General features: G+C 46.0%; 1 protein-coding gene across 1 annotated transcript; it reads right to left on the bottom strand.

Moving 5' to 3' along the window:
• Positions 1-24,409: 24,409 nt before the first annotated feature.
• Positions 24,410-60,646, bottom strand: CAPN14 (calpain 14). Its single transcript, XM_066378555.1, has 22 exons — positions 60,493-60,646; positions 53,378-53,654; positions 52,101-52,170; positions 51,156-51,274; positions 50,884-51,020; positions 50,078-50,252; positions 49,438-49,503; positions 47,200-47,285; positions 44,384-44,458; positions 43,136-43,299; positions 41,950-42,119; positions 41,424-41,432; positions 39,297-39,502; positions 38,299-38,335; positions 37,783-37,839; positions 36,360-36,417; positions 32,535-32,599; positions 30,646-30,714; positions 29,904-29,982; positions 29,037-29,153; positions 28,635-28,690; positions 24,410-25,980 (listed from the first exon to the last, which is right to left on the bottom strand). The coding sequence occupies exons 2-22, from the start codon at positions 53,600-53,602 to the stop codon at positions 25,954-25,956; spliced, it is 2,067 nt and encodes a 688-aa protein (XP_066234652.1). The 5' UTR covers positions 53,603-53,654; positions 60,493-60,646; the 3' UTR covers positions 24,410-25,953.
• Between the last annotated feature and the right edge of the window lie 11,195 nt (positions 60,647-71,841).

Raw genomic sequence — 71,841 nt, 5'->3', positions numbered from 1 at the left:
TGCTCATGTGAACAAGCCACAACATTACCAACATTATACCCACTATGCAGAGAAAGTGTCACTCCTTCATGTTCCATAGCTGGTGTGGTTTTCCTCACAAGCCTCCCCTTCCCTTCTCAGATACTAGATAGTGAGAGGGCAATACTACATTTAATTTGTCCAGTTCAAATTTTAGTTTTATCTGTTAGCAGCCTCTTTCTATAGCTCAGACTATTTGGGTTACTCATTCTTTCAGATTCCTGACCCTTGCCCACCAGGATGGCAGCCAGTAAACCAAGAGGCTCTCCAGCATATGACCCGGAAGCAGTCCTACCCCCCTGCCCAATGAACACGTTGAATACTTTCATGCTAGAATGGAAGCTGTTTAAAGACAAGGACTTTATTCTACCAGGTACTCTGAAAAGTACTAAAAGTAGGGGGTAGATATTAATATTATTATGAATTATAACTAAGGGAGATAAGACCACATCCAAAGAGAGTCAGCACTCTGTGACTCAATGGTAACAAAGATCAAAGAGCTGATGACACATTTTTCTTGGTCTCATTTTCCTTATCTGTGAAAAATAAAAACTAAAAATATGGATAATATTCTTATCAGGTTTAATTTACAAAATCAAGGTGACAAAGACCTTTTGGGGAGGGAAGGTGAAAGGTCCCGAGAAGACAGCACGGCCACTGTCCCTGCCCCCCACCTCTGAGCATCTTCGTCTGCCTGACCTCGTGTGCCACTTCAGCACGGACCAAAATCCTACAGAGAAAGTCATGTCCCAGTGACTTTCCCTGGAATTCGAGAACTTCCATTGACTTCCAATCCTGCCTCCTTTTCTAACCTTGTCATTTCTGGTTCTGTAATCTAAAGTAATCTACTTTAACTTCCCCTCCTTCGGCTTTCCTATCTGGAGACACTCCCATCTCCCTCACTATTGTTAGCAGGTAACCAAGTGACCTTGATACAACAGAGTCAAAGACCAGTGGCTGAATGAATCCCTGCCAGTTACTTGCAGGCTCGGAGGCCCGCCTCCCTGCACCCTGACAGGCCATGTCACCTTCCATCCTTCCTCTATCCTCTGTTCTGAATCTGGAATGCCCCCTCCCCCCGGCGCCAGGCTTCCCTAGAAACCCTCCTATCTTCTCAAACCTGGGGACAGTTCCTCTCCAGAAAACTGTCTCAGGATTCTTCAGGCCACATCAATCACTTCCTTGCTGAATCCTTGCTGCATTAATCCTAACAAGAACCCTATATTTTAGGGCTTAATTCTCTTCCATTTTTTCTTTTCTTTTTTTTTTTTTTTTCTGAAGCTAGAAACGGGGAGAGACAGTCAGACAGACTCCCGCATGCGCCCGACCGGGATCCACCCGGCACGCCCACGAGGGGGCGACGCTCTGCCCACCAGGGGGCGATGCTCTGCCCCTCCGGGGCGTCGCTCTGTTGCGACCAGAGCCACTCTAGTGCCTGGGGCAGAGGCCAAGGAGCCATCCCCAGCGCCCGGGCCACCTTTGCTCCAATGGAGCCTCGGCTGCGGGAGGGGAAGAGAGAGACAGAGAGGAAGGAGAGGGGGAGGGGTGGAGAAGCAGATGGGCGCCTCTCCTGTGTGCCCTGGCCGGGAATCGAACCCAGGACTTCTGCATGCCAGGCCGATGCTCTACCACTGAGCCAACCGGCCAGGGCCTCTTCCATTTTTTCCATGTGACTTGTTCCCTACCTGTAAAACCCTTGAGGAGTATGTCCTAGACATCTGAGTGCAGAGAAGCCAAGGGGGTGCCTAAACCCCACACACTGACTGAAGGTTCTTAGACCCTCCTCTGTCCCAAAATCATGCCCCAGCCCAGAACATGCACCCCAGCCCGGAACCGGTGCCCCGGCCCGGAAACCATGCCCGGGCCCTTTCAGACACACAGGCTCCTGGAGCAGTTGGAGGCCTTTCAAATGAAGAAGGTGATAAGAAAGCTATTTACCCATAAGTAAATAACTGTTGTAATTATAGAACATTATTCTCAACAGACCAGCAGACAGAAACCAATTTACATAACAGTTGTGGTTATTCATGAAAATGCTTGTGATTTAGCTACCAGAGCAGATGAAGACCTGTAAAGCCAGAAGCCAAGGCCAGGGCCACTATCACAGCAGCCTCCTGGCCCATGCAGGTTCACATTGGATTCGGACAGTCGGTAAAGAAACAGCGGAGCCAAAAACTGATGGGCCATAGTCTTTAATTCTAGCTTGCACCCGGTGGGCAAGTAAAAATACCCACTGGGCTCCAAAACCCAGTCACGTTCAGTGCTCACAAAGCCACTGACTTATCCGAGTTTCCTAGAATCAAAGGTTTCTAGCTCACCAGACTTATTCACCTCTGTTCCCCATCTCCTTCCTTATCCCAGATACAAACTCTACACAAACTGGCATTTCACTCAGCACTCCACCATCTTGGCTGCTTCTCCTGGCCTCCTCCACGTGGCCTTTTTCTGCTCTCCTCTGCTCTCTCTTCTAATGATAATCTCAGGAACCAAGAGCGCAAACTCTCGTTCCGCCCCCATTTTATATTGTAGCTTCACAACCTCTAATCCAATATACAAAACAGGGAAGTCTCCAATACAAAGTCACTTCTCCAAGGCATGATTGGATTGTACTGCCCCACATCAAAAAGGGTGGGAAAGGCTTAATCCCAAAACCAAGCCCCAGGTTACAACGATCCCCAACACACATTAATATCACCTGGGTGACGGCCTCCACGTGGGCGGCATCATCTTTAACAAAGTGAGCATAATATATTTTATCTGCCCAACAAGACCCTAAAGTTAGTGTGTATATGCCAGCACCAGTGATCCAGACCTCACTCTTTTCTCCACAAGGTACCCACTTTGCCAACAGGTCAGATTTAACATCTTCAGATTCACATTGGTTTGGGGCACTCTGGAGAAAGTGAGGGTCCGAGAGGGCAGCACAGGGGAGGGGGAAGGATGCTGTAAGGCCAGTAGACAGGGCCACCATCACAGCAGCCTGGCCCATGCAGGTTCACATTGTATTCGGACAGACAGTAATGAAACAACAGAGCCACGAACTGGTGGGCTATCATCTTTAATTCTAGCTTGCACACGGCAGACAAGTAAAAACACACACTGGGCTCCAAAACCCACTCATTCAGTGCTCACAAAGCTACTGACTTATCCGAGTTTCATAGAATCAAAGGTGTAAAGCCAGTATCGAAGGCCACCATCACAGCCGCCTGGCCCATGCAGGCTCGCATTGGATTCGGACAGTTGGTAAAGAAACAACGGAACCAAAAACTTGTGGGTCATCACCTTTAATCCTAGCTTGCACCCGGCGGGCAAGTAAAAACACACACTGGGCTCCAAAACCCACTCATTCAGTGCTCACAAAGCTACTGACTTATCCAAGTTTCCTAGAATCAAAGGTTTCTAGCTCACCAGGCTTTATTCTCCATCTCCTTCCTTCTCCCTGCACAAACTCTGCACAAACTGGCTTCTCACTCAACACTCCATCCACCATCTTGGCTGCTTCTCCTGGCCTCCTCCACGTGGCCTTTCTCTGCTCTCTGCTCTCTAATGCTAATCTTAGGAACCAAGAGCGCAAGCTCCCATTCTGCCCCCATTTTATAGTGTAGAAATCAAAACCTTTAATCCAATATACAAAATAGGGAAGTCTCTAATACAAAGTCACCCATCAGAGACATGATGGGATTGTACCACCCCACATCAAAAAGAATGGGAAAGGCTTAATCCTAAAACCAAGCCCCAGGCTACAAGGATCCTGCCTGCCCACAGCCCACCTCCAACACACATTAACATCACCTGGGCGACGGCTTCTGTGTGGGCAGCGCCATCTTTAACAAAGTGAACATAATATATTTTATCTGCCCAACAAAAGGTTTCTAGCTCACCAGACTTATTCACCTCTGTTCCCCATCTCCTTCCTTCTCCTTGCACAACTGGCCTCTCACTCAGCACTCCACCATCTTGGCTGCTTCTCCTGGCCTCCTCCACATGGCCTTTCTCTGCTCTCCCCTCTAATGCTAATCTCAGGAACCAAGAGAGCAAGCTCCCGGTCTGCCCCACTTTATAGTGTAGAGATCAAAACCTTTAATCCAATATACGAACAAGGAAGTCTCTGATACAAAGTCACTTATCTGAGGCATAATGGGATTCCTCATGAGAGTGCACCACCCACATCATGCAATCAGTCAAGGGTGTGAGGAAAAGCTTAGTCTTAAAACTAAACCTTAGGCTACAAGGATACTGCCTGCCCACAGCCCGCCCCCAACACACATTAATATAATTACGCCCATTCCAAGCATAAGGGCAACTAATATCATCACCTGGGCGATGGGCTTCCACGTGGGTAGTGCCGTCTTTAACAAAGTGAGCATAATATATTTTATCTGCCCAACAGATGCGGATGTGTACAGACTCCCAGGTATTGTTCATCATGCACAAGGTCAGGGTTGCCAGTGCTCATCTGATAGCTACCTTTTATGAGTCTAGCACAGGCGTGGCCAACAGTTTTTGCCCCCAGGCCAGATTAGAAAGAAAACTTTTTTCACGGGCTGGATGAAATATTAAAATTATAAAATGTTAAATAAAAATATTATTTGTTTAAGTGAACAAAATTTTATTATGTAACTTGTTTATGAATAAATGTGAGTGAAAAAATTTTAATATACAATATTATTTTAATAAAAATATAATTACATACCGTATAAATATCCAAACTGTATCACAATCAATTGAAACAATATTTAATTAATAGAATGAGCTTGAAGGGGTTATATTGCAAATAAAACAATTATTTCATTTTACAAACAGTTTGGACATGTTTTCAGTTATCAACTGCAGCTATTGTCTATGCTACAATGCCACTTGATTCAGCACACTTAACCACAAAAATAACAAACTGTTTGACCTTGGGTGCGCACTGACAAACTCCGCCTAAAAGAATGTGGGTTACACATCACTGCTAAACGTCAAACAGTTTATATCGAGTACAGATGAGTACAAAAGTTGTAAATCTTTATAATGGAATTTTTTTAAAAAATAAAGAAGTATCGTGAATCCATTCCACCAATTGGAAGTTAACCCTAGATTAGTCACACGCGGAATTCTTTTCTGTGTATCACTATCTTCAATATCTCGAATTCCAATAATCAAAGACGCTTCCGCTTCTGGGTAGCTGAGATTTTAAATTACTGGAGAATATTAAAAATTTAATCATAGGCCGCATAAACTCATTACATGGGCTGGATCCAGCCAGCTGACTGTATGTTGACCATGCCTGGTCTAACACATCCAAGAAGCCTACAATAGGGACCCATCATGGAAAGTGATGGAACAAATGAGACATGTCAAAGAGAAGTTGGTAGTGTGGTAAGGTGCCAGAGAACTGTAAAACTTAGTATTGGCAATGCCATTTTAAAGAGGAAAAGTCAGGCTTTCTGTCCTGTCCTTTCTTTGGAAAATGGAGGGAAAAGGATATAGATATAGAAATCTCCTGATTTAACAAGGATAATTGGGTCATTTAGTTTTAGTTCTCTGAAAGGATTAAGGTTATCTGAAGAACTTCCTTTCCCTTTCAATAAGAGACGGAATTTACATACCACCCTAAACTGATTTTGGCTCTCCCTCCCTTCCTGGAATCCTGAGATTAACGTGTACCTCTAGGCAAAGGAGGAGAGATAGACACTAAAAGGTTTATAAATGTATTTTGATATGTAAAATGACATCACCATTGTGTTACCTTGAAAGATTTAATGTTTTTGAAAAATCCCCTAGACAAATGTTATAATCTTGTTAATGGTTCATGTGTCATGCTGTCATGCTCCCCCCAACCTGTGTGTGGTCAAGGGTATATAACCAGCCTCTGAGATACATTCGGGGCTGCATGATTTGGGTCAGATATGCCCCGTGTCAGTCATATGTGGCCGGCATATTAATAAATCTCCTCCTTTTAATAAAACCCTTCAAAATTCATCTGGATTTGGTGTCTCTACATAAACCCGTAGAAGTGAGGTATGGTACTTTACAACATTTGGGGGCTCATCCGGGATCTGGTGTTCCTCTTCACCGGGTCAAGACACCCCGAATTGGCTGGTCTCTCTGGGGGACTGCCCAACCCTGCTAGAATCTCAAGAGGCACCACCTGAGACGTTTTCAGGGCTCCCTGTTTTTCTGTAGGGTTTGGACAGTTCTTTGGCAGATGCCTCTGGGTTCCCAAATTTGACGATTTGGACAATTTGGCAGAGAAATCAAGGAGGTAGGTAAAGCAACTCTTTTGCTTTACTGAATTCTAGCTAGCTTTTCTGTTTGGGACTAGTATGTAGGTAAAGCAGTAGGTAAAGCAACTCTTTTTCTTTACTAAATTCTAGCTTTTCGTCTGTTCTGAATTCTTGCTTTGCTGTTTGTGACTCCGGAGGTGTGTAGGTAAAGCAACTCTTTTTCTTTACTGAACTCTAGCTTTCCTCTGAATTCTGGCTTTGCTGTTTGTGATTCCAGAGATATGTAGGTGTTGGGCAGATAAAATGTATTATGCTCACTTTGTTAAAGAGGCCGTTGCCCAGGTGGTATTAATGTGTGTTGGGGTGGGCTAAAGGCAGGCAGAATCCTTGTAGCCTGGGGCTTGGTTTTGGGATTAAGCCTTTCCTACCCTTTTTGGTGTAAGGTGGTACAATCCTATCATGCCTCAGAGAAGTGACTTTGTATTAAGAGACTTCCCTATTATGTATATTGGATTAAGGGTTTGGATTTCTACACTATAAAATGGGAACGGAGCGGGAGTTTGGCGCTTGGTTCCTGAGGTTAGCATGAGAGAGCGGAGAGAGTAGAGCCAGCAGCTAAAGGAGGCCACGTGGAGGAGGCCAGGAGAAGCAGCCAAGATGGCGGAGTGCTGAGTGAGATGCCAGTTTGTACAGAGTTTGTATCTGGGATAAGGAAGAAGATGGGGAACTGAGGGAAATAAGGCTGGTGAGCTAGAAACCTTTGATTCTAGGAAACTCGGATAAATCAGTAGCTTTGTGAGCACTGAATGTGAGTGGGTTTTGGAGCCCAGTGTGTATTTTTACTTGCCCGCCGGGTGCAAACTAGGATTAAAGACTATGGCCCACCAGTTTTTGGCTCCATGGTTTCTTTGCCGACTGTCCGAATCCAATGCGAACCTGCATGGGCCGGGCGGCTGCTCTGATGGTGGCCCTGGCCGTGACTTCTGGCTTTACAGTAGGTAAGGCAGATCTTCTTTTTTACTATTCGGGACTTGGGAGGTGTGTAGGTAAAGCCAATCTTCTGCCTCGCTGTTTGAGACTAGTCTGTCTGTCTGGATCTGCTGTACAGTGATTGGACGCGATCTTACTCATGCAATGGGCTCTTGTAAAGCCAGAAGCCAAGGCCAGGGCCACCATCAGAGCAGCCGCCCGGCACATGCAGGTTCGCATTGGATTCGGACAGTCGGTAAAGAAACAACGGAGCCACAAACTGGTGGGCCATAGTCTTTAATCCTAGCTTGCACCCGGCGGGCAAGTAAAAACACACACTGGGCTCCAAAACCCACTCACATTCAGTGCTCACAAAGCCACTGACTTATCCAAGTTTCCTAGAATCAAAGGTTTCTAGCTCACCAGACTTATTCTCCTCAGTTCCCCATCTCCTTCCTTATCCCAGATACAAACTCTGTACAAACTGGCTTCTCACTCAGCACTCCACCATCCTGGCTGCCTCCCCTGGCCTCCTCCACGTGGCCTCCTTCTGCTCTCTGCTCTGCTCTCTCCTCTAATGATAATCTCAGGAACCAAGAGCAGGCAAGCCCCCGTTCTGCCCCTATTTTATAGTGTAGAAATCCAAAATCCCTTAATCCAATATACAAAATAGGGAAGTCTCTAATACAAAGTCACTTCTCTGAGGCATGATTGGATTGTACCGCCCCACATCAAAAAAGGGTGGGAAAGGCTTAATCCCAAAACCAAGCCCCAGGCTACAACGATCCTGCCTGCCCCCAACACACATTAATATCACCTGGGCAACAGCTTCCACGTTGGCAACGTTATCTTTTACAAAGTGAGCATAATATATTTTATCTGCCCAACAGCTCTCCAAGATCGAGATATCGGTGAAGAGTTTTGGGTCTTGTCTTAGGCTTATCTGGGACGCATCTGGTTGTACTCTGGAAGAGGCATCTGTTTGTGTTTGCACATTTGTTCATGCACTAGGAAGACCATTAGTGGGGACTAAGTTAACTCCGAACTTCTGGAGGCATCTGGTTGTACTCTCAGAGAAAGACCTGAGTGGGGACATTTGGTGGTACCACATTTGGGGGGTGCTCTCAGGAAGAGACCTGAGTAGGGACTGAGTTAATACTGAGCTGATCAGTCCTGTCTCAGGACTTCCAGGGACACCTTTGTGTTTGTCGAAATCTCAGTCTTTGTTTTTAATGTTTCTGTCTAAAAACCCCTGAGTGAATTGTGTGTAAGTGGAAATCTCTGGTGCTGGAGCCTAAGCCCATCCTTCCAGGGACGCAGCCTGCGAGCACCTGAGAGGCCCCTAAGGGGACCCTTCCCTTGTCGATTGAGCTGTGTGCTTAATGTTTAAATGATTTGTTCTGTCTCTTTGTTTGCCAGGAAAAATCTCTGGTATAATTTTAATTGGAGTAAATCATTTAATTTTTTAATTGATGATTTGTGTATGTGAAGTCTTTGTTTAATGTTTAAATGTGTCTGATTTTAAGGCCTGGCTTAAATTCTTGTGTCAAAAATTGGGAATTTCTGACTTAAAACTAGAGGACAATCTTAAATGGTGAATTGTCTATACTGTAGATTCTTTTTGTTTGTCTGAGAAATTTCTTGTGACATTTCATGGTTTGTATCTCTCTCTCCCCTCAGAGCCACTACATATCTTTTGGATCCAAGACCTCTGGCTTCAGGCACTCTGTTAGATTTCTCCCCTGAAGGAATTATTCTCTTCTGTTGGCTCCTTCCTCTTGTCTTGCGTAATAATTAATACCTCTATAGTCAAACATCCTTTATTCTGGGTGCTAGTTATTATCTGTCTTATCTTTTTGCTTTTATTAGCATGCTAATTTCTGCATTTTCCTGGACAGTTTCAATTTTGTAAATCGGTGGCCCTAGCTATTAATTATGGGAGGAGGGCCCAGTACACAAAAGACCCCCTTAGATAGTCCCCTAAAGCACTTTCAAGAAGCTTATGGAGACAACCATGGATACGGTATTAAATGGTCCAAGAAAAAGTTTTGCACTCTCTGTGAATCAGAATGGCCCACCTTCAGGGTTGGATGGCCATTGGCCGGAACTTTTAACCCCCAGATAGTAAGGGCAGTTTGGAACATCATAACTGAGGATCCGGGAAACCCAGATCAGTTTCCATACATTGATCAATGGCTAAATTTAACAATGAATTCGCCACAATGGCTAAAAGTATGCTCCATACAAAGAGGGTGCCAGGTCTTCCTAGTCAGGCCAGATTTGAGTCTGAAACAGGATAAAAGAATAACTAAAGTAACAATAACAGCACTTCAAGAAATGAACTCTTTTAAGGACAAAAGGCCCCTAGGGGAGTAAAATAAAGAAGGAGGGGAAGGAAGCAATTCAGGAAAAAGAATTAGGACTACGCTAAGAAAAAAATCAATGTGCATATTGCAAAAAAGAGGGACATTAGAAAAATAAATGTCCCATATTACAAGCAGCCAAGGGAAGTGTTTCTCCAGCCTCTGGGGGGAAGGGCTGGCAAGTAAGCAGTTCAGGTGAGAGAAAAGTGGAAGGCAGGGCCGGGAAGGGCTGTGTGCAGAATGGCAGGGGAAAGGGCGCTGGAGTAAGGGTGAGGTGACTGGAGGAAATATAGAATAGAAACTAATTTCAGATATTCAGATATCCACCTACTGACCAGAAGAGGTTTTGCCCATTTGGAAAATACAGGGTAGGAATAGTATTAAAAATTAGAACTTTGCTTTAGAAAAATCTTTAAAAAAGAAAGGGAAACAGGGCCAGATAAAAAGGTTTAAAATTAACAAACCATGGGTGTGGACCTTGCTGGTTATCTGTTCCTTGAAATAAATTGCAACTCCAGAATGAGTAATGGGATCATGAATAACAGGATTATAGGGGATGGGATTATCAGAGACAGGCTGCCTCTCCCCTTCCCCTCCCTAGGACATGGGGGTCGTGTAGGCCCTCCATGGATTGGGGATGGTGGCTTGTTGCCCTCCACTGGTGTGTAAAAAATTATAGAAGGGAAAATAAGTGTAAAATATACAAAACTAGCACTGGGAGAAGGGTTCCGACTCTCTCCCGTGAGGCCGAGGTGGGTGTTGGGTCCCCTCCAGCTCTCTCCGTTCCTTCGTGTGGCATGATTGTTGTCTGATGTGGGAGGCATGGAATTCATGAGGGAGACCCACTGTTTTAGCCATTGTTGGGCAGATAAAATGTATTATGCTCACTTTGTTAAAGATGATGCTGCCCACGTGGAGGTCATTGCCCAGGTGATATTAATGTGTGTCTCTGTGGGCTGTGGGCAGGCAGAATCCTTGTAGCCTGGGGCTTGGTTTTGGGATTAAGCCTTTCCCACCCTTTTAGATGTAGGGTGGTACAATCCCATCATGTCTCTGATGGGTGACTTTGTATTAGAGACTTCCCTATTTTGTATATTGGATTAAAGGTTTTGATTTCTACACTATAAAATGGGGGCAGAACAGGAGCTTGCACTCTTGGTTCCTGAGATTAGCATGAGAGCAGAGAGGAGAGCAGGGAAAGGCCACGTGGAGGAGGCCAGGAGAAGCAGCCAAGATGGTGGAGTGTTGAGTGAGAAGCCAGTTTGTGCAGAGTTTGTGCAGGAAGAAGGAAGGAGATGGGGAACAGAGGTGAATAAGTCTGGTGAGCTAGAAATCTTTGATTCTAGGAAACTCGGATAAGTCAGTAGCTTTGTGAGCACGGAATGTGAGTGGGTTTTGGAGCCCAGTGTGTGTTTTTACTTGCCCACCGGGTGCAAGCTAGGATTAAAGAAGATGGCTCATCAGTTTTTGGCTCCATTGTTTCTTTACCGACTATCCGAATCTAATGCGAACCTGCATGGGCCAGGCTGCTGTGATGGTGGCCCTGGCCGTGGATACTGGCTTTACAGCCATATAGTAAAAAATTGTTAAAAGAATTCTCAGGGAATTGCAGGGTGTTGGTCAAATAAGTTTGTAAATATTATATATATGTTTGCTCACTTATAATTTGTATTGGGTGTGGGGTACAGACTGTAAGTAGGCCTGGTCATTATAGCCTAAGGCTTAGTTTTAAGACTAAGCTTTTCCCCACACCCTTGACTGATTGCATGATGTGGGGTGGTGCACTCTCATGAGGAATCCCATTATGCCTCAGATAAGTGACTTTGCATCAGAGACTTCCTTGTTTGTATATTAGATTAAAGGTTTTGATTTCTATACTATAAAGTGGGGCAGACCAGGAGCTTGCTCTCTCTTGGTTCCTGCTATCACCATTGCAGGGGCCTCCCTGATCCCTTGCCCTTCATGGGGAAAGCAGGTGTTCTGCTTTTCCCTTGTCTTCTCTTGTGGCTTGCCTGCCTTGGTGAGACACCAATAAACAGAATGCCCCACCATCCTCTGACTCCACCATTTATAATATTTACCGTCTGTCTGAATCTAATGTGAGCCTGCATTGGCCAGGCAGCTGTGATGGTGGCCACATCTACTGGCTTTACACAGGGAAATTAAAAACCTCATGTGGGCCTGACCAGGCAGTGGCGCAGTAGATAGAGCATTGAACTGGGATGTGGAGGACCCAGGTTTGAGATCCCGAGGTTGCCAGCTTGAGCTCAGGCTCATCTGGTTTGAGCAAAGCTCACCAGCTTGGACCCAAGGTTCCTGGCTCGAGCGAGGAGTCACTCAGTCTGCTGTAGCCCCATGGTCAAGGCACATATGAGAAGGCAATCAGTGAACAACTAAGATGTTGCAATGAAAAACTAATAATTGATGATTCTCATCTCTTTCCATTCCTGTCTGTCTGTTCCTATCTATCCCTCTCTCTGACTCTGTCTTTGTAAAAAAAAAAAACCCAAAAAACAAAACAAAAGAAAACAAAAACCTCATGTGAGCTAAAGCAGCTCACTGTTGAGAAGGTAAATTTATAAAATTTATGATTTTTAATTTGCTTTGGTTGTAAGAAATAAAGCTAGACAGCTGCCGGGGGTGGAGTTGAAAGTCGGCTTAGTTCTTAGAAATATCAGAAAGGGACAGGCCTGCTGGATGCCTCTGCCTCTTCCCCCTTCCCTAAGAACCCTGGTCAGCAAACTGCCACTCGCAAACAGCTTGCGGACCACATGAGGCCTTTTGCCCACTTGGGTGTAGCTCTCCAACGGAGTGCCATGTACAGGCGCTACCTCGGTAGGGAGTATGCCTACCTATATAGCAATGGTTCTCAATCTGTGGGTTGCAACCCCGGCGGGGGTTGAACGACCAAAACACAGGGGTGGCCTAATTTCCAATGGCTTTAGGCGACCCCTGTGTTTTGGTCGTTCAACCCCCGCTGAGGTCGCGACCCACAGGTTGAGAACGGCTGCTATATAGTTTAAATTTAAAATTCGGCTCTCAAAAGAAATTTCAATTATTGTACTGTTAATATTTGGCTATATTGACTAATAAGTTTCCTGACCACTAGGTTAAAATTATATGCTTTATTTCAAAATTCTTTTGTTAATTCTCTTTATTTGCTATTTCATAGCCCTATAATATTGAAATCTTGGTTTGAATATTTAGGGAATATGTAATGATTGTTAATAATGTCTTTTATGTAATGTTCAGTTATCATTTTGAAACAGTATTGTTCAATGTTGGGTCACCAAAACCCAGAGTAACAGATATTACTATTGATTAGCCTAACAGTAAAATTACAGCATAAATAAAGTGTACTCAACAAATGCTTAAAGGTCAATTGTAAATAATAAAAAAAGGGGGAGTCATATCCTGGAACTCCTGCAAATCTATTTTTATCATGCTTTTTAATTAAAAATTTCTTTTGAATGCTAATGTACAGAGTTATTCAGCAGCAGAGAGACTCTGGAATCCTACAGGAGATGCCAAACCTGTTACTCCTGCAAACTTTTACCCTCTTTTATTTGATCCAGCTAATAATGCTGTTTTTGTCTTTTTCCAATCAGCTCCAGATATACAGAAAAGGTTTATATAGGCAGATGTGGACCCTCACACCCCTCAGCGAGATGTGAGCATGGCTTTTAAGGTCTATAATGACCAAGAGAGAAACAGAAAGGCAAATAGAGCCCAAAAAGAGATCAGGAAAAATACCGGCTCTTGGTATAGGCCCTTAAAGGCTCCAGTGCCCCAAAGGGGCTTCATAGGACTCCGTCAGGGCCCTGCTTCAAGAGTGGAAAAGAAGGTCATTGAGCTAAGGACTGCAAGGCTTCTCGGCCCCCCACCAGGGACATGCCTTTGTTGTGGGAAAAAGGGGCACTGGAAAGTAAGCTGCCACCTTGCTCCTCTAAGGGAGGGTTTAGTCTCTTTCAACCCTGCTCCAGCCACCTGTGACTTGACCTTGCCCAGCCTACTGGGACTTGCCACTGAAGGCTAAAGGTGCCCAGGGCCATCCACCCCATCTTGCAACACTGGACAAGCCAAGGGTATTTCTTCCAAGTAGCAGGTAAACTGATCTCATTTCTTATGGACATGAGGGCCACTTATTATACCTAGCCTGAATATTTGGGTTTTATTTATCCTTCGAAGATCTCTGTTGTGGGTATTGATAGTCCAATTTTCTGCTGCTTTGTGTAATGTATAGTGTCTCCTTTATTCCTCTTGTCTCAATGCCCCATGCCTATTTTAGGCTGGAACCTGCTCCTAATTTAGACGAATTTACCTCTGCCACCCAGCATAGTGTATCCCAAGGTTCTCTTCACCATGCCACGGTTGCAGAGCCCCAGGAAAAGGCACCCTGGATTCATCTCTACAGTTTAAAGAAAACGAAAGCTCTGTCTCCATACATGCTGCAAAGGGCTTTTCCAGTCTACCTGAATCATTGCCAGCTAGAAGCAGTGGTCATTGGGACCTGGACTCTAGCTGCAAAGTGTGGAAGTGTGACCACAACTCCAGTGCCTTGTGGACTTTTCTGGAATGTGTGTAACTCCTGCTCCTTGGGACAGTTCTCAGACTGAGGTGGGGTTAGGTTACATTTGCAAATAATATGAAGCAGTGATGATGTCAACATGGACTTAGTGAAATTACATTAACATGTTAAGGATATTTAAGACTATAAAAATTTTATTTTAGATCCTGTTATATTAGTTAAGACTTTGCTTGATAATCTAATAGGCTTTAATCCAGGCGTCCCCAAACTACAGCCCGTGGGCCACATGCAGCCCCCTGAAGCCATTTATCTGGCCCCCCCGCCGCACTTCTGGAAGGGGCATCTCTTTCATTGGTGGTCAGTGAGAGGAGCACTGTAATGTGGTGGCCCTCCAACAGTCTGAGGGACAGTGAATTGGCCCCCTGTGTAAAAAGTTCGGGGACCCTTGCTTTAATCACTTTATTGTATTAGGACACTTGTTATAGTATCTGTTAGCATTGGCTATTTTAATTTTGTTGTTTATTTTATATTTTTCCAGTCTGCCTCAGAATCAGAACACAGGTATTCAAATGAGTATGAAGATACTACCTAAAACCAGTGGGGTTTCTAGAAAATTTTAATAACTTTACTAAAACCCCTGTTGCTAAAGGTTTATTTGCAACCAATTAGGAAAAGATTTTGCCAGCAGGAAAGGAATAATTAAAAAGGCCAGACTTAGAATCTATTACAGAAGGCATAATATCTGAGTGTTTAGTTTATGTCCAAGTAAATACTAAGCAAAGTAAGGAAATTGTGAAAAAAACAGAAAGAGGAACTTTCCCAGGTGAACATTTAGAAACAGACCTTAATGAAATAATTAACAGATAAATAGAAGCTTTTCCTACTGGAAGTGGGGCCACAGTGACAGTTGTTAGAAAGTTGCTGTGTGGAATTCTTTCCAGATTTAGCTTGCCCATTCTAATGTTAGGCCTGCATTTATGTCCAAAATCTCACAGCTAGTGGAAAGGGAACCCAATATTAATTAGAAACTAATTTGAAGTTACATTGTGCCCACAGGCCCCAAAGGTTCAGGGCAAATAGAACGCATAAATCAAATCATAAAGGAAATGTAACCACTCCTTCCTTAAGTACTTGCAGGGTCTGCAAATTACTCAGCAGGCTGTTCAAAAGACTGTCCAAGAGGTGCTTCCAGTACTGCCAGGAGATCTGATACATCCTTTTCAGCCTGGGGACTCAGTCGGAGTAAAGAACTACATCACCCAAGGACTGACTCCCACGTGGACGGGTTCACACACTGTAATCCTGACCGCTCCCACTGCTGCCAAGGTAGAAGGCATGCCCACCTGGATCTACTGTAGCCGACTGAAAGCTGCAGCCCCCCAGCAGAGACACCCTCGTGGACAGCAGAGACTGACCCCACCAACCCTTGTAAGTTAACCCTGAGAGGGACGGCATACCCTGCTCCAGCCACAAACCGGAAGCTGGTTGGCCTATGCATGGTTAATGCGTGAAGAAACTCACTGAGGACCTCTTTTTTTTATTATTTAATTTTTTTTATTTATTCATTTAGAGAGGAGAGAGAGAGAGACAGAGAGAGAGAGAGGAGAGACAAAGAGAGAGAAGGGGGGAGGAGCTGGAAGCATCAACTCCCATATGTGCCTTAACCAGGCAAGCCCAGGGTTTTGAACCGGCGACCTCAGCATTTCCAGGTCGACGCTTTATCCACTGCGCCACCACAGGTCAGGCTCACTGAGGACCTCTTTTAATTAGACTTTGAGGAAGAAGGGAAACTGGCGTAAAAGAAAAGCCAGCTTGGTTGTCACTAAAGGTTTTTTTTAAGAGTTCTGACTAAAAGGAATTGCAAAGTAATAAAAGGTATAGGGCAATACTTTTTGAAAGAGAAAGGAAGAAAGTAAATTGTTATAAAAGCCAGTTATTTCTGAATAATTAAGAAAATTTCTAAAAATTAAGGATTGCCTCACGCACCATCGTTAAAATGAGTCAAGAATTTGACTCAGGATATAAAACCAGTGGGTAATGTGGTAAGGTGCCAGAGAACTGTAAAACTTAGTATTGGCAATGCCATTTTAAAGAGGAAAAGTCAGGCTTTCTGTCCTGTCCTTTCTTTGGAAAATGGAGGGAAAAGGATATAGAAATATCCTGACTTAACAAAGACAACTGGGTCATTTAGTTTTAGTTCTCTGAAAGGATTAAGGTTATCTGAAGAACTTCCTTTCCCTTTCAATAAGAGACAGAATTTACATACCACCCGACACTGATTTTGGCTCTCCCTCCCTTCCTGAAATCCTGAGATTAACGTGTACCTCTAGGCAAAGGAGGAGAGATAGACACTAAAAGGTTTATGAATGTATTTTGATACGTAAAATGACATCACCATTGTGTTACCTTGAAAGATTTAACGTTTTTTTAAATCCCCTAGACAAATGTTATAATCTTGTTAATGATTGTGTCATGCTGTCATGCTCCCCCCAACCTGTATGTGGTCAAGGATATATAACCAGCCTCTGAGATACATTCGGGGCTGCACGATTTGGGTAAGATATGCCTCGTGTCAGTCATATGTGGCCAGCAATAAATCTCCTCTTTTTAATAAAACCCTTCAAAATTCATCTGGACTTGGTGTCTCTATGTAAACCCACGAAAGTGAGATACGGTACTTTACAACATTTGGGGGTACTGTACTTTACAACAGTAGGTGCCAAAACAATGGTCTCTGCATACATCAGAGTCATCTTATTGATTGTGTGTGTGTGTGTGTGTGTGTGTGTGTGTGTGAGAACATGTGAGCTTTGTAAAATCCTAGATTTTTATGTCTTGGACCCAGAATTTCAGATGGCACTGGTGAATTGAGGTGCCTCCATGCAGACCCAGAGAAGCAGCCACTCTAAGAAGCAACCAACACAAAATCATCCATGAACTTGGAGAATGTGACCTGCCATGAACATGCTGTGTGTTACAAGAAGGAGATCTAGGGGAGCCTGGAAGTAGTGTGTTTAAAACTGATAGATAGGCCCTGGCCAGTTGGCTCAGCGGTAGAGCGTCGGCCTAGCGTGCGGAGGACCCGGGTTTGATTCCCGGCCAGGGCACACAGGAGAAGCGCCCATTTGCTTCTCCACCCCTCCGCCGCGCTTTCTTCTCTGTCTCTCTCTTCCCCTCCCGCAGCCAAGGCTCCATTGGAGCAAAGATGGCCCGGGCGCTGGGGATGGCTCTGTGGCCTCTGCCTCAGGCGCTAGAGTGACTCTGGTCGCAACATGGCGACGCCCAGGATGGGCAGAGCATCGCCCCCTGGTGGGCAGAGCATCGCCCCTGGTGGGCGTGCCGGGTGGATCCCGGTCGGGCGCATGCGGGAGTCTGTCTGACTGTCTCTCTCTGTTTCCAGCTTCAGAAAAATGAAAAAAAAACAACAACAAAAAAAAACTGATAGATACGTGAATTCCAAACTGACCTCTTGCTGTTCCGCTTATCTGTCAGACCTCACCCTTACTGGACTATCGCCCCTGAGACAAAGGAATTCCAAAAAGTTGACAACCCGCCCCAAGGAGGGGCTCCGGACATACCAGGACTATTGATTCAACACCCACATGCTCGAAGTCCCCCAAGGAGGAGCATTCTGGACATACCAGGACTTTTGCCTCAGTATCCCCTCAGGCTCTCCCAAACACTATATAACTCGCCCCTAGTCTGTAACCGGTGCTCTTCTCCCCCCCCCCCCCAGAAGTGCCCGGCAGGGTTCCTTTCTTCCTTTCAATAAAGCCTGTTACTCTGGTCTTTCGGACTCCCATGGATTCCAACAAAAACCTCCCCAGTAATTCCGATTTACAGTTCCCATTGGGCAGACCCCCCGAGAATACCCAGGTACCCTTTAACATTACTTAAACCTCCAGAGTCATATCTTTTAAACCAAGTCAGCAATTGAGTTAAGAACCTGCTTTGAAGCAAACTGGCTCCTTTAAAGAACACTTTCCTTATGTAAAGCCAGAAGCCAGGGCTACCATCACAGCAGCCTCCTGGCCCATGCAGGTTCACATTGGATTCAGACAGTCGGTAAAGAAACAACGGAGCCAAAAGCTGATAGGCCATAGTCTTTAATTCTAGCTTGCACTTGGCGGGCAAGTAAAAATACACACTGGGCTCCAAAACCCACTCACATTCAGTGCTCACAAAGCCACTGACTTATCCGAGTTTCCTAGAATCAAAGGTGTCTAGCTCAGCAGCCTTATTCTCCTCAGTTCCCCATCTCCTTCCTTGTCCCAGATACAAACTCTACACAAACTGGCATCTCACTCAGCACTCCGCCATCTTGGCTGCTTCTCCTGGCCACATGGCCTCTTTCCGCTGCTCTCTTCTCTGCTCCCTCTGCTCTCTCATGATAATCATTCCAGGAACCAAGAGAGCCAACTCCCATTCTGCCCCTACTTTATATTGTAGCTTCACAACCTCTAATCCAATATACAAAATAGGGAAGTCTCTAATACAAAGTCACTTCTCTGAGGCATGATTTCCCACATCAAAAAGGGTGGGAAAGGCTTAATCCCAAAACCAAGCCCCAGGCTACAAGGATTCTGCCTGCCTTTAGCCCACCCCAACACACATTAATATCACCTGGGCGATGGCCTCCTCGTGTTATCTTTAACAAAGTGAGCATAATACATTTTATCTGCCCAACACCTTAGGAATGGGCTTTACAGTGAGAGCTCTTCTCAACAAGACTGAACCCAAACCATGGGAAACAGATAATTCCCAAATGACAGTCCATAAATGTGGGTGTCAAGGGGGGAGGAGTTTATCCTTGAAGATAAAGACCTGGAGTTTATTTCTAAGGTCTTTGTTTCTTCTAAAAATTCACTTTTAAATGTCTGTTAACAACAAACACTTGTTTGCTTACTTTAAAAAAAAAATTCTTTTAAGGGGAGGAAAAGATTTCAAATTCAAAATCCCAAACTCTTAAACTCAAAGGTTGGCTCTGCCTGAGGCCCCAGCACACTTCCTGTTGTTTTTGGCTTAAAAGATATTTATACGAGCTCCCATGAGCTACAAGCAACATTAAAGGCAACAGCTATTAGTTAAATAAATCAACACATGTGGTGCTTGAAGGGAAGGGAGAATCAGAAAGTCCCTTTGATCAAGCCTAATGGGAACCCACACTCCTCCTGATGGGGATTAACTGTCCCGGGAGTAAATTGGGCTGTGGGGGTGACTGTGCGAGTGCCCACTGGTGAAGTAGGGGCCCACCCTGAACACTCAGGGAAGCAGCCACTCAAAAATGCAGTCAACATAAACCCATCTGTAAACTGAGCGTGGCCGGCCAGGAGAGTTCCATGTGTTCCGAGGAAGGTGATGTCATAAAAGTGCAGACAGATGGGTGAAAGTAACTGACAGCTGATTATGGCACAGTCAGGAAGCACAGCTCACCACTGTGGGGTGGGCTGTCTGGGGGGGGGGGGGGTACAAAAAAAGTGTGTGCATCTGGCAACACAAATATATATTTAATCACTAGAAAGGCCCGTGCTGCCGCAGCTCACACTCACCTCACTCCCTGGGCTTGAAGTCTGTTTAGCCATGTAATGATCTGTTTGCTTTGCCAGGAGCCCAGAGGTGGCCCTTCTTGGAGGGTGGGCATAAGCATCTGGTCACTCTAAAGGGGCATCCTTCAATGACAACTGGTGGATGGAATTCCCAGGACACATTACAAGCACATGAGCATGACTGGTGGGGACCCAGCTTCCCAGCCTGGTCATTTCTAGGTGCCCTGACACAGTGATTTCTCACCAGCTCAGCCTTGAATAGTGACGGTCTAGTTAGGGTACAGCCCCTTGGAGGCCGCCGTTGGAATATTAGCCTGCTTCTGTAGCCTCACACTGCCTCTTAATAAGGGGATTTCCAACACGGTTCATTTGTCTAAAAACGATCTGATTACTTCTAATCTATGATGTACAAAGCCACAAAGGCATTAGGAGGGGTGCTGAGCATCTCCAAGAAATGACTAGAAATCCTGGGAACTGGCTCCATGGAGACTGTCCTTGGCTGGGTAGACTGAGGATACAGATGGTGGGGTGGAACAGGAGAAGGACAACATCTCAACTGTGGAAAGTGCAGGCTGTAAGCATCTGAGAATCCTGTGCTCAGGCTAGGTTTCTTCCCTGTAATATGAAGCTTGAGAGATTTACTTGATTTGGAAATAACTGACCATGCTCAGCTCAGCTCTGCCCCCTACCCTCTGCGGGGAGCACTGCAGACAGCCTATTGCCGAGCATTCTGCAGGGAGGTGGTCTACCTGCTCAGGGCTGGTGGTGAGGGGGGCGTGAGGGCCCCCTTTGCCAACCACACATGTGGACCCAGCACCCATATCTCAGTAGCCAAGCTCAATAGTTTGAAGTACACAGTCATCCTGCCCCAGCCCTCGACCCCGTCCTGGCCCCAGGTGTCATGGGGAAATTACCTGATGCAGCTGTATGTAGCCCCCATGTCCACTACCAGCGAATGATTCCAGTCCCCAAACAGAAGAGCTTGTAGACCAAAGCAGGAGGCTCAGATCACGTGGTTCATTAGGGAGGTGGGGTAGCAAACAAACTTGGATGACAAAGGAGTGGGGTAGAGGCACCACAGGACTGAGTCCTGGGTACGCAATGTTTGCGTGCCCTGCCCTCCATCACATCAGCCCTTCCTGCTGATGGGGTGGCTTCAGCAAGGAGCCCAGAAGACAGAAGGTGCTGGCCAATCAGAGAGACATGAGGGCGGGACAGCTGGCCACAGCTGCAGCTTCGCAGTTGGTCAGCTGAAAGCCGTGGAGGTTTATCTGCATCTCAAGGGGTTAAAATGGGACCGTATGGGAATCTCCAATGGGGCAGCTGTGAAGATTGAAAGGCTCGTGGGCCTGACCAGGCGGTGGAGCAGTGGATAGAGCGTTGGACTGGGATGCCGAGGACCCAGGTTCGAGACCCCGAGGTCGCCAGTTTGAATGCAGGCTCATCTGGTTTGAGCAAAAGCTCACCAGCTCGAACCTGAGGTTGCTGGCTCGAGCAAGAGGTTACTCGGTCTGCTGAAGGCCCACAGTCAAGGCACATATGAGAAAGCAATCAGTGAACAACTAAGGTGTTGTAACGAAAAACTGATGATTGCCTGACCTGTGGTGGCGCAGTGGGATAAAGCGTCGACCTGGAACACTGAGGTCGCCGGTTCAAAACCCTGGGCTTGCCTGGTCAAGGCACATATGGGAGTTGATGCTTCCTGCTCCTCCCCCTTCTCTCTCTCTCTCTCACTCCTCTCTCTCTCAAAAAATCAATAAATAAAATATTTAAAAAAAAAAAAAAAAAAAAAAGAAAAACTGATGATTGATGCTTCTCATCTCTCTCCGTTCCTGTCTGTCTGTCCCTGTCTATCCCTCTCTCTTACTCTCTGCTCTGTAAAAAAAAAAAAAGAAAAGAAAAGAAAGGCTCGTGGGCTTCATGTGTGCTTGATGTATCCTATTCGGTGTGTCACATGCTCATGTATATTTAGTGTGGATCATGAATATTCAGTGCCCACTCAATTGTCTGCTTACTGTGTTAACAGACCTGGCTCACTTTCTCTGCCTGTCTCATGTCTTTCAAGCCATTTGCCTCTACACTTAGTTTTTATCTATCCTGCATTTGTTTCTTCTAGTGAGTAAAATCATATTCTCAAATACAGCACATGTTACTGTTGCTAAAACAGTAATCCCCAACTGTGAACCCCACTTTACAATATGCAAAGCTTGTTCACATTCCCAATCGTATTTAATTGTTGCCACCATCCTGGGGGGGGGGGGTTACCATCCCCAATCAGAAGATGAGTACACTGACACTCGGAGAGGTTAAATGACTTTCCTAAGGCCACACCATCACAAAATCCTGTTGGTGGCAGAGAGAATCTAGCTTGAGTCATCTTGTCAAGTGTGTTTCCCATTTCACAGCCCACGACGGCTGGCCTCCTTGTCCCGGACTCACAGGAGAAGCTGTGTGCGCTGAGGCTTAGGAAGGAGACAAGGACTCAACAACCAGCCTCACCTTGCTCTAGGTCCGGCCCAGGACGGGCCACCTCTCCCTGCTCACAGACCTTTCACTGTCACTACCTGAAAGCACTAAATCAGCCCGGGTTTAGCAGCCTGAGGGCTAAGGCTGTCATCTGCAGTCCCGCTGCCTTGAAGGAGCCCTTCTGTAGGGCCAGAGCGCCATCTAGTGATAGCACAGCCTCAGCACATGCCACAGATGTAGAAAGAAAGGTACCCCACCCCACCCCCTTTCCTCAGAGAAATCAGATTGAACTCATATTAAGTACACTGCCAAATGCCAGGATCAAATCCTATGTTATCATATGATACTCACCCTGTGAGGGGAGTGTTGTTCTCACTTTTCATCGACCTTTAACCCCTCGTGAACCATCTGGGGCTCTGAGGAGTAAACCTTCTGCTCCCACTGAGGTTCAAGGTGAGCAGAGGGCAGGGTCCCTTGTCTGTTTGACTTCAGTGGGGCTTTAATAACAAGATGGCCAGTTTTTCAGAGGTCCCTGGAACTGGGTCCCTGACACTGAAGACTGAGACATCCCTGCTGAGGTCACACTTCAAGGAGTGGCTTGATTCATTCAGAAGGGAAAGGTGGAGAAAGAAGAGAGTAAAAATGGAGGATGGAAACTTGCATGTTCCAGAAGAGCAGTCAATGTGAGGGACTGTGTTCTTTAAACAAAAATAAGGATAAATAATAAGAGTTGCTAAAAATACTATGCTGCTCAAGGGAAGAAAGAGGAGCTTCATTTATGAGTGCCTACAGCGTGCGGGCATTGTGTCATCTTCACGATGACCCAGTGATATAGACATTTTGGGCTCCATTTTACAAATGAGTAAACTGAGGTCCAATGCCACACTGCTAGAATGTTCCTTCTCAACCTCTCCTCGCTCTCATTCCCATTGAATTTTGTGCCCCCTCCATCCTCAGGACCCTAGAAAAGAGGTGGTAACTCTGGGGCTGGGGCCCGTGAGCCCAGAGGGCCATTTCCCGGAGCTGGGCTCACAGGCTGCCCTCCTCAGAGCCAGGCAGAGCTGGCCCGTGTTTACGTACCCATAAGTCATAAAACTCATTTCCTCCTTTTTCCATTATAAATATAAACACATCTATTTCACTGGGGAAACATCGGCTTGGAAATCCTGGAGGCTACAATCATTTCTCTAACCCAGCGTGATAACAGCAGGAAAGCAGTGCTGTTTACAGTCGGCTGCTGCCGCCCTGCCCGGCCCCACCTAGGATCTGCAAGGCTCTCTTTGGTGTCTGAATTTTTTATACAGAACATGGAAGAAAGAAAAATTTTAAACAGGGCTGAAGAAAGGGCATTTTAGCCCCTCATGTCCTGTCCTTTTCTTTCACCACTTAGAGTTATTTTTTTCCCCCCTAAGATTTTTGAAAGCCTAGGACAATATTCACCCTGATGTATGCCCTATGTGCTTGGGCTGGACTATGGTGGTCAACCCAACCCTCTGGGCTCCGTGACCTCACCTGTCTCGGCACTTGAGGACTGGCTCCTCAGACCTCCTCCACTGGACTTCTGGTGTGCTCACTTCCCACTAGTCTTGCTCATGATCAGCTTTGGCTTTCAACTTCTGGGAATTGCTGATGTCCACCACCCAGACCTTCAGCATGACTTCATCCTGACCCTTTCCCATTCTATCCTGTCCCAGATATTTACTTGCCTGGCTCCCTGCTCCCCATGCCCTGAAGTGACAAAATATGGGAAAGGTATATGTGGGTGAGGAGATGGCTTTGCCCCTGATCCCCAGTACTCAGCTGTGGGCAGTGGTGGAGGGAATCATGGGGTGCTGGTCTGCAGGGCACAAGGCATCTCTGAGTTGCCATAGCGATACATAAACTTGGGGGTGAGAGCAACACGTGAATGGCATAAAAGGGCAGTTTGGACCGCCAAGAAGTCATATTTAATTTGGATACAGATCCCATCTGCACCAAGCAAAACCATCATACTGTAGTCCAAGTAGCATGAATGAACTAATGGTACCGCCTTCCCAATACCCACCCACCCTCCCAAAAAAATCCAAAAGTCTCTTTATGGACTAAAGTAGTAACTATTTAATTAAAACAAATATTAAACAGAGATATTCATAAATAAAGACATAAAAATCTTTTTTTTTTTTTTTTTTTTTTTTGTATTTTTCCGAAGCTGGAAACGGGGAGAGACAGTTAGACTCCCGCATGCGCCCGACCGGGATCCACCCGACCGGGATCCACCTGGCACGCCCACCAGGGGGCAACGCTCTGCCCACCAGGGGGCGATGCTCTGCCCCTCCAGGGCATTGCTCTGTTGCGACCAGAGTCACTCAAGCGCCTGGGGTAGAGGCCAAGGAGCCATCCCCAGCGCCAGGGCCATCTTTGCTCCAATGGAGCCTCGGCTGCGGGAGAGGAAGAGAGAGACAGAGAGGAAGGAGAGGGGGAGGGGTGGAGAAGCAGATGGGCGCTTCTCCTGTGTGCCCTGGCTGGGAATCAAACCCGGGACTTCTGCACGCCAGGCCGACGCTCTACCACTGAGCCAACCGGCCAGGGCTGACATAAAAATCTTTCAAAGACTATAAATACATGATTATCATTTATAAAAATCAGTAATACTTAATCAGTAATATCTGGCACTTTATGGCAGATCACTTTACCTTTTACCATTTGGAAGAAGTACAGATTTCTCTAAATATACTATTCTACCTCCGTAGGCTACGCTTTGAAAGTGCTCCCTCCTTCTCTGACAGTAGCCATCGATCAGGCTGTGAAATTTCCTTTGGTTCTTCCAATGGACATACTTTTATCCCATTATTCAGCCTTCTCCTGTAGTCTGCTAAGGACTTGGAAACCAGATAGCCATGTGTGTGAGAACAGTTTGTAAATTAAGGAAATGGAATGTTAATGAACAGCCGGGAAGTGCTAACCTCTGGGTACAGTGCCTGGGCTTTGGGAACCGGCCCTTGTCCTGGATTCCCACCGGGGTTCTGGACTGGTAGGCACACTGTGAACGTGAGGTGTGGCTTAGTTCCAAAATCAGATATACTGGCCATCCGCTGACTAACTCTGTGATGGAGCATGGGTTTATTGTTACTCTTTGAAGTAGGGACACAGAGCATTTTTGGACTGATTTGAAATGAATCTGATAGTCCATAGATCAAGTAGACTGACACCTGTCCATACAGAAAGACCTTTAAGAACTCCCCTACACCACCAGCGCCAATCATCTAGAGTTATTGCCAGAAGACCACCCAGTGACCTAGATGCCAGAGCCAGCCCATCCCACCTGGACCCTGCCAATTCTATTCTGTTATTTTCCATGTTCTTAAAGATCTCAACATATCCCCACCCTGTACTCAAACAGTTGGAACACAGCCTGTGCCTCCACCAGTTCACAGAGGCTGCCGCCATCTAAGGACATAGCATTTCCTCTTCAAAGCCTGAAGCCTAGACCATCACTCCAAATGTGATGACACTTGGCATGCCTTAAGTCATTTAAATTGGACCGTGAGGAGACCATTGCTGTATGGAGGCTAAGACACCAATTCTGGAGTCACATTGCTTAGGCCATGTCAGGTACCATCTCTGTTTGCAACAAGGTCGTGGCCACAGGGACACAAGAGCTGGACTTTACAAGTCCAAGGCAATCTTTGCTACCTCCCTTCCCTTTCTGTACACTGGCCATCCAAAAAGGTGATCTACAGAAGAGAAGTCTTCCCAACTGGAGACGTGGTCCTGAAGAACAGTAAGTGAGTTGAGCATAGGTTTTTGTTCCAGGTAATGGCTACTGTGGGCCACCCGGAGAGTCCTCAGGGAGGGAAGACGGCGCTCCAGACTTCTCAGGAGTACAGAGTCATCATCAGCCACTGGACAGAAGAGGGAAGCAAGTTATGGTCAGTTCAGCCCAACTTCTGACATTCTGTTAAGGCTGCTCTAATTTTCAGTCACCGAGTCCCAGAGCCTGACATGGGACTTGGGGCTTCCCCCCATCCCACACTCCTGCAAAGCCACGGAGTCAGGACATTAATGGATAGGTTAGCCAGAGGGACCCTGCCATCTGGTAGTAAGTATAAATCAACCTGAAATATAATCAACCTTGACTTCTCACGGTGCCTGTGAATGATGATAGCCCAGATACAGGCTGATGCTGCATTCAATTCTCAGAGCCCTTCTTCCCCGCAAACTCAATTTGGCACGCTCGTGACAGCTGCATGTGCAGGTGTATGGACTGACTGGGTAACAGGAATCCATTAGAGCATATTCTACATGTTTACATTTATAGCCCCATTTGTCTGACAGCTTTATGTGGGTGTGATGAATGGTCCCTCTAATTCACATCGAGGGGACATCTGGAGAAACCACTCCCCAGGCTAATTACACCCAAATGATCATGCTACTGATGGTGATGATTAAGATGACATTGGTGAAGTAAGTTACCAATGCTGTCACAGAAAACTCCAGAGGGAAATTTCAGTAGGTTGGTTGCCACACCCTGCAGAGCTCCTTGGTTGGCCTGAGGACCTCCTCCTCGTGAAACCGGAAATGGTCAGAGCTGGCGAGGAGCCCCTGGCCCAGCCCACTCCTTACTCACACAGGGAGGTGAGGCCCGGAGTTTTAACATGACTTCTTAGTGACAAGAGTGCTGTGGGGTCAGCCAGGTCTCAGGCCAAGCATCCTCCCATCACCGCACCTTGCACTGCCAGCCTACCCAGGCTGTGAGCTGTCCTGTTTCAGCTGCACACCATGCTGTCCTGCTCTCCCAGTTCTTTGACAGAGACAGAGAGAGAGTCAGAGAGAGGGACAGATAAGGACAGACAGACAGGAACGAAGAGAGATGAGAAGCATCAGTTCTTTGTTGTGGCACCTCAGCTGTTCATTGATTGCTTTCTCATATGTGCCTTGACCGGGGAACTACAGTAGAGCGAGTGACCCCTTGCTCAAGCCAGTGACCTTGGGTCCAAGCTGGTGAGCTTTGCTCAAACCAGATGAGCCCGCGCTCTAGCTGGCAACCTCAGGGTTTTGAACCTGGGTCCTCTGCGTCCCAGTTTGATGCTCTATCCACTGCGCCACCTCCTGGTCAGGCCCTGCTCTCCCAGTTCTGAGTCTACACTATGGAAGGACTGCTTGGGATCAGGAGGTGACCCTGGGGATCTTAGGTGGGGATGTGCTCAGAAGAGTCTAACCATTGCCCCTTCTGCTGAATCCCACCTTCACCTTTAAACATGGGAGTGCTTGAGGAGAGACACAAGCTGAGGGTCCCTATGTCTTAGACAGACACTCCATAAAATGGACATTTGAGGTCAAAGAAGAAACCCCAGCTTTTAGTAGGCCCTGCTAAGCAGCCCAAACAGAGGATGTATTTTAGAAAGCAAGAACAGACTCCAGACTCCCTGTCTTTGCAGTGAACACCACCTAGCAGCACATCTGTCACAAAGCAGGTGTGTGACAATCCCATGCAGGTTGGAAGATTGGGGAAGACAACTGGTGTCAGGCACAGATTGGTCTTCTCCTTAGCATATCACCTCATTCATCAGCAAACATGAGCCAAGCACCTGCTACATGAGATTCGAGATAAGGGCACAGAGACTGGGTTAGAATCCCTTTCCATGTGGCAAAGGCTAAGCCAGCTCTGGAAATGAGGTTTATTTCTGGTCTGTCCGTATTAATCTTGTGAGACTCTGAGCCACTTCGCTCATTCCTGTACTCTAGCCAGGGCTGTCCTTACTGTTCCCTCTGGCCTGGGCCTTTCCCGCTCTCCACTCTGCTTGCCTGGCTCCCTCTTATTTTTGAGGTTTCAGCGTTCATGTTACCTCCTCCAGAAGGCCTTTGTGGAGCATGCTACCTAGACCAGACCTCCTATGACTGTCGGTGCTCAAGTTCATTGCTGGTCCAGGTCTTCACCCTCTCTGCCTCCAAGCCCTCTGTACGTGACTCTGAAGTTCTTCCCATGACAGAGAAGGCCAGTTGCCCATACATTGGAAATGGGCTTAGCCATGTGACTTGCTTCGGATAACAGAATGAGTTGCAAGGTGTGTCGTCCTCAGAGTTGGAGACCTTGCATGTTTCAGCTCACTCCTCTTTGCTCCTGCCGTTGTCCTGAGAAGGACAAACCTGGCCAGAGCTTCCTCATTTGAAGGTGCCAGAAAAGTCCCAGACTCCCCCATAATCACTAGTCAGCCAGCTGAGACCTGCTGACTCCCAGCATGTGACTGGGGAGTCAAATAAGTGCTGTTGTCACCTCTGAAGTTGTGTGGGTTCATCACATGGCATTATAGTGGTCAGAGCCATTGGGTACACTGAGTCAGTCTACTGTTCCCCTCCCACGTGACTCGCACAGAGTGGATGCTAGGTAAATATCTAGTGAATGAATGAATGAATGAATGAATATATGAAGTGAATTCAGTACCACATTATGAGCTCAGCAGAATGAAGGGCCCAAACCTTTCTTCACAGGAGCCTGGACCTGCAGTGCCCCCTCTACCTTAGATGACGTGATGCGTCCCCATAGAGACAGTCTTACCTCTGGCTTTTGGAGGTATATCCCTTTGCCATCTTGGGTTAAGTTTTGAAAGACACCTGTGAAAATGCAGAACAAATAAATGTAGCTAATGTGTTTTGAAAATATTATGAACTAGTTCCTTCCATAGGTCCCCTCACCTGGGAACCCAATTGTGGAAGCACCTCACACTTATGGTAAGTGAGCTACCTCAAACCATTGCCTCTGGACAAGGCAGGGTGTGAATTGGTTTGGGCAGGTGCCACCAGGTGTCACAGGCAGGTAGCCAGAGCTCCCCGTTGCTCCCTGGCCACCAGTCCTTTCTGCACTGGTGGCTGCTCTCCCTCCTGTTTGAACTGGGGACACGTGGGCAATCCAGGAACCTGCAGAGGAAGCCCCTCCCCTCCCTCCTTCCCGCCAGCTCACTCTCCATCTTCTCCGCACGCAGCATCAAGTGGACAAAGCTGACAAAGTCCATCTGGAGTTTGGGGCCGCCGTAGCGGATAAGCATCAGCAGGCAGACGTCATCGTTGAGCACGAGTCCTGCATTGAATGGATTCCTGCCATGGGTGCTGGGGACGGGACCTCATACCCAGCTCCCGTCCCATTTGTGACCCCTTAAATTGTCCTTCCTTTTCTGGGACCTGACTCCTAAAAACATGGGGATCTTCTTTTACGAGCTTCCTTGTGAGTTGCTTAATTATTTAGTCCATTCATTTTAGTTTATCTCCATTCCTTGTTCCTGCCCCCCTGGGCAACCAGCATGAGGATCTTTTTATCAAGTGGGTTACTGGCCTTGAAGGCCAGAAGCAGCAGTCTATTAGGGGTCAAGAGCATCTGCTCTGGAGCCTTGTGGTACTGAATTTAAATCCCAGGCAAGTTACCTAGCTTCCCTGAGCTTCAATTTCTTCCTCTGTAAAGTGGGGATTAGCACAGGGCATGGCTGGAGATTAAATGAGAGTACGGATGTGCGAACCCTCAATAATTGTCAGCAATGATTGTAGTGATAATAATAAATGTTTCTGTTATTTGGGGACCCATGTGTTTGGATCTCTGAACTCAGGGAGGAACTTTGTGCATTAGAATTACTCCAGAATGTCTATGGCCATACCACCCTGAACGCGCCCGATCTCGTCTGATCTCGGAAGCTAAGCAGGGTCGGGCCTGGTTAGTATTTGGATGGGAGAATTACTTCAGACTGTCAAGCAACACCGCCCCTTCCCCATTCATGCACTGCAGCACCAGACCCCACCTCCTCGTTCATAAACTGCAGTACCAGCCCCTCACACGCACCTGCGTCTTTCATGGCGGCCCGCAGCTGGGCCCAGTTCAGGCATCCTGACGCATTATTGTCTTGCTTGTGGAAAACCGCCTATGAAGAGCCAAATGTTAAGGAAGCCAGGCATTTCCAAGCACCACCTGAGAGCCCCTCGGTGCCCAGAGTCAGTGATGCAGAGGAAGGACCACTGGAGACTGGAGGTCCCATCGGCAAGTCCTGCTGCCCGCGGAGGAGCACGGCAGAGGGTCGATCCGACCACCTCTCCCACTTCCTCTTAAGGCTTCTGAGAAAGGGATCACCAGTCTTTCGGTCGCAGGGGATACAGTCTGGGTTTACATAAATATGCCTAATATAAGTACATTAACCAACCTTAAAAGGGCTTCCAACTTTATGACTCAGGAGACAAGGGGGAGAGTTGTGAGTTATGATTGGAAAAGTAGAAAGAAGCCAATTTATGAAGGACTATCGCGCTAAGGAGTACGGACTTCCTCTGAAGGCCATGGGGAGTCTCACGAAGCTTTCAGTAAGGATGTGATCTGATCAGATGGAGCTTTTAAAATTCAGGAGATTAGTGTAATAGGCTCTCTGAGTTTGTGAGGGGGAGAAGGAGGTCTCACTGGAGGGAGAGTGGAGAAGATTGGTGAGTAGTTGGGTATATAAAGGGTTAAAAATGAGAGAAGTAAGTACCTTACATCCTTTGCAGAATTGCTATGTCTGCAGCATCCTGTGAGGAGATTGGTCAGAACTTGTTCTTACCTGATAGAGCATCAGCTGCTTCCACAGGTCCCTGAATTCCTGGATGCTCACGGTACCTGATGCATTAAGCTGGTAGCAGGATTAAGGTCAAAGCCGGCAGGGTAGTGTCATCTATGCCTCTGGAGGCAGCGACTGGAGCTCCAGACAACAGTGTGCAATTTGTATACAGCCCCATTCAACGTCAGATGTCCCTAGTGGCCTCTCCTGGGTAGAGAGTCCGGCCCGGGGCTCCCTGGCACTTGCTAGGAAAGGACAGAGTAAGCGGGACCACAGCAGCGTGGGGAGAAGTGCTGATGGTGGCAGCGGTGGGGCAATGACCACAGCTACCATTTAGTGAAGCGGGATCTTTTCATGTGGCACATTTGATGTGATTTAAATAAAAAACAGTAACTTCATTATTGTTAAAAAGCAACTTATGGATGGAGTCAGGTGGCTAAGGATGCTTCTTATATTCAGTCATTTTATGAAAAGTTAAAAGCTTAAGCCCTGGCTGTGCTGCTCAGTGGACAGAGCATCGTCCCGGGGCACTGAGGTCTTGGGTTCTGTCCCCAGTCAGGGTATGTATAAGAAGCGATCAATGAGTACACAACTAATGGAACAACTAAATGAAACAAGGAGTTGATGCTTCTCCCTCCCTCCCTCTCTTTCTCTCTCTCTTTCTTCCTCCTGCTTCTCTCTCTCTTCCTCTTTCTTTCTTTTTTTTTAAGATAAATGTTTTTCTTTTTCTTTTTAATTTTTATTTATTCATTTTAGAGAGGAGAGAGAGAGAGACAGAGAGAGAGGAGAGAGAGACAGGGGGAAGGAGCTGGAAGCATCAACTCCCATATGTGCCTTGACCAGGCAAGCCCAGGGTTTCAAACCGGCGACCTCAGCATTTCCAGGTCGACGCTTTATCCACTGCGCCACCACAGGTCAGACCTCTTTCTCTTTCAATCAATAGAAAAAATTTTTCTAAAAGCTTAATGATTAGCCTCATAGATCACGTCCCAACACTCTTGCATTAGAGAGACTGGGTCCACAAACCACCATTAGAATGGGTCTAGCTCTGAGTTACTTGCTTTATCTATGATACTTCATTTCCACCTGGTAGGTGAGATAGGTGTTAACTTGCCCATTATGGATGATGAAATGAGGGTCTCAGAGAGTCTGATCACATCCAAGTTCATGCAGCTGCTGACAAGTCGGCCCTCTCCAATGCCTGTACACCGGACCACCATCCCATGCTGTCCGTGTCCTCTGCAAAGTTTCTGCAAAGGCTGAGTTTTGTATTAATATTTGCAACCCCTCCCCACTGCCACACACACAAACTATCCGTTCTACATGCCTATCTGTTGTATGACAACCAAACTTTGATTACAGTGTCCACTGAGATAGGCAGAAGGTTTGCTAGAAAAATCACAGGGCTGAGAACCAGGAAAGCTGAGTTCATGGCAAACTGTTGAACTTCCCGAGTTCCGGTTTCCTGACCTGCAGATGGGGGCAGCCACTGCCTGCTTGCCAGACAGACACTTAGGGCCCTGACGCTCTTGTTCAAGTTTCCTGTCAGTCTGGAGGTTGTTGCTGACCACCGCTCTGCAGCTGCTCCCCCGCACTGTCAGGCCGTTGTCATTCATAGCTAATATTGGTCACTTTTCCCAGGACGGCTGGGTCCTAAACACTGTATTTAGCTTATTCCATTTGCATTCTCACACCAGTCCTACCTACCGAGGAGGTTTGAATGCCACCTCCGTGCTGCAGGCGAGGACCTGGAGGCACTGCGAGGCTAAGGGACTTGCCTGAGTTGATCCAACTAGTAAGCACTGTGGTCGGCATTCAAACCCAGACAGCCTGGCTTCGGGACAAAGCTCCCGACCAGAGGTGTGTGTCCTCCCACAGACCAGAAAGGATACGTCCAGTAGGGCCAGGATCCCCTGGCAGGCATCGAGACTGAAGAGGGGCTGTGTGCTGCCCAGACCTGCAGAGGGACAGAAAAGGTACATGGACGCTGTCCCAGGATGGCACAGCATGGCCCTTTTCTGAACGGGACAAGACAGCACTGCCCGGGCCAGCCAGTTTCCAATCACTTATGTGGGAAGGGAAGAGATGAAGAGCCGTGGACAGAGAGGGAAGGCTTGGTGGCGATCTCTGCACCCAACTTGCACAGTAAATCCCTGTGGAGAGCTCCAGTCATAGGCTGGCATTGTTTACAGAGTAGGACAGAAGAATGTGGCCCTATGTACCCAGCACGGGCCAGGATCAGAGGGTTGCAGGCTCCATGAAAGAGATCTGGGAGATCCACTTGTTCAAGCTCCCACCTAAATTAGGGAATGCTTTCCTCAGAGGTCTTGGTGGTGGTCGGTCGGTTATGGGTGCTCACGCGGGTGGCTAGCTCCATTCAGAAAAGACTTCCCATGTTAATTCCAGCTGAAGATCTTGTAAAATCCACTCACTAGTCCTGCTGCCTCCAGAAAAGCAGAAGTGGTATTTGTTCCTTCTCAACATTTCTCTATTTCCCAGATGAGAGGGTTTCTAAACCTTCATCGCCCTCTTCCAGACCGGTACTTTGCCAGAACCTCTCTGAAATATGGTACCAAGCCTGACACACACTCCTTCAGATGCAACTTGATTAAGTTGTATAGTGATTAAGGGTATAATGAGTCTATCTCTTGCAAACCTTTCAGTCTGCATTTTCCAAATTATGATCCAAGGAAGATGTTCTGCAGAGAAAGGGTTTTGAGTTCAAACAAATTTGAAATACATTATATCTACAGATGCTCTTCTCCATCGATCAGGCACCTTAGTATGTGATAGGTAATGAGGGGCCAACAGGAAAATTTTACTTAATGCAGAATTTCTCAAGCGCAGTTGACCACAGAACCCAATCCCTTCTATTTCATGGAACACATCCTAAAACTTCTTGGTTTCTAATGTTTCTTGGAACACAATTTAAAAAACACAAATCTAAATGTTCCCATGAGATGCAGCCTGGATCAGAATTTGCTTATTTAATAGCAGCAATTTAAAACTATTAGCTCATGTTAAGCTTGGGGTCACCTAACTTAACCAGATACTGTTCAGATCAATTGCCACAAAAAAAATGAGGTCTCTTCTGTTAGGAACTTGTGCAACCAATTTTTAAAAAATAACAGAGTGGTAGTTTGGACTCGTTATCATCCTGACTCATTTCATCTTTTTGGTTTGGGCAGAGCTTGCAGTGAACATTCTAAATTTCAATTCTGCCGTCTGCGGTAACGATTCCTCCCGCGATGTGCCATCTGCACATCTGGTCAGCTCACCTTCCGTGTCCTCTTCTGAGCTATTGGTAAAAGCTGAGGAGAGGAAGGGGGAACCAAGGGCAGAATCCAAAGACTTCATCCAAACATCTGAACACTCAACTATAACACAGAATTATCCCTCTGGTTTTATATTTATATACCTTTTGCAAAGTGATCATCTCATATTGTTACTTTCCAACCCATGCTTCATCAGTTATCATGGAAGACTTTACCAAATATTTCACTCAAATCCACTGTAGCTCCCTGATCTATCAACCCAGAACCCTTCTCGGAGGAACTAAATGGAAGCAATTTGTCCATATATTCCTTAGAAAACCATATTGCATACTTGTGATCAAGGCATTTATTTTTATTTTATTTTTTATTTTTATTTTTTTTAAATCTTAAGCTGGAAACGGGGAGAGACAGCCAGACAGACTCCCGCATGCGCCCGGCCGGGATCCACCCAGCACGCCCACCAGGGGCGATGCTCTGCCCACCAGGGGGCGATGCTCTGCCCCTCCGGGCCATCGCCCTGCCGCGACCAGAGCCACTCCAGCACCTGGGGCAGAGGCCAAGGAGGCATCCCCAGCGCCCGGGGCCATCTTTGCTCCAATGGAGCCCCGGCTGCGGGAGGGGAAGAGAGAGACAGACAGGAAGGAGGGGGTGGGGGTGGAGAAGCAAATGGGCACCTCTCCCATGTGCCCCGGCCAGGAATCGAACCCGGGTCCCCCGCACGCCAGGCCGACGCTCCACCGCTGAGCCAACTGGCCAGGGCCTGATCAAGGCATTTAAAAATTGTTTTAATGTGCAATTCTAGGTAATTACCCTGGGATTTGTTTTCCCCAAGTGGGGCAGAGAAAGAATTCTTACAGTCTGTCATTTCTAGAGTCCCTTCTTCTGGCTCTTTTACCCAAGTTAGGCTTTGAGAAACCATCTGGAAATTATTTTAAGCCCTGAATTATACAATACCCTGGACTTGTTTGGGTTTGAAGTCTTGTTTTCATACAAAGAAGAAGACATCACATATGTTAGGTAGAAAATACCCTTTAGTTTTTTTTTTTGGGGGGGGGCTTATTTTTTTCATTTTGAAGTTTATTTTCCTCCATGGAGAAATAGTGTTTTTCTTGCTCACAATACACTTATAAAATATTCTTATATGAACTTTAAATTTCCCTAGTAATGTATCCCAGGCTTCACTGAAGACATCCACACCAGGGATATGCTCTGTCCTTCCAGATTTTTGTAGGTTGATCAAATTAAATAAGAACTCATCAGAGAGCTTGTGGTAAGCTAGTCAATATTTAAGATTTATTTGTCCTGTTGAGGAAATAAGTACAGTTTTTCTTTTCTCTCTCTTTTTTTTTTTTGTATTTTTCTGAAGTGAGAAGCAGGGAGGTAGAGAGACAGACTCCTGCATGTACCCGACCAGGATCCACCCGGCATGCCCACTAGGGGGTGATGCTCTGCCCATCTGGGCTGTTGCTCAGTTGCAACTGGAGTCATTCTAGTGCCTGAGGTGGAGGCCATAAAGCCATCCTTAGCACCCAGACCAACTTTGCTCCAATGGAGCCTTGGCTGCGGAAGGGGAAGAAAGAGATAGAGCGGAAGAAGGGGGAAGGGGGAAGAAGCAGATGAGCGCTTCTCCTGTGTGCCCTGGCTGGGAATTGAACCTGAAACATCCACACACCAGGCTGATGCTCTACCACTGAGCCAACCGGCCAGGGCCAGATACAGTTTTTCCACATGAAATTTATATGCCAAGAAAGAAGCACACAGCTATTCTGAGAAGGAAAAATAGCAGAAATCTTCATTGTCACTGCCGTATGTTTCCACACTCAAACTAAGCAAAAAAAGAACTATTTTCCAACCTGCATACATTCTTTTTTTTTTTTTTTTTTTTGTATTTTTCTGAAGCTGGAAATGGGGAGAGATAGACAGACTCCCGCATGCGCCCGACTGGGATCTACCTGGCACGCCCACCAGGGGGCAACGCTCTGCCCACCAGAGGGCGATGCTCTGCCCCTCCGGGGCGTCGCTCTGTTGTGACCAGAGCCACTCTAGCGCCTGGGGCAGAGGCCAAGGAGCCATCCCCAGCGCCCAGGCCATCTTTGCTCCAATGGAGCCTCAGCTGCGGGCGGGGAAGAGAGAGAAGAAAGGAAGGAGAGGGGGAGGGTGGAGAAGCAGATGGACGCTTCTCCTGTGTGCCCTGGCCGGGAATCGAACCCGGGACTTCTGCACGCCAGGCCGACGCTCTACCACTGAGCCAACCGGCCAGGGCTGCATACATTCTTTTACTGCTTTGTCAGACCACCTGACCCACCCTGGTATAAGACCCAGCTGCTCAGGGGACCAGCACACAATAGTTCACACATCCCGCGGGGGACAGAGAAACAGACCCAGAGCTCAGCACAGTGTGTGCTCCAAGTCCTGCAGGGCAGACGGCTTTGGACTACTCACCTGACCAGGTCAGGTGGTTCAGGATCCGCTGCAGTTGAGCTGCATTTATTTCTGGAGTCTGGAGTGAAAGCAGAGGGACAGGAGGAAATCGTCATTATAGGAGACTCGTTAGAGGCAGAGGGGCCACAGCTAAGGGAAGCTGGGACATCCTCTCCAGCTTCTGCTCAGCATGGCACAGATGCCATTTCCGGGCAGAATAAGTGACACCATTATGTGTCATTTATGCAATGTGACTAGTCATGTAATTAAATCTGGAACTTCAGAAGAACTCTTACAATAGTGTTTAACTGGGTGCCAAGACCAGAGCACCCCAGCGGGGCAGGGCTCTTAGGAAATAGACTAAAAGAGTGTAGAGGCTTTCAAACTGGGTGCTAGAGACAGGCTTTGGATTGAGTAAACAATTTGGTTTAAATTTTACTCCTAATAAAATATCTACAGCCAAGATTCCAGATTTTAATGTTAATTCATCGGAAGCAACTCTTCACATTAACATTTAACTTTAAAATATGTTAATGAAATACAAGGGTCACAAGTTTGAACTTATAGAACAGATACATATTTATAATAGATTATTTTTATCTGTTTCATCTATATTGAGATTCTCTGTGAGATTTCATTAGATAAAAGGATGGCAGCAGAAAATGTTTGGAGACCCCTGGTGTGGAGAAAAACTTTCGTAAGCAATGCATGTAAGATTCTGACATATCCTCTCTGGCTACATTAAGCAAAGCACCAGGGGTGATACGAGAGAAGACGGGAGGGCAGGCCAGCTGCAAACTACATCCAGAGTGTTACTAACATGAGGAACTTGTGCTCTTCGCTCAGATATCAAGGCCCAGATTTCCCGTGTATTTCCTGCCCTATTTCCAAACAGATTTACTGTCCAGCAGGTTGGGGACAGAGTGGCCTCCGGAGCCCTACACCCACCCTGCTGGCTTCCTGATCGGTGTCAGCCCAAGGAAAGGACTCCTGGGGACCAGGTGTGTGGCCCAGGACCCTCTGCTTCCCCGAGGTCCTCCTTCTTTCCAGCCCACCTCTTCTCCAGGAAACCACCCGAGAGGTCTTTCTCGCTGGGCTTCCCGAACTGGCCCTCCTCTGACGCCCAGGGCTTGCTATTACCATGCCCCTTCCCACTCCCAATGCTGATTTCTGACTCTATTCCATTTTCTTCTACAACTAATCAATATAGTTTCCAAGAACAGATAGGCATTTTACAGGAGCCTTCTGGAAACCACAGTTCCTCCATTCATTTGTCTAAAAACTTGAGGACTCAAATAGAAAGTGGCAGTTTGGGGAACAGGTAACCTTAAACCACAGTCTATGCACAGGGTCAGGCAGATGCAAGCACGTAGTCCGGGGAGCTATATGCTCCACTTTGTCCCCTGCTCTGCTCACCTCTGGCTACCACTTCTCTTCAACTCACCTTTTCAAAGAGTCTGGTGAAGATTTCATCATGCCCTTCAGTTTGGTCTACTATTTCCTATAGAAACAGACACATAGAGAGACTTAGTTATTCACCTGGACACGTGAACTCTCATACACAAACTCATGTTTCATGGCTCCCAGGCTTCTGGAATCCAGAAGTTTGACCTTGAGCCCTGTCTTAAGCATTCACACAGCCCTTGGTTCCCCTATTCTCGCTGCCTTTGGGGAAGTAGCAAACAGTAAGACGGACAAAAGAAATACCAGGTGGCGAGAAACAGAAAGTAAAGATGTAATTTGTGCACCTGGGGTTCCAGGCCCTGGATGAGAAGGACCTGACCAGAAGGGCAGTTCTCTTGGTGCGGAAACAGCAGACCTGAGTGACCTCAGGACACAATAGATAATGTAGCACGTGTGCCCCAGAGCAGGGGCTGCAGGATCTGAGCATGAGGGAGGAACCCACCATCCTGACTTTGGAAACAGTCTCAGCCACGTGGAACGCCACCTGACTGCTTACCTTAGAGAAGACAACTTGGGAATTGCTGCCAATTTCACTGAGGAAAAACAGAAGACAGAATTTTTTTTGGGGGGGGGGTCCTCCTGGGAACTTTTTGGCCTGTCTTCCCTGTCCCCCAGGGGATTCCTCCCAGTTCCTCAGCTGATGGCCCTCCCACTTCTCCCTGAAGTGTAAGTCCAGCCACACAGCACAGCACACTGCTTATACCGCCCCGCGCGGTCAGTGCCATTTCTCCTCTTGTGACTTTGCTTGTGCCAAGCTCTCTGCCTGGCACACCCGTTGTTCCTTTCTCCCCACATCTAACTATTTCTGCTCATTCTAAGATGCAGCAATATGACAGGGCAGCGATGCTTGAGATTAAGTCAAACCATTGATGGCAAAAACATGCATAGAAAAAAAAACTAGATGTTAAGCACTGAAGGATTGTCATGTCAAAACAATCATGGGCCAAAAAGTGTGGCTGGGCTGTATATATATTGATTCACTTGCACACACTAGCACCGTCTGAGCGTGCTGGCTAATGAAGCCTCCCCTCATCTCAACCACCCCTGTGCACCCCTGAGGAATCACTACCCTGGGAGCCACCCCTGTGTCCCCCAGGACTGGGGGAGGTTAGCTGATTCTCCTCCTTGATGCTCTTCTAGCACCCTATGCAGAGAAAGGCTGCCACTGGACACAGGATGACAAGAACAGCTGCTCACTGCCATGTCCTTTCTGGACCTTGAGCTTTGAGAGGGCAAGGGCCATGCCTGAGCCTATTCTATCCTTGTCTCTGCCATGTCTGGCAGAGTGGTCATCTGTTAGTAGAAGAGAGGGGAAGGAAGAAGGGAAGGATGTTCTCCATACAGAGAGCTGCCCTGCTCTCCTGATTTCTGTCCTGTATGGGCCTCAGAGACCCTATCCGCTGCCTTTTCTGTCTCATGCTCCTTATGGTCCCCGGCCCGAGCAGCTCTAAGTCCGAGTGGGGCCCAGCCCCCAGGAGAGGCCTGTGCCCTTACTAGCAGACGTGCTTCCTGGAGAAGACCCTGAGGACAAACTCCGACTCCTGGCAGGCCTCCGCCGTGCAGGGCACGATGAGGTACGTCCCAGGCTCTAGCCACAGCTCCCGGCTCACTTCTTTCTCTGGGAGAAACACCTCAGGGAAACTTAGGGGATTATTCTGCAAGAAGAACTCCTGGGGCAGTTTCCTCTGGTCATCATAGAACTGTGGGTAGAAGACAGAAGGGCACCCATTAAGGTGATAACCCAAGGCTTGTAGCCAGACGGGGCCCCTTGGCCAAGAGCCAGGAGTAAGGTGACCTCTTATTTGCCAAATCCAACCTGCCCCAGGGGAAGATGGGATAAAGAAGTGAGGAGTCGAGAAATTAAAACAGAACGTGTCAGGAGTGAGCACCTTTGCTGGAACCCTGTGTAGGGCTGCGTAAACACTTATCAGTTGATTTGCCATTACATTTAAAACAACATCATATACAAAATGATGTGAGGAACATCACTGTGCCTTCACTTTTCAAGTTAGGTCATCTGCACAATGTCACCCAGCTGGTAAGAGTCCTGGCCTGGACTGGAATTCAGGGCAACTGAGCTCCAATGACCATGTTCTTTACACTTCCTGAAACTGTATTCATGCATGTGATACAATTTCAAGGTTGATTATGACCTGATTATGGTCACAGACACAGATGGACCACCAACCATTTCCCAACCAACATCGTAACAGCTACACACAGATAAACTGGACATTCCACGTTCTGTTAGTGAAAACAGTCTCGTAAAGGGGAAAGAGGACCGGACAGGAGCTCAGAAGACCTGAGTCAGGGCCCTGGTTCTTACATGAGGGCGTGTGTTTTACTTTATCTTATATTCATATTCTCTCTCTTTCTCTCTTCATTTCTACCTGCCTTATTTCTCCCCTTTTCTCTGTGTTTCTTTCTTGTTCCCTCTCCCCTTTGCTCTCCCTTAGGGCTGTAGAAGAAGAGGAGGTCCCTGCGAAGGCTTCTTTCTCAGTGAATATACAGCTATTCACAAAGACACTCCCCATCCACACAGAGACGGGTCTTACAGATTCCACTCAGGACTGGGGAAACAAAATGTAGCTCCTGATGACGTCTGCTTGCTTTTCTCAGACAAGGAGAACTACAAAATCATCCTGTTGCCATCTTTGCCCTGGCTGCTAGGAATCTCAAAACTAAATTTTATAACCAGTCATGCTGGCTGTCCTATGTTTAGTTTTCCTAGTAGAATGAATAGCTTACTTATTTTTACTCATTTATTTATTACTTTTTTTTCTTGCCTTTTAAGTTTCTAACTGGCTTGTGAATTTTTTCTGTTTACAATTTTATTGTAGGTTGACCTAAATTCTGTTTAGAAATAGTCCTGATATAAATAATTTTTTTTCTTTTTAAATTGATAGGCAACTTTGGGGTCACTCAGTATTCCCACAGGAGGAAAAAAAAACAAAACAGAAACTGACCCCAGACACCCAATTCAAATGGTTCTTTTATAAAAATCCTCTTGCATTGTTTAGTCCAAGCTGAAAAAATTAAGTTTTTCACTGATGTTTTCTTTGGAAATAAAACAACAGCAGCCACCCTGCAGAGGCCAGGATGCCTCCTGCCTTCTTAACTGATCCCTCAGGCGGCCACGGCACCTGAAATACAGAGTTGTTGTCCTCTGCCCAGGTTTCTGTCCCATTTTCCCATCCTTTATCCCGTGTCCCCATGGAGGTGGGCTGCATGGTCTCCTCATGTCTCATGTGTTACAGATCTATTTTATTATGGGTTTCATAACTCCAACAAGGCTGTGATTTATCAGCCTCCCCACTCTGTGACAGTCTTCGATATTAGCCCTTGGTATTTATGTAGAGATTTAATAAATTCTGAGATTTCCTGGCTCGATACAGGGCTCAGAGACCTCCCTGTAGAGGCAGAAGGCTTTCCTGGGGTCCTTGGATTGAAAAAGAACAGCAGAAGCTCTCTCTTTCCACACCCATAAGCAGTTGACATTATCGTCAGACATTACTGGAGCTCCTTGTAAAATATTGCTATGATCAAACCGAACCTCACAGTGGCTTGGCCACACATGACATCACACCAAACCGGGGCCAGCGGGTCAAGTGTGGAACTCACCTTGCTCACCTAAAACAGAAACAAACAAAGAAGAGACCTCATTAGTCAATGAACCCTGCTCTTTCACAAGCACAAACTCTAATGGAGGCTGATACACAAGAAGACTCCACCCAGAGACCTCTTTCCCTCCCACAAGGCCTTCTGTTCCAGTCAGTGACATTTTAATTCACCATTGGGAATTCTGGAAATGGGTGAGGAAAGGCAACCATGTTATTTCTGGAGAGGAAAAGGAAACCGGTATTGATTGTAAACTATGTGCCAGACACAGTGAGAAGCACTGCCACGTGACCTTTTATTTTGCTCTTTGTATAAATATCACTGTCCCCATTTTACAGATAAAGAAACCGATGCTCAAATTGGAAGGAGATGACTTCTTCCAGATCACCTATTTCCTCAGGGACAGAGCCAGGATTTGCACCCCGTCTGCGGGTAGGCAGACATGGATGGTAAAGAGGACAGGAAACAGGAAGAAAGAACAACAGCTGGAGACCCCACGCAAGGCCGTGTGCCCCAGCATCCTGCCTACCCTGAAGATGAAGAGGCCAATGGCGAGGTGGCGCTTCCGATTGCGGTGCCGGTGCCGAGGCTTCTGGAGCAGGGAGACCATCACGCTGCAGGGCATCAGGAATGTCTTGCCCTCCTGGGGCCTCCAGACGGACAGCAGGAACTGCGGGTTCTTCCAAAATGTGTCTCGGGCTGAAAACAGCAAGGTGAGACAGGTCCTAGGCTCCCCTGGCATGTTGCTCCCCAAGACACTGAGAGGTACACAGACCCAGGGCACTTGCCCCAGGTTTCCCGGCCGGAGGTTCATCTGGACAGAGTTGGGGTCTCTTCAACCCTGGCTCTATCTACCCCCACCATCTTGCCTCTACCACCCAGGCTCTTCCACAGACATATGGACAGAGAGCTACTCTCACCCCATCACACCTTTGCCCAGCATGAGACAGACTTAATGTCCCATAAATCTTTGTGCCTGTATTAACCAACTGAGGAGACTGTGCCCGTGATCCCAAGGGAGTCTGCATCTGAAGGGGACAAAGCCTCAGCTTGACGGCAGCTTCAGCTTTCAAAGAACAGGCTGGTGGGAGGGGACAGCAGAGCTCAGGCCGCCCCGGCCTGCTGAGGTCATGCCCTACAGGTCATTCCTTTCAGAGGGATCATTCACTACCTTCGTTGTAGAGAAAGGGACGCAGTCTCCAAATCTCCCATTTTGAGAATGTAGATGTGTAGGTCTCCTGTAATTCATGACCTGCGAATTCTTGATCCCTACCAAACTCTAGGTGAGGAGGAACTGATATATATGATACAATTACTGTTTCAGTCCTGCTTGGTAAGGGGTGGTTACTTCAACTTCAATCACCTTGTCCTAAGACCAAAACAAGATGCAACCCACCCTTCTCCCATGCCTACGTGCCTGTGGCTGCCCCGTGCTAACTGGGAAAAGGCGCCCTCCAAAAAGATGCAGCTCAACAGGCTGGCGGCTTGACTGAGATGTCCACACCTTTGTGCAGATTGGGACCAAAGGTGCCCCATCTTCCTGATGGACACAGCCCAGGGCCAGAGCAGTTAGTGTGGCCAGCAGGATGCCCCCCCACCCCAGCCAGATGCCCTCAGAAGGATGTCGGCTGCCCAGCCATCCACGTGTGCCCACAACCCACGCTGTCCTGGACAAGCTGCCACTTCAGAACCCTGGCTGCTGTGCATATGCTCACCTTGTTGCAACTTTATGGGGCCACCAGCTGTAGTCCCCTTCTCCCATCTCCCCTCCTGCATGGTGTATGACCACTTCTGGCCCACCTCATGAGTCAGTAGGCCTGGGGTCAGTTTGCAGATGACCAGGAGCTTGAAATGTGCTTTGAAGTCCTTAAATGTCATCCTGGAGAGAAAGGGGAAGCAGTACAATGATAAATGAGATGATATCTCGTGACCAGGACCAAAGGGGAGGCTGGAACAAAGCAGCAGGCCCACATCCCCAGCCTCTCCTGGTCCCAGGCCCCCATCCCCAGCCCAAGTGGGGCTGGCTAGACCAGTGTGAGGCTCCATCACAGGTCGGTGGAGCTACCGAGCAACCCCCTCCTGTGGCTGGAGGCAGCCTCGTCCGGCTGGCCGCTGCCTGAGCCAAATGTTCCCGTTTTGCAGGTTGCACTGACAAAGCTGAATTGCGGCATTTATAACCAGTCAGTTAATTTATGTGTTCACCAATCTGTTCTCAATCATTACCTGATACAAATCTGTGCTCATGCTTGCTAACTTCGCAGTCAAGGCCTGCTATATGAGCTGACTGGGGTTCAGTTTACTTATCTGGAGCGTGGAAAGAATGGGATTTGCAGAGACCTTGAGTTCAGTGACTGCTTCAAGACAGAGGGCCACAGCAGTCTGAAAGGATGGGTAACAGGGAAGAGGAATCATGGGAACAGGGGGGAAGGGTAATAGTAAGGGTAAAAAGCAAAGGGAAAGGGGAAGAGATAGGTCTCACGTCAGACACTCAGAAACAGCATCCATACAGAGTGTTTGAGTGACCTTCCATAATAAGAGCCCTGTGGCTTTGGAGTCAGTGGGAGTAGTGCTATTTTGCTCCAGAGGACATAGGTGAGATGGCTTATGGTTTGGCAAGACTTTGCAGCCCTTTCTTTCCTCATCTCTTGTTTAGGCCAGGAAAGGCACGGCCTTGGGCTAAGTGTACCAAGTGACAGGAGAGCACAGAGGAAGCTGGGGAGGAGGGGGCCACCCCCACTGTCTGCTCTGAGCGCTCGCTGAGCTCCATGCTGGTGCTCACTGCTCCTGTCACAGAGACTGTGACTGTTTGTTTGCAGGGGCTGTTTGTCCTGCTAGACTGTGACCCTGCTAGACTTGCTCTCTTTATAAGAGATGCCGGCATACATGAGGCAACCCATAAATATTTGCTGGATAGAGGACCAAATGTAAGCCAGGGCAGTTGGCCTGACTCTTGAGTCAAATACCAAAATTCTCCATCATCCTTTTTCTTCAGCAGCACAATCTTCTCTTTGGGGCTCAGTAGTTCCCATGTTCTTGAGCTGAAAACAGAAAAGAAATGTTTCCATGGGGGAATGAAAGGTTGTGGAGGACGTGTGAGAAACTCTTCAGTAAATGCTCTATAGTGTTGTTTGTTCTTATCTGCATGAAGCCTTTGCAGACAACCTAATCTCACACCCCATACTGTAAAGGCAATGTGTAATTGATTCGTCATTCATTATGAGCCAAGTGCTGGGCTCGGCTCTTGATGTGTTCTATTCCATTCAAGGATAACAGCCTTGCAAAGTAGGAATTTTTATTGCCATTTTAGAGATGACAAAACTGAGGTTAAAAGAGATGAAGTCACTTGCTTGAAGTCACAAAGCTATTCAAAGTCAGAACTAGCATTTGAATCTATATTGGAAGTATGTCTTTTCAACACCCATCCTTTTGGACTTCTCTTTCTAGCTGTGAAGGATAAGACTTTCCTGTATCATTTACACAACGTAAACAACTAGACAAAATGTAACAAAAAACTGTTTTTCATACATTAGAGAGCAGGCAGAACAAAATTGTGACCCCCAAGAGAAGGAGGACAAATGAGGTGAGCCCTAACTTTAGCTAGACTTCTGCCTGAAATGAATTCCCTGGTCAGGGATGCAGAACAGTGGAACCCAAAGAAAACCTAGCAGTCTCGCTGAGGGCAGGAGACCAAGCCTGGTATTCAGGGAGGCCAAGACAGCTAGAATCTGCTGGGCAGAGTGCCCGTGAGAAGGGGATACATAAAGAAGGAGCTCCAGGGAACTTCATTGGTTCCCTTGAAACCGTGCCTGCACAAAGTAAAACCCCACAGGACTGGACTAGACACACAAAAAATCCCAGAGCTGACACATGGCTGGGGATCATGTGAATTCCCACCAGCCAGAGTTGAAAGACCTTGTTGACTACATAGAGTTTTTACTACAGATTCCAGTATGTGAGGTTAAGTATCCATAAAATAAAGGTTTCTCTAGCTCTGCTAACTTCAAAGTATCAAAAATTATTCCTAAGCAATTTAACTACCTGCCAGAGAAAGTCCAACATTCTTCAAATGAATGCAACAAAACTCAGGACCTTAAATTTATAATGTCCAGCATCCAATAAAAAATTACTAGGCAGCCTGACCAGGCAGTGGCACAGTGGATAAGAGTATCAGACTGGGATGCTGAGGATCCAGGTTCAAGACCTTGAGGTCACCAGCTTGAGTGCGGGCTCATCTGGTTTGAGCAAAAGCTCACCAGCTTGGACCCAAGGTCACTGGCTCAAGCAAGGGGTTACTTGGTCTGCTGAAGGCCCGTGGTCAAGGCACATATGAGAAAGCAATCAATGAACAACTAAGGTGTTGCAATGCGCAACGAAAAACTAATGATTGATGCTTCTCATCTCTCCGTTCCTGTCTGTCTGTCCCTGTCTGTTCCTCTTTCTGACTCTCTCTCTGTCTGTCTCTGTAAAAAAAAAAAAAATTACTAGGCATATAAAAAGGTAGAAAATGTGATCCATGATAAGAAATAAAAACAGGAGAAATAGATCTAGAAAGGTGAGAGATGATGGGATTAGCAAATAAAGACATTAAAACAGTTGTTATTAACACATTCCGTATCTTCAAAGAAGTATGACCATAATGAGGAGAGAAGTAGAGGATATTCTCAAATGAAATCTTTAGAATTAGCAAATGCAATATCTAAGATGAAAATATACACTGGATGGAATTAATGGCAGATTAGACTGTATAGAATAAAAGCATATCATTTTATTTAATCTTCATCACACCTCTGGATCAAAGACATGAAAAGCATTTCCCAAAGCCATACAACTAACAAAACTAACTTAATTCATTGCCTATCTTTGAGGTAAGTGCTTGTTCTTCCCTGAAACAAACTAAAACCAATATCATGATGCTACATTTTGGTAATACTTTAAAATTGATGTATATCTTTGGATGTCATTTTCCACATTGACCCATTTCCTCTGCAAATTCTCCTCATTCCTATATAACAAATCGAGTGCAGCACATCCTCCGAGGAGTGAAATTCAACTTATCATTCCCTTCGTTTATAAAAATGATTAAGTGATAATGAATAGGTGGACATATTTCTGTACTTTAAAGTGTCATACAGAGTTAAGTATTATAAATCTTCATAGCAAGAAGGCAAAGGACTTTGTCACTGGTCTCCCTTTCTGCCTGTGCCCTACGGCCAGTCTGTAATCTGTAAAGCCCATGTCCCTTTAAGGTTGTCTTGAGGCAGAAACAACCTAAGAACACTAAATAGAACCTAATGTAGGGGCCAATTTGGCTCTGCCTACCTCTGACTCACCAAGCCCAAGAGTGCCCTGAGCCGTGCCAGGGGAAGAACACTGGACCAGATCGTGAAGACCTTGGTGGAATCATGCTGAAACCTTAAGTAATTCACTTAGTCTAAGCATCAGTTCCTTAATCACTGAACTGGGGATAAAACTACCTGCTATATAATAGCTTTAGTTGAGATAAAAATGAGATAAAAATTCAAAGGACTTAGCACAATGCTGGCAAGCTCTTAATAAACACTTTACTATATATAATATAATGAATGAGAAATCAATCTCTATATCATTAAACATTTTATAAGTGTGAGAGATTGACCTTCACAATCTGAAAACTTTCCTGACCCAGCCTGAGACCAAAGGAAGAACAACCGTGAATTTGTGTGGGGGTGGCAACCTCCTTTGCAGGCTTTGCCTACCCCTCCCTCACCCCCTCCCACCCCAGCCAGTCTCAGCAGTTCACCTGTCACTCCAGTCTCCTTTCCACTCCACCTTCCCCCAGGGGTTCCGCAGCTTGACTAGATATTCAGGAGCATGTTTGCAGGTCACCTGCACAAAATGAGAAGCAGTTTAGGTGGCTGGGCTAAGTGCCAGCTGCAGGAGCAAGAGATATCTGGGTGAGATTCATGCCTGCAGATGAGACTTTGAAACAGAAAATCAAAGACCCTGAGAGTCAGTAGAGGAGAAAACGGTTCTGCTATTACTAGATGTGAGACCGAGGGCGAGTTGCTTAACCTCTCCATGACTGTCTTCTGATCTGTAAAATGAAACTAATAGTCACATCGGCTATAAAGGACTGAATGGTGGTGCTCCAAAAGATATGTGTACCCAGAACCTGTCAATATGATCTTATTTGTATAAAGGGTCTTTGCAGATGTAATTAAGAATCTTGATATGAAATCATCCTGGATTCAGGTGGGTCCTAAATCCAATGACAAGAGAAAAGGGGAGAAGACCCAGAGCAGAAGGCCATGTGAAGGTGGGCGCAAACAATGAACTATGCTTCCCAAGCGAAGGAATGCTGGGAGCCACCACTAACTAACGGACAAGGAAGAATTCTCCCCCAGAGCTTTGGGAGGGAGTGGCATCTGGATTTCAGACTCTGGCTTTCAAAGCTGTGGAAGGATTCATTTATGTTTTTTGGGTTTTTTTGTTTTTTGTTTTTTTGTATTTTTCTGAAGCTGGAAACGGGGAGAGACAGACAGACTCCCACATGCGCCCAACCAGGATCTACCCGGCTCGCCCACCAAGGGCGACGCTCTGCCCACCAGGGGGCGATGCTCTGCCCCTCCGGGGCATCGCTCTGCCGCGACCAGAGCCACACTAGCGCCTGGGGCAGCGGCCAAGGAGCCATCCCCAGCACCTGGGCCATCTTTGCTCCAATGGAGCCTTGGCTGCAGGAGGGGAAGAGAGAGACAGGGAGGAAGGAGGGGGGGGGGGTGGAGAAGCAAATGGGCGCTTCTCCTATGTGCCCTGGCCGGGAATCGAACCCGGGTCCCCCGCATGCCAGGCCGATGCTCTACCGCTGAGCCAACTGGCCAGGGCCCATTTATGTTGTTTTAAGACACCTAGTCTATGGTCATTTGTTACAGCAGCCCTAGGACAGGAATATGCCTACTCACAGGGTTGTTATTGTGAAGATCAAGTGAACTAACATTTATAAGGCAATTGGGACACTATCTAGCACACAGTAAGTCCTAAATTTTGTCAAATAGTGTTAAATAAATATAAAACAATATAGAACTATAAACATATAAATATTAGTAAAATATGAATTTTGTAAAATATGAAAATCAATGTAAAGTTCTTGGTACACACAGAGAAATGAATAGAGATTAGGAGGAAGGAGAATTCAGATGTGGGTTGAGTTCAAGAAACGTGACACAGAGTGAAAGGGAATCGGAGGACTTTTGGTAAGTGAGGCTTTCTGGAGACCACCAGAGGTTCTTTAAGATTGAACCTATTGATTCTTTCTCTCCACACTTTGCATATGCTGTTCCCTCAGCCAGGAATGCCCTCTTCTCCTCATACAAATCTACCATCTTTCAGGGACCAACTCAATGCCACCTCCTCTAGAAAGCCTTTTATGACTTCCCTCCCACCCAACCAGGTGATTGTCTTCCCTCCCATCTCTGAAACCCTAGCCATTCACCTCTGCTTTCTTCTCTGTTTCTACTTTTTTCCTTTCCACTCTCAGATATTATATGTTTCCATACAAGACTGTAAGCTCTGTGTAGGCAGGATCCCCACCTGTTTCCTCTTTCTCTCAAGGCTTAGCAGAGCTCAAAGGGGAACAGCGACGGAAGGAGAGTGGGAGACTGTTGGAAAGGAGCAAGTGAGAGAGAAGCAAGCATTTGGGAGGGAAGACCCAGCTCCTGAGGCTATCCCGGGCAGCCCGGAGCTCAGCAAAGCTCATGGACGGTGTGAGGCACAGCAGGGACAGACGGCCAAATGGCTGGGGTTTCCCTGTGCAGAAAGGGATGGCATAGTGATGGCAGCAAAGACTGGACCCACCACTGCACCCCAGAAAACAGGAACAGAGCTACGGGGAGCCCCGTCGGCTTTGGCAGGCCCTGGAGGACCCACCAGAGAATTAACCCCTGGGTTTAGATACCGATAATGACATTCACCAGACTTTAGCAACAAACCCTAGGAGAGAAGGGAAGGCTGAAAGGAAACAGAGAGGCATGGTTCCACCTACCTTCCTGATTCCTATGACAGTGTAGGCATGGCCGTCCACCAGCCCGTTCTCCATCACCCTCTCGTTCTGGAGAGAAAAGAGAGCACCCATCAGTCCTGCTGGGTACAGCTTATCCAGTAGCAGGGGGTTGTGAGGACGGGGTGGGAGAGACCCACACTGCACATTGTGTTACCTTTCAATTTCCATAGCTCTTTAGCACCCACAGTCTCATTCAATCCTTTAAGTCAGGGTGCCACTCTGCAGTGACTGCAACCATTTTACAGGGTACAAACTCAGATTCAGATCCACTAGGTTGTGTAAGGTGACACAAGGGTCGGGAATGGAGGCACAGGTGAACCCAGGGCTCCCTCCTCCAGTTCCATGTTCTTGGTTGCTATTAAATTAGGCAGTAGGGACTAGCTGTGCTAGTTAAATACCTTGCATGTGGTTGACACTTAACTGTCAGCTCCCTTCTCTGCACACTATCTGCATTCTAGGGTGGCCTCGCCCGCCCTGCAGCGGCTCTGGTTGGACATCAGGACCGTAGGTGCAGGGATGAGTGGAAGTCTTGGGGCTCGCACTGGGGTGCGAACAGCAACTAGAGGGCAGAGAGGACAGCAGCAGGGAAGGAGGATGTCCTGCTGGCACAGCCCAGTCTCACCCCTGTGTGGGTCTGGCAGCCGATGAGGGTTCTGCCAAAGGTGGCTTGGGTCAGGATGTCCCAGAGGTTTCCAGGGGCCTCTGCCAGTTTGATGGTCATTGTCACCCCACCAGTGAAGTCCAAAAGGGCCTCAGACACCTGTCCATTCTGCAAATCTTCATAGGAGCCAGAGAGTCTGCCCGGGGAAGGAGTAAACATAAGAGAAAGGAAGGGGTATTTATACTGCAGCCTGGGGTGGTCCAGATTAGCCTCCCTTGCTTACTCCCTGGACATGTGTCTGCTACCCCTTCCTTCCGCCCCAGGACAAAGGAGAAAACAGATGCTCAGCATGCTTCTCCCTGTTAACAGCTTCATCCATTAGAGAAGGCAAAATTCCTGAACACTTGTTCAGATGGGGTGCCCGCCACATAAAAGACTCAGGCTATGTCACTTGCATATTCACTGAGTCATGCCTCAGTATCTCACTTTTTAAACTTTACCTGCCCCCTCTTGCCCTTCTTTAACATTGATGAGAGAGACAGAGATAGGGAGGGGAAGGGAGGGGAGGGGAGGGGAAGGAATGGGGAGGGGAGGGGAGGGGAAGGAATGGGGAGGGGAGGGGAGGGACGGGGAGCGGAGGGGAGGGGAAGGAAGGGAAGGGAAGGAAAGGGAAGGGAAGAGGAAGGGAGGGGAGGGGAAGGGAGGGGAGAGAAGAGAAGGGGAGGGAAGGGGAGGGGAGAAGAGGGGAGGGGAGGGGAAGGGAGAGGAGGGGAGGGGAGGGGAGGGGAGGGGAGGGGAAGGGAAACAATTTCTCGTGGTTGTCTTACTTTGCATAGGCCTTTTCCAGAAGAGCTCCCCAGAACAAGTTCTTGTAGGTGGAAGAGACAAAGACCAGCTGGCCAGCTTCATTCACGGGCAGTCGGTCATCTATCACCACAGGAACCCACTTCCCAAAGTGCCAGAACTGGAAGGAGAGAGTGCCCACTGGTGAGTGCAGGTTATCCTGGAACATGGTCAGCCCAGGAGGCAAAGACATGACTCTTCCAAGAACCTTCTTTCCTATGTCCCACCTCAGACTGGGCACCAGAAGGACACTCACCCAGAACTGGAAGATGCCAGCATAGTTCTCAGTGAAACTCTGATTCAGGGGAACAACCCGGCTCAGGATGTCCTCTTGTAAAGTCAGAGCTTGCAAAGCAGCCAAGAACCAGCAGTCGCCTAAATCAGACAGCACACAGTATCTGCATGGATGTACTCCACATGCATGCACATTCTACAGGTGTCTGCATGGATGTACTGAGGGTTTATTGCATGCAGAAAATGCTTGGTCCCAACTGCTATCCATTCTGGGCTTGTGGCCTCGTTGAGGAGAAGGGAATTCTATAATGGGGAGTAAGAGGGTGAGTGAGAAAAATGTGGTATAAGGGGGTCATTGATTGGAATCCAGACTTGAAAATAAGAATTGAGCCATATTCCAGCACCAGATTTTAGTGTTTCAAATGCTCCATCCTGGGGAACTTGGGCCCAAACACAACCAAATTTCTCTAATTCCTGTCTCTGTAACTGAATTATGTTCTTCTGGGAAAGCTTCAATCCTCTGGACTCTATCCCTATGTGTAAAATGGATATCACTACACATGTGCCTTACCTCGTGGCCAATGGTTGTTTCTATTAGTCTAAAAAGAAAGTTGGGTTGAGAATAGGCCTTCTTGGCCTCTATCCTGGGGGCATCTCGTGATAGGTATACCAAGAAAGACTCATCACAGGAACTAAAGCAGAGTGAGCACATTTTCCCAAGACAAGACTCAGAACTGTAAACTCATAATGAAGATTATTATCATTAGGCAAGTTTTGGCATTCCCATGCATCCTGACAGGACCAGATGTCATCTTCTCCCAGCAAAGGACACAGCATGTCAAAGTAGAGTTTGGGCGGCCATTCTCCCATGGGAATCTCTTGACTCGCCTCTTTCCCGCCCCCGCTGCTTGGGCCAGGCCAGCCTTGCTGCCGCCAGGTGGGCTCTCCAAGGGCTGTGCAGACTCACCTACCAGTCCCTGGCACAGATCCAGCCTGTTGGCAGTGGCAGAATAGAAGATGGGGTTGCTGTGCAGTTCCTGCAGAGACAGACAGAATTGTCCTTATGACCAAGAAAAAACTCCTGGAGCTACAGTGACCATTGGGTCCCATACTCCCACACTGGACTTACAGGGACATCGATACAGAATATATGAATGTAGATGTAAAATTGGGGCTGTCCCAGAAAATCTGGCAGACAGATTCTGTCCTCTGTGCTTCTCATTCTTTCTTAAAGATCGTGTAAGTCGTATCCTAGAGGACTCCGTGCAGATAGTGAGAGATAGCACTTGAAACCAAAAAATGCCTTTTCCTGGAGTAGCTATTAAAAAGGGAAGTACCTCTTATAGGGAGTAGTCTCAGTTTTCCTAGAGATCTTCCCATTCTTATTCCCCTCACGATCGCTCCTTCCTGCCCCTAATCCCCAATTGAATGGTATCTTTGGCTTTCCGTGCTGACATGTGGGCGGGGGTCTCCGCTCCATGGCATGCACTAAATCCCTCGGTCTTTGCACGGGCATGGGGCACAGGGCGCTCAAGGTCAGGTGTGCAACAAGCTGTGTCAGCAGTTCCCAAGGTTTTCTGTGAGAAGTAGAATCATGACTGTCTTTTTTAGTTTAGGATACACACTTGGGAATCTCACACACAGTAGGGTGTTCATGAGTCTGACTTTGACAGTGACAGCTGATTAGGGGACAGAAAAGGGGAGAATTTATAGCAGAGGTTGACTTCACTTACTGTGTTCTGGAATCTTGCACGTAAATCAAGTTTGGGGGAAATGAGTTACTTTTGAACACAGTGAAAAGTTGTCTTTTAAAGGAACCGTTGATGCATTTATAAAGTGAAGAATACTTTTGTAAAGTGATGAACAGCCTCTTAATTTATGTGTGTCAGGAGCCTGATTTGGGGAGGGTGGAGTGAGAAGTGTTAAAATTTGTCTCCCCGGCAGATGGCACTGGCTGTGACACAGGAAGCCTCGCCGTCTCAGATGAAGCCACAGAACCTCCTAGGTTTCTGGCTGCAGATGCTCTGTGTATTTCTGGCCTGAGGGGGAGCTACATCTTAGACCCCTCGCTGGATCACCCGGGTTTCTTTTCTGGTAAATAGGGAAGTGGGTACTTACCCAGCTCCCTTCTCATGGGGATCAATGACAGTGAGACCAGGTATCTGAAAGCCCTGAGCCCCAGAAGGAAGGTCTGGGCTGGCACATTGTGCGTGTGCTGTTTTGAACCCCTTCCCAGCTCGTTACCTGGGGCCTCCTCCACTGCAGGCTGGCCGGCAGCTTCTGTAGCAGCGGCCCACGGCCCACGGAGCTCAGCGTGGCCGGGAAGCTGCTGTCTTCAAAGAGGCAGCCGTCCCTCAGGCACCTTTCCCGCAGGGCCTTATAGTCCTGCTGGGGGAGCTGTGGAGAGCGTTCCATCGAGTCCTTCTGCCCTGGCTTCCATAGGCCTCGGAAAGATGGCCACAGAGACATAGCGAGGTATGGATACAAGCCTAAGGGTCTGCCTGGAGGGTCCCTGTTACTCCTGAAATGAAAAGCAGATGTTCAGTTCACTCACTTCCTGTTAATGCTTCATCATTCCCCCTGAGAGAAGGAGGAAGATGGAGAGACTGTGAGAGAGAAATTATCCCAATAGGAAGGAACAAAATGTGTGTGCACTGGAAGCAGCCTGCAAACGTGTCTGTACCAAGATGCACTCCTGTACACTGTAAGGTGATCCCAGAGTCCTCTCCATTCGTCAAGATCTTGCCTGTCCTCCAAAGTATAATTTGAACCCCTCCTCCAGGAAGCCTTCCTTGGGTGCCTAGTGAGTTCCCCTAATCCTTACTGTCTATTGACTCATCACTTACCCCACAGAATACCCAACTACCATCTAAGGAGCTTCTCAAATTATTACTAGTGAAGGGCCTGTTGTCTTTTATTTCCAATTTGTCACAGAAATTTAATGAAATAAATTAATTGAAAAATAAATTGGAAAAGAGATATACAAAATGCCCTCCTTTTTAAAAAAATAAAATGCAGATTCAACAGAAGTATAATTATTGGTCAATTGCTATAAAACACTCTAAACACTTAGCCTTAGTTTTGTACTTAGCTCATCAGCACTGCTAGTGCCCAGTTTGTGGAGTGGCCCTGTCCTCCGAGCCCACTGTGGGCTCTGCTCTGAGTACATCACATACTAAAGGTCCTCTGTCTAATACCAGGGGGTTTTCCCCACGGGACTAACACTGGTGGAATGTTGTGTGTCTCACACCCTTACTTCTCTCTGATGTTAGATCATCTGATTCCAACTGTCCTTAGTTGTCACAGGTACAAACACACTTCCTGGGGGAGACTCAGCACTCCCCCGACCTGGGTTATAGGAATCCAAAGGCTGTTTACCCCAGTCTGTGTTCCCCCCACCCCGAGATTTTCTTCCTAATATAGACTATCAGGCAAAGCTTCCTCCTGCCTAATCCTACTTCTTTCCCAACAAGTTTCTTCTACACAATTAACATTTGTTAGCAAAGACGAGGTCTCATAAAAGTAAGGTTTTACTTTTTTGTCCCTGCAAGCCTGAGCAGCAACTGTTCACTGCTTGCGACATGACGTGTTATAGCAGGTTCCCTGGCTTCAGAACTCTGACCCAGGCTCCTGCCCTCCTTCCCAAGTGCTGGATTTCACCCACATTCTCCTCTGAGCCTGAAAATGTTACATTGCATCTCATGACGAGTCTTGTTGCCTCGTGGGGATCAAAAGACAAAATGCCCATCACAAGATCAAATTTCAGAATGAGGCCACATATAAATATTTTCTTTTTATAAGTATTCCTAAGTCACCTGAAGGAGAGTCTAGACCCACATGCGGACAGTTGACAGTTCTTGCAAGTCTCTAATACGTTACAAGCTGGGAGTGAAATTGTCTCACTCCCAGATTGCCACAGCTCTCTGCAAAGGGCCAGATGGCTCCTGGTCATATTTGGAAATTCATTTTAACTGTTATAAGTGAACTGTGTTAGAGAAGGCCCATAAAATAAGACCATATAAATGAACAGGGGCAGCCACCTGGGGCACAAGGTGTTTGAGTGCACAGCCTGGAGGCACGCTGCCTGTACCTGAGTGTTCTTTCCTTGGCCCCGTGGATTTTCAGACTCCGCAGTCATATTCTTCATGTCAGGACTCATTTGCACTCAGCAAAGTGAGGGACAGAACTTTAGTCTTCACTTTTTCCACATTGGCTGTGCTTGCCTTGTCTACAATGCTAGGTGCTAGGGAGAGCGTTGAGATGATGAGACATGAGGGGTATCCTGGTGATCATGATCCCAAGGAGGCCTCTAAGTGCTAACTGGCTGGGGAACACTGAGCAGCTCCACCGGGTGAGACACCTGAGTCTATTTCGTGCATTGAGTCCCCTCCCTGAGGTTCGGTTCATTCGGATGTTCACTGAGCACCTACTATGTACCCATGCTAGACACACCTGGCCCTTGGTCCATCTAATAAGGGTACAGTAGGGGCTCTGTAAAGGAAACAAAAGATATAAGCACCATGTCCTTGCTCACAGGTGCTATGAACCTGTAGCACCCTCCTAGGGATGACTGATTTCCAGAGAACTCTGGCATCTTGCCACAAACACTAAGCTGTCCAAGGTAAAATTGGAATAGAAACCTAGGCTCCCAGCACAATGGCTTGCGCTGTCTGCATGATAAAGTGCACCAGATTGAAAAAGTGATCAATTCCATGTTCTTGACAGTTGGAACAAAAGAACAAGACTAACTGTGGATCCTGCTTGATTTATCTTGGGAAGGGACTGTACTTCGGTGTAATAGATGGCTTACAGTGGCTATGGAGCACAAGACTGAGAACCAGCAAACCCAGGAGGTGGCCAGGTTCACCACCTCTTACCCGTGTGGCTACAGGCAGACCCCTTACCCTCTCTAAGCTGGTTTCCTTACCTGTAAAATGGAGATGACACATACTGCAATAACTCTCAGGACTCCAAAGAGATAACAATGGGAAGTGACTTGGAAACACTCTAAAGCAGGGGTTGGAAGACTATGGCCCCCTGGGCCAAATCTGGCCCACCACTGGATTTTATAAATAAAATTCTATTGAACCACAGCCACAGACACCTGTTCATGTACTACCTGTGGCTGCTTTTGCAACATATAGCAGCAGAGTCAGGGAGTGGCAACAGAGATCGTCGCCCACAGCCTAAATATTTATTGGCTGGCCCTTTACAGACAAGTTTGCTTAAAGCATTGTCTAACTCAAGTGGATTGTTGTTGCACAGTGCTAAGCACAGGCCTAAGCTCCAAGGAGGAATGCATAGAATAATATGTGGTTAATTGCATCCGTCATTCAGAATTCATCTTAACCCAACAGAATTTTATCTTTAATTGATTCACTGTACCTTTTTTTTTACAGACACTTAACATTCACAGGTTATTTTAGTGTCTCAAAATATCTTGAAGATGTGGCCTGCCATTTCTCTCTGCTTCTCTCTTCTCTAATTCATTTACTAGACGCGATGACAGCAGACATTGTTGGGCAGCTATTTGGTGGTTTTGTGGATACTGATTTTGAATAGGAAAACCCACATCTCTAAGTACATACTATGACCTGTTTATAAAAGAGGTAATGATTTTTCCAAATTAATGGTTTAAAAAGATCTTGAAAGTTTTTTCTATTTAAATGTTTGTCTACATTTAGATTTAGTGTGTAACAGAAGACCCAAAGCACTTGTTTTCATTTGTTAGAGCAGGCTTTGCCTCTCAGGAATCAAGGAAGAATGTAGTTCAACTATGAGCTACGGAAGGCAAGAATGGTAGATTTTTTTTTCCGATTCTCAGAGCCCGGCATTATATTATAAATAAATAGATGCCTGATAAATGTTTGCTGACTGGCTGCCTGAACAAACAAATAGATGAGTGTCTCTTCCTTTGAGAAAAATACAAAGAATGAAAAAGCCCACCCTCCCCATCCCTCCTGGCGTGAAGCTGAAACGATATAAAGGATGTGAAAACTTTTTGAGTACCATCAACCACATGGCTTCTTTTGTGCTGTTCTGATTGCATCCCTGAGCACTGGGTGAGGTGCAGGCTTGCTTTCAGAGACTCCCTTAACAGCCCCCATCTTGATCTAGACTTGTTTAGAGGATTGCTTCTATGGGTAGAGGTTTTGTGGGATACAGGGCAAAGGGCCCGGAGGAACAAAGTAAAATCAATGTCAGCCTTCAAGGAGGGAGCCTCCAAAGGGAATGTGCGCCTTAGGAGTAGCTGAGGAAGAGAAGAGGCGGGAGGCCCCTGCCTCAACTGGTGATGCTGGGGGATCCTCTGGGCTGATCACCTGCCTCCTGTAGATGTAAAACTTGGCTGATGGAGCTCCTGCCCACTCTCAACGCCCCATCTTTCATCTGACCCTGCGAGTCACCACGCAGCCACAAATCTTTGTAGAAGTGCAGACACCCTGATACTCCCAGAGTGTGAGTGTGCACCATGAATTGTCACATTGTGGAGACAGCTTTCCCTGGGCTTAGGCATATTCACTTGGTCAGTGTGGAAGACAGTCCTTGATGTCACTCCTTGCAGATAAACCTACTATCCGGCTAACTGGAGCTTGGTGGTCATTCTATTCCCTGCCCCTCTGCGCAGTTGAGCCCTCTGAGCAGCCCCACTGGGCTCCCAGCTGGCTCAGCATGCCCAGGGTGAGCCCTGGCATCCTCACTATGGCATAGCCTCTTTTCTTTCTTATCGGCTCCTCAAGCAAACCTCAGTGGGGTCACTCTAGTCCCCTCAAGCCCACCTCTGGGCTTACCATCCCCACCCAGGAGACACCAGGACCCTAGTATTAGGTCATTTCCTACCTTTATTTCTCTGGACCTTCCACACTTTTGAAGGACCAACCTTTTCACTGTTCTCTTTTCTGAACATTTCAAAATCCATCTGAATAGAAAAGAGCCTTAAAACAAATGTAGATTTGTTCCTCTTGTTTTTCAGGAGTATTTGCATCTTAAAGGGTCAGACATTGAGCTGCATTATTAGCAGCATTACTAGTCAGATTGAGGTAGCTTTTCTTCCCCCTGTTCCTGAAGTCACCGTCTGACTGGCCATGTCACATCACTCCCCTCAGAGCCCATGTTCATGGCCTCAAACCCAGAGAGTCAGGGTCTCAGTGTTCTGGCCCTTTTCTGTATAAACAACCTGCAGCTCTACCCCAATGTCCCTATTCCTGCACACGTAAGACATGCTGCTTGCCCTCTGGTTTGAATTGCACTCTTCAGGGCTTAGTGTGTTTCCTCTCCTTCCCAGAGGTGCTCCAGCCCACTTGATCTTCTCCTCACAGCCGAGCGATCTCCCGGATACACAGAAGTCTGCACCTCAGGAAAGGTATTCTAAGGACCTCTGAGCTGTGTGACAGTTGGGAGACTGAATGGAGCTGCCATGAAAGAACACTCCTGAATCACTTAGACTAAGCACTTGCCCTTTAGTTCAAGCATGTAAACCAGGGAGAAGGGTGTTGGATGGTGTTGCATCTTAAGCTATGATTTACACTACTCTAGAATGTCAACGTATGCAGTTAGAAACCCAGGCTGGACTTTAGAAAAAGTTAAATCAAAAACATCTATTAGGAAAACTACTTGGCAGTAAATACTAAAGCTAAACATATATATATATATGATACAATTAATTCCATTCCTGGGTATCACCTCATAGAAATGCTTAAATATGAACCAAAAGACATGTACAAGAATATTTATAATAGCATTATTAAAAATAGCTCCACACTGAGTACTACTCACAGGCCCATGACCATGGACTAGACATTGGTGCACATTCACACAACAGAATACTATACAGCCTTCAGAATGAACAGATAAGAACTACAGGCTAAATTTGGGTGGAATTCAAAAACATAGTGCTGAGTGATAGTCTAGAGACAGAAACTCTATGATTCTCTTTACATAATTTCCAAAGGGCAAAACCAATCCTGTTAGAAATCAGCTCAGTGGTTACCCTTGGAGTGGAGAGATTTATCACAAAACCAATTATACCCCTAATAGTTAAATCAATTCTGTTCTTTTCTATTGATTGTTCTGATGGTCATGAGAGAAATTTAGAAGGGAATTTGAAAAGTGATAGATCCAATTCATTTAAACAAGACTGTATTGAGTCCTTCCCCACGGGCCAGGTATTGTCCTAGATGGTACACAAATAACTAGAATTCTGCCCCAAGAAGTCTAATGGCTGGGCCCTCACTCTGGAGAGAGCCCTCTTCTCTTCACTGCAAGGTGCTTGCTCTCTTTCATGCTTAGTTCCATCCAAGAATCTTTTCTAGACTTTTTTAGAATGGACTAGAAAGTCAAAGATACTCTCTCACCCTGTTGAGTCTGGGAGATCTCCCTAGACCCCCAAACCCAGGTCTACCCCACTGGCTCAAACTAGGATCACATTTCCAGCCCTGAGCTCCTGTATCTGATTATATTTGACATTTCTGGAACAAAAATGTTTAATGTATATCCAGGCTGAATCCCATCTACACAAAACATATCTCCCTCTGTCTCCAAAGGAGAGGACTGATTATAAGCTGAGCGGACTGCTCTCCTCCAGAGTCACCTAGAGCCTCAATTAGTGAGTTCAGATGCAGAGACCAGCAAACTGCTCAAAGCAGGGTGAGTTCTAGATTTCTCATCTTCATAGAGAAACTCAAACCAGCCTCGCTGCCCATTAACACCCAAAGAACAGCCTTTCTCTGGAATATTAGAATCCTACATAGCCCCAGGCCACCACCAGACCCCTTCCACAATTGAGGAGGCTCAGAAGACCCCTGTAAGCGTTTGAGCCTGGGAAATGACAATACTTAAGCAGGCGTCCCCAAACTACAGCCTGTGGTCCGCATGCAGCCCCCTGAGGCCATTTATCCGGCCCCCTACCGCACTTCCGGAAGGGCCACCTCTTTCATTGGTGGTCAGTGAGAGGAGCACTGTATGTGGCTGCCCTCCAACGGTCTGAGGGACAGTGAACTGGCCCTCTGTGTAAAAAGTTTGGAGACCCCTGCATCAGTAATGCTACCAAATGACCATTTAATAGAAATTAGAGCTTACAGGACCTCTGGCAACACTCAGGCCAAAACACTCCCTTATTTAATGAGAAACCTGAGGCCAAAGGGCTGAAGTTTACTCCTTAAGATCACACTGGTAAGCAACAGCAAAGCTGAGAACAGAATTCACATCTCCAGGCTCCAGGGCTCTTTCCAGAAATACTCTGACCTGCAAACTTCAAACCAGGAACAGCAACGACCCTTCTCTCACCTGCTGAACCCAGACCCCGCAGAGGCCTAGGGGCTTTGAGCTAAATTTAACCCACCTTTGGAGCTAAAGAAATGTACCTGCACTGGAGATCTTGCTTCTTTAAGCAACCGGATGGGATGGGCTGTTTCCAATGCGGTCAAAGCCGGCTGCCCCAGACCACCCTTATATATATGGCCCTTTCTACGCACAGGGGCTTGGCCAAGAGCCTGAGCTCCCGCCTCTAAAGCTTTGGTCCCTTCCCATTGTGTGTTCTCTGGAAGGGAGGGGAGCCCCAGGCTTTGTGATGGTATCATACAAGTCCGATCATTTTCTTAGAACAGCAAAACAGAGCTTGTTCCAGTAATGTTACAAAAGAGTTAGTCATATTCAGCTTTCTGTTATGACATTCTATGACTCTGTTTGGGACCTGCCTTGAACAAACATTTAAAGGTCAAGTTTGACTGACTTCTTGACCCTCTTCCGTGACAAGCGCCCCACTTCCTGGTCCTGTTGTCCCAGTGCCCTGCCCATAACCCGAGGTGCGCTCTCTAAGACCTCTTTTCCTCCGATCACAACTCTCATTCTCAGGCTACTGGAAAGCAGTTTGATTGAACTATTTCTCAAGAACATGTGATTTCATGACTTGCTCACAAATCATTAACCAGAGCATGGGTATTTGCACTTTTTAAAATAAAAGATTCACCCAAATGAATCCTCGATTATTAAAATTTGAGGCAGTGAAATAGTAAGTAAAAAAGTTCAATCAAGGAATAATAGTTAGGTATCAAGTGTATTAAAGAATAACTGCTCACCACTGTTCATTCACACTCACACGAGTCCTTTGTGTTATTTAATTAAGCTCACAATAAAGAACAAGTGAAACTGTTATGTGTCCAACAGAACTATAAATGGGAAAAACTACTGAAATACTTATGGGTAAGTGCTAAACACTATGCGTTGATTCCATGTTTTGCAGGCGTAAGATTGAAACAAGAAAATCATGAGAGATTATAGCTCTGGTGAGGGTTACTGCTGGCAGCTCTATAGACAGGGATTTGTAGTCCTCGTGGCTATGGCACCAAAGCTTCATAAAATTAATTGACAGGTTCTACTTACTGTTCTCTGATGGTTTTCCCCACTTGATTTTTTTTTCAGTTGGCTATATGTTTGCAAAACTAGGATCCAGCAAGGTAAAGAGAAGGGATTTGATTTGTGAGTGGGAGGGAGGATAATACCAAATTCAACAGAATGAAAGGAAAAAAAATTGGTGGTTTCATATATAACTTCCAAGCATTAAAAATTTACCCCCAAACCAAGATAATAAAAAGAGGCTTTATGGGCTTAGCTCATAACAAAGTCATCTCCAAGGTTCCAAAGTAAATTCTAAGACCTAAGTTATTAATTCCTCCACGTTCAAAATATTTTCAGTGTCATAAGAAAATATTCCTTAAGAAATTCACCATGAAGTTTGGAAATAAAAACAGAGAAGCTATTTTTTCTTCTCCACAGGGGGGGTGTTTTCCAAAGTGATCAGAGAGCTAATTAATATTTAAAGGACATTTATTTCTAACCCACAACCCAAGTGAACTCAAACTGACAAGGTATGTTCTATCTGAGAAGGACCTGGGGACACGCTGAAAGCCACGCAGATTGGGGAGGCAGGGCCGGCATGGGGACATGGTGACCTGGAGTGGGGAATGTGAAAGAAACAGAAACGCACTAAGATTCTTCTAGCAGGCAGGCAGCCAGGCAGCATCAGAGAGGGTCTAAAACAGCAATGGTGACCTGGCCTCGGAGCATGTCTGGATTCCTGGAGAAGTGGCAGAGGTAAGGCTGACCTCAGTCTTATGGGAAAGGGGGTCCCAGACAAGGAGCCTTCTAAGTGCTTTCAGGATACAAGACAATTGCTTGATCATAGAAAACCAAACAAGAATAAACTTATTGAAATAGACTTCAAGGGCTCATAAAATACTTACATTGGGTCCTAGATATTTCCCCAGAATTTGTCACTACATCTTGGTTGGAGGAAGTTAAATGGAAGTAGAAACAGGGGTGTCTCCATCACTCTCCCTTCTGGTTACTGTCTCTTCTGCTCTACCTTCTCTGGTCTAATATCGGTCCAGGGGAGCAGGTCTGAATAGCCCTTAGAGTATAATGGGGCAATTCTTGGGACACACTTACACATGACAGGCACATGACATGTCAATTAGATGAGTAGCACATTTTGGCATTTCTCTAGCAGGTTCATGAAATGTCCATTAATCTGTCACTCTCACTTCTTTTTGTTTTTAACATGTCTTCTCCCATGTTAAACATGTTTGTTTTAACATGTCTTTCCCATCAGATTATTGGAAAGAATCTGATCACCTAATCATATATGGAAAATTAACATTAGTTTAATTGTCAAATGTCACTGCTTCAAGTATGAAATATAGACCTTGAACCCCAGGGTGGGGAGGGGGAGATCCTTTTGGCATGATGAGCCTTCCTGGTACACCCACAAATCACAATTATGAAGTTGTGGGCTATTCCCTAAAATAAAGACTGTCCAAAGAGAGAGAAAAAAAGGTCTATAGTATAGTTTTTTTGTTTGTTTGTTTCATTTTTAGCTCCCAGTCTGGTTCCCTGACAGATAAAAATGCTGTCTAGACTTTTTCTCTCTAAGACTAATAGTATACATCTCTTGTTTTGTGCCTCTATTCTTAATTGTGTTCTTGGCATTGTTAAACTTGTCCAACTCTCTATATATGACTACAGCCTTGGTGGGATAAGTCAGTTGGTTAGAGCATTGTCATGAAGTGTAGAAGTTGCTGGTTCGATCCCCGGTCAGGGCACATCCAGGAATAGATTGATGTTCCCGTCTCCTCCTCCTCTCTCTCTATCTCCCTTCCTCTCTCGCTAAAATCAATAAATAAGAATTATATATATATATGACTATAAAATATATCTCTAATCATTCTTCCTGACCCTGACTTGGTTCCTGACATCATTTTCCCCTAAGTGTCTTACAGTTTTACCTCTACTTAGCTATCTGTTTGGCTTGTTGATTTGTTTGTCTATTTGCCTTTTGACTTGTGACCTGGCCTGTGTTTCTTGGCAGAAAGTTTGCCATCATGATGTTTGTGACGGAAAAGTGACTGCTGGGGAAAACAGCATGATTTCCATATTTCCTTCCAAGAGGTGAGGTGGTGGCAAATTTCTGTTAGGAGAGAAGTCCCAATAACAACAACAACAAAAAAAAAAAAAAAAAGAGAGAGAGAGATAGAAAGAAAGGGAAAGGAAAGGAAAGAAAGAAAGAACCAAAGAAAGAAAGAAAGAAAGAAAGAAAGAAAGAAAGAAAGAAAGAAAGAGAGAGAGAGAGAGAGAGAAAGAAAGAAAGAAAGAAAGAAAGAAAGAAAGAAAGAAAGAAAGAAAGAAAGAAAGAAAAAAAGAAAGAAAGAAAGAAAGAACCAAAGAAAGAACCAAAGAAAGAAGACAAAAAGAAACCAAAGTGGAAGAAAACCCTAAAAAATGAAGAAGAAAAAACAGATTTAAAAAAAGGAAAGAAGTCCTGGTGGTAAATAAACAATGACTAACCCTGATCTCAGGGGTACAAAAATGAGGAAGACACGGTGCCTCATGCCCCGAAGATCCCCCAAAGGACCTGAATAGCACCTAAGTCAGCTGCATCCCAGCTAGGGTGATGACTCCAGGAGTTGCCGAGATAGTAGCTCCAGTTCTTGAGGGTTGGCTCGTGCAAAACCAACTAAAATGATGTCTTTGTTAAGGAGGCCTCAGGGTCATAAAGGAATTCCCCACATTAACAATTATCCATACTCACCTTGCATTCTCCTCCAGTAAGGCATTTCTCTATATGCAGAAAATAACATGCTTTTACGGAGAGGTTGTGTGAGCTTAAGTTTTCAACAGGAACATGACACATTTGTGTTGAAATATGTTTTCCTGCTACAGTTCCATGGAAGGGCTGTGTGTGCCTTTCAAAACATGAAAGACCAAGGATCCCTTTAACTGAAAAGCACAATCTCTGATAAACTGTTGAGTCTAGGCTTTTGGGAATGAGGGATCAGCTCTGAAAACATTAGTCACCGAGAGGGCTATTATACCTGGGCATCCCCAACTCATGACAGGGTTTACCTTGATCTATCCTTTCTGGAATTGTATAAGTTTGGGTTCTAGCAAGAGTTTACCTTTGGAGCCAGAAACACCTGGGGTTTGAACCCAACTTTACCACATATTAGTTGGAAAGCCTTGAGTCATTAACGTACCTCTGAAGGCCTCATTTTTGACATCTACAAAATAGAAATCATAACTATGTCATAAGATTAGTGGAGCTGGCCTGACCTGTGGGGGCGCAGTGGATAAAGCGTCGACCTGGAAATGCTGAGGTTGCCAGTTTGAAACCCTGGGCTTGCCTGGTCAAGGCACATATGGGAGTTGATGCTTCCAGCTTCTCCTCACCTTCTCTCTCTCTCCCTCTCTGTCTCTGTCTCTCTCCCTTTCTCTCTCCTCTCTAAAATGAATAAAAATAATAATAATAAAAAAAAAAAGATTAGTGGAGCAATTTATTCACATTGTAATGAATGCAAAACATTTAGTCCATTGGCTGGTACATAATGAGCACTCAATAAATTTTGTTAAAATAATAATTATGACTATTTCATAATGATTAGATTTCATGCTTGTAAAAATTTTTTCAAACTTTTTTGTAATGATATATACACTAATTTTTAAAAATGAAATTATTTTTCACTTCCCAAATTCATGAATAGTTTTAAACAATAACACACAGTGCTAGAAGGGAAAAAAACAAACTTATAGAACTTTGATATCATTTGTGATAGAGATATAAACTGTGTTTCTCTTTTGGAAAGCAATATCTCGGTAAGTATCAAAAGCATTAATAATATTTCCAATAACTCCATTTATTTTTTTATATTTTTTTACAGAGACAGAGAGAGAGTCAGAGAGAGGGATAGATAAGGTCAGACAGACAGGAACGGAGAGAGATGAGAAGCATCAATCATTAGTTTTTTGTTGTGACACCTTAGTTGTTCATTGATTGCTTTCTCATATGTGCCTTGACAGTGGGGCTACAGCAGACTGAGTAACCCCTTGCTCTAGCCAGAGACCTTGGGTCCAAGCTGGTGATCTTTGCTCAGACCAGATGAGCCTGCACTCAAGCTGGCGACCTCAGGGTCTCAAACCTGGGTCTTCCGCATCCCAGTCCGACACTCTATCCACTGTGCCACCGCCTGGTCAGGCCCAATAACTCCATTTATAAAATATATATTAAGTAAATAAAACCATAGAGATTTATGTATAAACATGATCACTGAAACAGAATAAATAACTCTGAAATAGAGCTTTTATTATTGTTGACAATAATTCTGCAAATGACTTATATGTCTTTTATTTAGCATGGTTAATTAAGTTACAGAATTTTTATCTAGTTAAATATTAACATTTAATTATTTGAATAGTTTTCCAGGATATGGGAAACACTCACGGTGTGATGTTGATGGGGGAAGAAAGCAGATGGAAAGTAAATATATATATGTACTGAAATAAGGCTGAAGCTAAATTACCACTAAGTTTTCATAATTACTCTCAATTAGAAGAAACAAGAGATTGAGAGAGAGAAAGAGAAGTGGAGGAGGAGGACCAGGAGGAGAGGGAAGTGGAGGGGAGCAAGGGACAAAGACAATGAGGACAAGAAGAAAGTGAGAACATCGAAGAAATTTTAAATTCACTTTAGTAAGGGAGGGTGAATAGTCATACCAGATATTAAAATTTATCATAAGGTTACAGTAATTTAAATGGAATGTTACTAAAAATAGACAATTAACTCACTGAAACAGAATAGATAATTCTGAAATAGGTCTTATTTTATCCAATCATTTATATTAATTTATCTTTAAGAAGGCAAGTTAAGAGAGAATAGAAATGGATTTAACAATGAACTGTTAAAGAATCCAGAAATTATTTTGAATACATAACCATTCCATAACTTTCTACCAAGAAAAAAAAAATTATGATGATGAATGAAAAAGTTACATATAAAAATTTTAAACTGCAGAACAATGGTTTAATTCTCTGAACAAAAGTTTTTTATAAAAGTTTACATCATTATTATTATGATTGTATTTAATTCTATATTGTTTGGAGCTAAAGAGTGTTTGAATTGAAATGTTAATAGAATATATCAGTTGTATTTGGAATGTCTCCATTTGTTATGTTCTCCCTCATCTTTTGTGGGAAATTGAACTCAACACTTCTATTTTTGAACAATCTGAATTGGAGAGGAGAAAAACATTATTCCAATCAGAACAACCACAGTAAACAAACTGACATTAAAAGACAACAAACGCCCTGGCCGGTTGGCTCAGCAGTAGAGTGTCGGCCTGGCGTGCAGGAGTCCTGGGTTCGATTCCCAGCCAGGGCACACAGGAGACGCGCCCATCTGCTTCTCCACCCCTCCCCCTCTCCTTCCTCTCTGTCTCTCTCTTCCCCTCTTGCAGCCGAGGCTCCACTGGAGCAAAGATGGCCCGGGCGCTGGGGATGGCTCTGTGGCCTCTGCCTCAGGTGCTAGAATGGCTCTGGATGCAACAGAGCAACGCCCCAGAGGGGCAGAACATCACCCCCTGGTGGGCATGCGGGGTGGATCTTGGTCGGGCGCATGTGGGAGTCTGTCTGACTGCCTCCCCGTTTTCAGCTTCGGAAAAATGAAAAAACAAAACAAAACAAAACAAAAAAAACTGCAGAACAATTTCAAGAAAATAAACTAAAAAATTTCCAGGCAAGGGAACTCTTTTAAATTTAGTTGTAATAATAAAAGAAATCACAAGGAATAAAATCAATAGCTTTTGCTATAAACAATTTTAAACTTCAGTAAGTAAAAAAAAAAAATCTATGGTCAAGATTAAAAAGCGAAATACAAACAAAATAAAAATAAATACAATTTTAAAACAGAAAAAGCAAGATGTGGGTGCTGAGTAGAGCTGTTGAATTTCCGCTGTTATCTATTTTTGTATTTTTAAATAAAGCCGCTCATATATTTTCCCTTTATCGGGTTCTTTCTGCTCATATTTTATGATGTTTGTCACCTTATTGTTTGATAATCATTGACCAACGGCAGGCAATTCACATTTCCTGTCTCTACTACCAGGAGACACTTTGGCAATGAGTCCGGTTTGGGGGCCTGCACCAGCCCTGGGCTATGTTTAAAAGGGGAGATGAGGGCCCAGCCTCCCTCCTCCAGGAGCTGCCCCAGCTCCCTAGTGGGGAGACAGACAAGAGTAACCACCCAGGAAAGATGCTCAGGACTCAAGGTCCTTTAGCTCTGGATTCCTGTGCTTTGGGCGTTTCACTGCTTTGTCACTGCTCTTACCCAAGGAGAGTTGTTTCGTGGGATGATGCAATCAAGAAGGAACTACTGGCCCTGGCCGGTTGGCTCAGCGGTAGAGCGTTGGCCTGGTGTGCGGGGAACCCGGGTTTGATTCCTGGCCAGGGCACATGGGAGAGGTGCCCATTTGCTTCTCCACCCCCCCCCCTCCTTCCTCTCTGTCTCTCTCTTCCCTTCCCGTGGCTGAGGCTCTATTGGAGCAAAGATGGCCCGGGCGCTGGGGATGGCTCCTTGGCCTCTGCCCCAGGCGCTGGAGTGGCTCTGGTCACGGCAGAGCGACGCCCCGGAGGGGCAGAGCATCGCCCCCTGGTGGGCAGAGCTTCGCCCTTGGTGGGCGTGCCGGGTGGATTCCGGTTGGGCGCATGTGGGAGTCTGTCTGACTGTCTCTCCCCATTTCTAGCTTCAGAAAGAAAAGAAAAAAATAAATAAATAAAATAAAATAAAATAAAATAAAAAAAGAAGGAACTACTGACACATCTGCTCTCAGAACCAAGGACTCGTTTCCGCTTTTGCTTTGCTAAAGAAGCTCATAGCCCATGTGCCAGTCACCTCCAAGAAGCACTTGGGGTGCTCATCTCCCCCTGACATTATCACTGCACCGCCCATCAGCCCATTCCCCTCCTATCCACCACCTCAAGGGTTAAATAATTTTTTAGAAATCAAGGGATTTGGGTAAGCTTCTTACATCTTTTGTAAATGAGGCGGGGGTGGGGGATGACAGATAGCTCCGTTAGAGGATGCCTGCGTGGGTACAGCTTCCAGACTCTCTGTGCTTGACCTCCCTTTCTGGAAATCATCCCTGGCTTCACTTTCAGGGTTGCTGTGAGGACCAGACGCTATTCAGGGCAAAGCCCCACCCTCTAGAAACATATGCGCTATGAAAGCGAAGGTTATGCCGGGGAGATTTTCTAGTTATAGTTCACAACTTGTAGTTACAAAGGTCTTGCCTTTGGGAAGTGAGGTTCTCAGAGGGAAAGCGGAACCATGGAGGCTTATCAAGTGGACATTTTGATGAAACCAGGCATACCCACTACCTCTTTCGGGGTGGGCTTTCCTCTCGGTGATGTTGGATTTCTTGGGTTAGCTCTGCACCTGGTACACCTAGTTACAAAACTGTCTTCCTGCCTATGAGAGCTGCTCTTATGATGGACACATGCCCAGTGATTATGTAGATGTGGCAATGATGAGGAAAGCTGTTCCTGGACAGTCGAACAGCTGGACTCAACCTGACCCTCTTTCTTCACCTCCTTTTCTGTTTATAACTTTCTGAGCACAGTGTCCCCATGCTCCTTATTTTTATTCCAGATTTCCTTTTCCTTGTGTGCACTCAGTTTTCATTCATTCAAGGGAAGGAGTGAACTACTGTTTACTGAGTGCTATGTACCTAAATTTATAATTATATCTATAGACAGATATACAAAACTATATTAGGACCTAAACTGTTTCATTTTATTCCCACAACAGCTTGGTCGAATGACATTCTTAAGACTGGGATGAGGATGTCATCACCAAAGAGGTTAAAAATAACCTAATTCTCAACAATAGAAATTAATTGAATTGATGCACTTTTCCCTTCAACAGAGGTCAACTAAATGGATAAACTGTGCTTTACTCATATGGTTGGGACCAGGCTGAGGGGGGCCTGGGTCCTAGGGCTGTGGCCCCTAAGCTCCCACCTGAATGTCCTCTGACTCCTCTAACTCCTAGCTAGGCTCCCGCTTTTACTCTAGGTTGCCACTGCAGTTTTAATCTCTGTCTCCCTCTACTTCTAACCAGACCTAGGTGGTCTTGATGAGAAAGGGGAAGAGAAGAGAGAGACTCCGATTTTATATGATCATCCCCAAGGGCCTATAGTGAATGCCACACATTCTATCAGCAATTATAACCCTTTGAGTCAATGCCATCCTCAGTTAAGATACAAATAAACCAAAAGGAGATACTCACTGACTCCTAGCCTATCAAATAAGTCCAGAGCACAGGGCAGTGCCCACGTAGTGAATAACTAGTAACAGTGATTATAACATTGAGAGCTAACAATGTATATTGAGCATTCTCACTGGGCCGCGCACTGCACTAAGCACTCCACAGGCCTTGTCTCCTTTAATCCTGAAAAAGTATTATTGTTCTCTTTATTTCAGAGACCAATCAGGGAGCTGAGGCTTAGAGAGCAATGATCACACGGTTGGGATCAGGACTCTTATCTCCTGCAGGTTGTCTTGCTGGGAACCGCCATGAGCCATCAGTGGGACAGAATAGCTGGGTTTGGGAGAGCCACCTGGCAGGAGAGAGGTGCCACGGAGCCAGAGGGCGCTGAAAACAAATGCTGCTAACAAAATATTGAGTAGGAAGAAAATTGAGTTCCAAGAAACTAATGTAGCAGGACATGCTTTTTATAAAGCACCAAAGCACTAAACCTTAACAATATGTTGTTTAGCTTTCCATATATCTATGATAATATTAATTCTACAAGCAAGCGAATAAAAGACACTAAATTTTCAGTAGTGGTTCTCTTTGGAGATAGGAGTCAGGACAAGGGAGGAATGGGTAGGTAGATATAAATTATTGTTAATTTTTCTAGTCCTTGGATTAGATGACAGGTTCACCAGGGGTCATTATATTATTTAAAAATGTGAAAATTCCTATTTCCTCACTACCACTTGGCATCAGCCAACTTTTTTATTTTTGGTCATTTTGGTGGGTGTGAAGTGTTGACATTACTCTAATTATTAATGAGGTTCAACATCTTTTTTTCTCTCTTCCTTCCTTCCTTCCTTCCTTCCTTCCTTCCTTCCTTCCTTCCTTCCTTCCTTCCTTCCTTCTTTCCTTCCTTCTTCCTTCCTTTCCTTCTTCCCTTCCTTCCTTTTTCTTTTTTGATAGGGAGGAAGGGAGAGAGAGAGAAGTATCAACTCGTTCCACTTAGTTGTACCAATGATTGCTTCTCATAAGTGCCCTGACCAGGACACAAACTGGTGACACCGGGGTCAAACCAGCAACCTCAGGATAGACCTGGTGACCCTGGACTCCAGCTTGTGGATCCTGGGATCAGACCATCGACCTCAGCACTCTGGGCTGATGCTTTATCCACTGTGCCACCAGCCAGGGCCATCTTTTCTTTCCTTGACAGGATATTTCTGTAGCCTCTTTTGTAAAAGGAGTTTTTGTGACTTTTGCCAATTGTCTTGTATTTGAATGTTTGTCTTTTTTCTTATAGATGTACATGTATTGATTATAGTAATAATTGAGTGGGTTTTTTTTGTTAATTTTATGTGTTTTAAATATCTTTTTACTCTCTTTTGTATTTTTAGTTGAATGACCGAGCTTAAGTTTACTATTGCCAAATATATTCATATTTTCATTTGTGGTTTACACTTCAGTGTCTTGTTGAAGGAATTCTTTCTGACATTGTACTAATATATGTTTGATCTCTTACAACTTCTTTATTTTTATTTATTTTTTTATTCATTTTTAGAGAGGAGAGAGAGGGAGAGAGAGAGACAGAGAGGGAGAGAGAGGAGAGAGAGACAGAGAGAAAGAAGGGGGGAGGAGCTGGAAGTATCAACTCCCATATGTGCCTTGACCAGGCAAGCCCAGGGTTTCGAACCGGTGACCTCAGCATTTCCAGGTCGACGCTTTATCCACTGCGCCACCACAGGTCAGGCCTCTTACAACTTCTTTATATATCATGTTTTCATATTTGCTGGCTATTTTACTGTGTCATTCTGTTAGTCTATCTCCGTACCAAAAGCACACACCTTAACCACTGCAACTTGATAATGACATCCACTAGGGCAAGTTTACCTCACTTAGTTGTTGCTCTCATTGATACTGTCTTCTCTTTTTCCTTCTTCTCTCCTCTCCTCCTTCTTCTCCTGTTTCTCCCTTTCCTCTTATTTCTTCTGGAATATCCTACCTATTCTGGGACTATTTTTCTATATACCTTTCAGAATCACCTTGTTACTTTCCATGAAAATTCTGTTCAGATTTTAACTTAAATTAGATCAATTACTTAATCTAGCAATTAGGTTGTAAAGAAGTCACATCTTTG

Source organism: Saccopteryx leptura, chromosome 3 (assembly GCF_036850995.1).
Source record: "Saccopteryx leptura isolate mSacLep1 chromosome 3, mSacLep1_pri_phased_curated, whole genome shotgun sequence".
Classification (NCBI taxonomy): Eukaryota; Metazoa; Chordata; class Mammalia; order Chiroptera; family Emballonuridae; genus Saccopteryx; species Saccopteryx leptura.
This window is presented reverse-complemented; position numbering and strand designations above follow the sequence as displayed.

Coding starts and splice junctions, on each gene's coding strand:
- CAPN14 (XM_066378555.1), bottom strand. CDS start 53,602: ATGTCTCTGTGGCCATCTTTCCGAGGCCTATGGAAGCCAGGGCAGAAG. Junction 42,120..43,135: donor CCCCATAAAGTTGCAACAAG/GTGAGCATATGC, acceptor TGCTGTTTTCAG/CCCGAGACACATTTTGGAAG. Junction 28,691..29,036: donor GCGTGCGGAGAAGATGGAGA/GTGAGCTGGCGG, acceptor GCATTTTCACAG/GTGTCTTTCAAAACTTAACC.